Source organism: Malania oleifera, chromosome 6 (assembly GCF_029873635.1).
Source record: "Malania oleifera isolate guangnan ecotype guangnan chromosome 6, ASM2987363v1, whole genome shotgun sequence".
Lineage (NCBI taxonomy): Eukaryota > Viridiplantae > Streptophyta > Magnoliopsida > Santalales > Ximeniaceae > Malania > Malania oleifera.
This window is the reverse complement of record NC_080422.1, coordinates 25,879,041-25,951,129: the sequence shown is the minus strand read 5'-3', so window position 1 is coordinate 25,951,129 and position 72,089 is coordinate 25,879,041. Positions and strand designations below refer to the sequence as shown.

Here is a 72,089-nt window from a genome sequence, read left to right as displayed (position 1 = left end):
TGGTGTAAGAAAATGAGGAATTAGTTTGGTGCAAGGTCAAACCGTTGATGGTTTTGGTGGAGTTCAGAAAAATGTCGACAATTTTGAGTTACCGAGAGGAGGTAAGGGTTAAACGGTAAAAACAGTTTGGTTAAAAGGCCAAACCGTAGACGTGTTCAGCGAAACATCGACGATTTCCCCTATACCAGCAGCCTATAAATAGGCTTTTATTTGTAAAAATTCAAAACACTCTCTCTCTCTCTCTCTCTCTCTCTCTCTCCTCTCCCTATCTCTCTCTCTCTCTCTCTCTCTCTCTCTCTCTCTCTCTCTCTCTCTCTCCCCTAGGCTATGAAACCCTCTCCATCTCTCTTCGATTTCTTATCCGATTTCAATTCGAATCGAAGGATAAACGAAATTTTGGGATCCCAGCGATGATTCTCCACAATTTAACCGGAGTGGTTTCGTAGTTTAGGCATTCCAAGCACCACTTCAAAACTAAGGTAAGGAGGATGTTTTAAAGTTTAATTTGTCATTGGGAGTATGTGGGCCTAGGAATGTTAAAATGACTATTATTCTGGGGTTGAGTTAATTAAATTAGGGTTTATATATATTGGATTTTGTGCGTATGCCGCAAACACGATTTTAATTTCCCTACAGGTATTTCTCTAGGAAACAGGTAAGGGGATAGATTATGTTAGGTATTTTTTTTGAAAGTTTACTGATTAAAATGTAATATTTGTTTACAGAAATTATATCTATGATTTTTCTTGGAATTCAAGCATTTAGAAATGCATTCATGAATTAATATATATTTTGGGAAATCTGATGTTTAAGCTGAGTAAACCCTAGAAGCAGAATTAATATTATTTTCAGCAAAATATGTTTTTTCCCCAGGCAGATAGTATAATATAGTGAACACTCGCTCGTGTGTCAAAAGTATGAATATTTTACAGAATATATATAAATATATAGGTCAAATTATGTTATGCTTATACAGAACAAGTGCAATTTGAAAATGATTGTTTTTTGAAATGATAAAAACATTACAAAAAATATGATATTATACAGTATACTATTACAGTTTAGCCGTCCTAGCACCGTGATATTTCAGCCAACCTAGTGCCATGATATTTCAGCCAGCCCAGTGCTGTGATATTTCAGCTGCCTAGTGCCGTGATATTTCAGCCGACCTAGTGCCGTGATATTTCAGCCGGCCCAGTTTCGTGACAGTTCAGCCGGCCTAGTGTCATGACAATTCAGTTTGTCCAGTACCGTGATCACACACACACACACACACACACACACACACACACACATATATATATATATATATATATATATATATATATATACTTTAATAAGAAATTATATTATGATAGATTTTACACAAAAATTGAAAATGAGTTATGATACAGTTATAGTATGAAATGTATTATATGATAGCAGAACCCTAATGGATTAGTTCAGTTTCAGAGCACGGTACCGTAGCTATTATTTTAGATTAGTGCCACCATACGTCTCAGATAAAGTATTGGTGATTGGATAGTCGATTGAGCTCAGAGGAGAGTAGTTTGCCCCCTAGCAATCCGAACTAGGCTAGGCAGACCAATTGTACTTACAGATGAGTTAGTTTTGGCTTAACATACTAGGCCAACCATTACTAGGTCCCACCTATGGGCTACACAACCCAATCATGTGGGGGTAATACATGATATCATCTAACTATCCATCCAGGGAAAAAAATTTGTATTATACTGTTATTGTAGATGATTTACATGTTTTTAGTAATTTATTATAACATAGTATGTTTATGTTGAAATATGATTTCTCCAAACTTATATAAGTATGAGTACAAATTTACCTGATTATCAGATATAGTTAATTATGTAACAATTAATTATGCATGGCAAATATTTATGATACACAATAGAACTCATGTTGCTACATACTGATCATAATCTATCCCACTTACTGAGAGGTGTCTCACCCTAGAATTCAAACATTTCAGGAAATCCAAATAGATGAGTGGAGCGAGCTCTGAGATAGAGGAGGTTGTGGTACTGTCCTAGTTTCATGGTAAGTGTTTGAACTAAGGAATACGTTTTTTGTAATTCCTAGGATGATTTATGGATTTTGGGGATGTACATGTATAATTATGGAGATAGTAGAACTATGGTATTGTATATAAGGTTCAGTTATATTATGTTTTCTGCTGCATAGATAGTATGTATTTGTGGACAGGTATATCCCCGGTACCTCACTTTGGCTCTAGGTTGACTTTGTTGATATTTTGTGGTATCAAAGTTTAATATGTGGAAAAAAATATATTGCAGATTTTTTGAGCCGTGACAATCCTCGATTACATTCATTCATATGTTTGGGGGTCAGTGAGAGTAGCATCACGAGGAGGGCATATGTACTTCGTGAATTTCACTGATGATTACTCACGAAATTTCTAGGTGTACTTTATGTGGCACAAGTCAGAGACGTTTGTCAAGTTTAAATTGTGGAAAGTTGAGGTGGAAAACTAGACTGGGAGAAATATTAAGTTTCGCAGGTTAGACAATGGCACTGAGTACACAAATTCGAGTTGTAGAGAGTTGTGCGAGCAGCATGGCATAAGGAGACATTTTAAAATATGCAAGACACCACAACAAAATAGTGTGGCGGAAAGGATGAACCGAACCCTAGCTGAAAGGGCTCGGTGTCTTAGGTTGAATGCAAGGCTTACTAAGAATTTCTAGACCGAGGCGATGAGTATGGCGTGTTTGTTAGTTAACCAATCACCAAAGGCATCATAAGATAGGAAAGTTGAAGAGGAGGTATGGATAGGTAACAAGGTAGACTACTCTAGTTTGAGAGTATTTGGGTGTCCAGACTATGTGCACATTCCTGGTGTGGAGAGATATGTGAATTTAGGTGTAAAACCAAGAGGGGGGTGAATTGGGTATTTTAAAAATTCTAAGACTTTAAGTCCTAATTTTAAAATGGCACAACCACACAAACACTAATTTGGAGATACACAGATTTCAGTATTACACAACCTAATAAATTCAAGCTATGTATTCCAAAATCAATCAATCAATCACAGGTACAAGAGATATTTAAGACATACACAATAGGTAAATATTAAATAAATAATCAAATGCGAGCGGAAATAAAATGAGATAAGGTAAAGAGAAATGCAAACTCCAAATTTTACGAGGTTCAGCCAACCTAGCCAACGTCCTCGCCTTAGGCAAACTACCCAAGGATTCCACTATACCACACCTTAACCTGTGACAGAGCTTCTCGTTACAATCTGCTACTTACAAGAGGTGTAGCTACCTCCTTACAATTTTCTGCTTACAAGAGGCCTAACTTCCTCCTCCCTGTTCACAATCCGAACCGTCAATACAAGTGACGAAAGATAATTTTGAATACACTTAGATGCTTCTCAATAAGCTAATGAGTACAATGAAATCCTAAACACTCTCACAAGATATAACTTGAAGCTTAATGAAGTAAATGTGTTGATCTTAATATGATTTTTGTAATAAAAGAATATATGATCTTTGTATAAAAATATGTATGATGAGTTTCTTCAAAGATCTAATCCCAATGCAATATATCACCAAAAATGATTTTTGAAATAATATATGTGTTGGAGATCCTAGGGTTTGCTCACAAATAGCTTTTGCAAAATTGTAATCTTTAAATAAAATATGAAATTGAATGCTTCAAAGATTCAAGCCCTATAAACTTTTTTCCCAAAATAATTTTCAAACAAAGGATGTATGGAAAACTAGGGTTTTTGCTCTCAATAAGATTTTAAATATAAGAGTATGAGAGAAGAAAAACTTTGAAGATGAAGATTGAATGCCCAAAGAAAATACTTTCTTTATCAAACCTCAATACCAAAGATGCTTGCAAGAGATGTGAGTGAATGCCCTTTGAAAACTGGGAGAATGCCCAAAAGTGTCTGAATCAGATAGGGTGTTGGAAAAAGGTATAAATAAGTTATAGGGTTTGGTATTTATAGGCATTTTCGGCATATGGATGTTTTCTAACCGTTGGATTAATAGAAGATATTTTAATTAAAAAAAAATTTGCCCGTTGAGCGCTGGAGCGTTAGGTATGCCCAACAGACTTGTCGACGAGTAGAGAACTAGTCAACGAGTGTCCTTCACTCGCTCATCGACGAGACTAGGGGATTAGTCGATGAGTGGCTTGTCTGATAAAATTAGGGTCTCGGTATTTGCTCATCGATGAGGCTAGGGGACTAGTCAACGAGTGTGTTACCTCGTGGAAGAAAGGCTTAAAAAGGATTGGTGTTACTACCCATATCAACATGGTGCACCTTTCTCTTCGGGAGCCTTCCCATAAGAACTCCATAATTAAGTGTGCTTGGCTTAGAGTAATCTTGGAATGGGTGACCTTCTGCGAAGTTTTCTCAAGAAGTGTGTGAGTAAGGACAAAGCACACTGAAAAGAACACGTGTTGGTCTATGGGGCCAGTTATTAGTTCGATCAGACCCGTCCCCCTGTTGTCTTATCTAGGTGGATGAGAAGAGACACAGTGCTCCCTGGTAGACCTAGGTTGGGGTGTTATAAAATGGTATCAGAACAATTACCCAACCGGAAGTGTGATGAGATTCACATCGTCTGGGTTTTAAAATATGGGTTCGCAGCGAGGACGTTGCGTTCTGTAAGTGGGGGAGAATGTGATATCCCGTGAAAAAAAGGCTTAAAAAGGATTGATATTACTACCCATATTAACATGGCGCACCTTTCTTTTCGAGAGCCTTCCTATAAGAACTCCACAGTTAAGCGTGCTTGGCTTGGAGTAATCTTGGGATGGGTGACCTTCTGAGAAGTTTTCTCAGGAAGTGTGTGAGGGAGGACAAAACACATTGAAAATGACACGTGTTGGTCTGTGGGGTCAATCATTAGTGTGATAAGGCCTGCCCCCCTGTTGTTTGGTTCAGGTGGAGGAGGAGAGACGCAGTGCTCCCTGACAGACCTAGGTTGGGGCGTTACAACGAGTGCCCTATTTTTCAACCCTATTAACCTTCTAAAATGCAGATCCAACATAAGACAAGTGCATATGAATATTTCATGAAAAACATGCATTATAGGGTCAATCTAAGGTCATTAATTAAGCTTCAAATTAAATTATGAGAAATGCATGCACAAGTAAACCTAAATAATTATTACAAATAAAAAACATATAAAATCTTCAGTCTTCTACTCCTTTGTAATTCCATGGAATATGCCGGGGTATGTTCATTTAGGCGCTCTTATGGCTTCCAAATTGCAATCATCGTCCGTTTTTACTGAAACATACACATGTTTAAATACTTAAAGCACACAGATGAGATACTGTGGTTTTTCATAATCATAACAAGGATTGGACTCAAAAAGTCAACAAGATCAAAGCTTGAGGCAAAGTTTAGACGGCGCATCTTTTTGGGGTATCAGAAAGGTGTGAAAGAGTTCAAGCTATGGGATCCACTGGCAAACGAAGTGGTGATCGGTAAAGATGTGGTTTTCAATGAGAAAACCATATTGCAGCGTACTCAATGAGAAGAAGAGAAACATGTGTTAGGAAATTGCAGTAGCATTGAGCGTGTGGTGTAGGTGGAGTTAAAGACTCAAGGTGGAGATGACAATGGTCACAATGTAGGGAAATCTAGCTCGAGAGACCAACAGTAACATCGCAATATAGCCATAGATAGACCTAGACGCTTTATTCGGCCACCGCCCAGGTATGGTTTTGATGATCTAGTGTCTTATGCACTTATTATTAGTTGCGAGGATTCTACTACCTTTCAAGAAGTAGTGCATAGTTAGGAGAAAAGTAGTTGGATGGGCGCTATGGTGGAGGAGATGGCATCACTGCATAAAAACCAAATGTGGGATTTGGTGGAGCTTTTAGCAGGGAAGAGGGCGATAGGATGCAAGTGGGTGTACATGAAGAAAGAAGCGATTTCAGAAAAAAAAAAAAAAGAATTTCAAGGCTCGATTGATTGCTACAAGGAACATAACTAAAGTAAATCAGTTAAAGACTCTAATGAGTAAAGAGTTTGACATGAAAGACTTGAGTGCGGCCAAGAGGATTCTTAGGATGGAGATTCACAGGGACAGAGCTGCAGGGAGATTGCCATTATCTCAGGGCAACTATGTGGAGAAGGTGTTGGAGAGGTTTAGCATGACTAATGCTAAACCGGTGAGTACACCGTGAGCAAATAATTTTAGATTGTCCACTGCCCAGTGCCCAAAGACGGACGATGACATTCATGACATGTCAAAGGTCCCTTATGCCAGTGCAGTGGGGTGTCTGATGTATGCCATGATATGTACAAGGTCAAACCTGGCACAAGCTGTCAGCGTGGTGAGCAAGTTCTTTTCGAATCCAGGTTGATATTATTAGGATGTAGTCAAGTGGATTCTCTGATACTTGAGGTGTACAACCGGATATGACATTGTGTTTAGCAGACAATAGGGTGATCCTTTAGTGGTAGGTTATGTGGATGCGCATTATGTAGGGAACTTGGATGATAGGAGGTCTATCACAAGGTACATATTCACCCTTGTGGGAGGGCCTATTTGTTGGAGGTCTATGGTGTAGCCACTTGTTGCTTTATCTACTACTAAATTGGAATACCTGACAGTGGTTGAGGCTGCCAAGGAAGCGCTGTGGCTTACAAGATTGGTCAAGGAGCTTGGTATCTAACAAGGTGGAGTTCGGCTGCAGTGCGATAGTCAGAGTGCCATTTATTTGGCGAAAAGTCAAGTGTATTATGTGAGGACAAAGCATATAGATGTGCAGTTTCACATGATTAGGGAACTGGTTGCTTCTAGTGAACTACTACTTGAGAAAGTTCACACATCTGAGAATGTAGTTGATATGTTGACAAAGCCCATTACAACGGACAAGTTCAAGAATTTCTTGGACTTGATAAGCATCTCCAGTTGCTAGATAGGAGGCGTCCCAATCTACTGTCCTAGGTGGAGCTGCGGGTTATGCTTTCATATTTCTCTTAAGGGGTGAATATTCGCCAAGGTGGAGATTGTTGGAGTATGTGGCTCATATTGAGTGGAATACATGCTCAGGGAAAGCAAGGTGAAGCAAGAACAAGGAAGCTGAGTTGTAGGAAGGAACCGTTGACAGTTGGGCCAATGATTTGCTCTAAGGAGATAATAGTTGACAATTTTAGTCTTCAGGTTTCTGCCTCTGCATTAAACCGTCGACGATTTCAGCAAACCATTGACGGTATTGTTCGGTGCTGATTATGGGATTTGAATTAGGAAGATCTGTAGATTCGGGATTTCAGAGGATTTTTCTCCGTGGATTACTACAGAAGTATTTTAGATAATTTCTAAGCCTTCTCTAGGTAGAGGGTTGGCATATAAACATTATTTTATAACCCTTGTTTGATATTGATAGTGAAAATCAGTTGCTTACTCCCGTGGACGTAGGCACATTGCCCAACCACATAAATTCTTGTGTCGTGCATTTTTATTGCTCCCATTTATTCTCTTTTTTATTGATTGGTTTTGTATTGTTCATCGTTGGTTGCTGCATTGCACGTTCCGATTCAATTTGTGTTTCCGCTGTGCATTGGTATACTCTTTGCATAACACAACTCAATTGAATAAAATTGCTCTAATGTCATTGCTCATAATTAAAATGTTTTCCCTAACATAAAAAATGTCAAAAATGCATACATAACTCAACTTTTCCTTATAAGGATAAAAGACCCATCAAAAGTGGGATTTAATTCATTTTTGAGCGTACATCCTTTTGACTTCGTTCCCAAGCATTTCCATTCCATTATTCTTTTATTTTATTTCTCTATTTATTGCATTTTATTTTCTACTCTTATTTTTCCTCTTCGTTTTTTCCCATGTACCCTGCTTGGTGTTGCTTTAATTTTCACCAAAAGTCGGCTTTATAATGGGGATCAACATGCACCTTGAGTATCTTTCATGGATATTATGACCTTTGGATGACCACCCGAAGTCTACCATTGGATGTGAACTTTATTTGTAGGTACTTTGAAGTTAAAGCCCAAATGATCACTTAATGGACTTTTACACTGGATGGGCTTGAAGAATGAAATAAAGGACTTAAGCTTTGGAGCATGGAATTGAAGACCACTTGAAGATCCATGAAATAATGGACCAAAATACCCCCCCTCCCTTTTGAATTCGGCCACTACATGGGGAGACTCACAATTGAAGCTTCTCTTAGAAGCTAGTTTGGAAAAAGGATGACAACTTTCAAGTCAAAGATTTTTGGTATTTCAAGAAACATTTATTTCATTTTAAGTTCTTAGACTCCACTATCATAATTATTGCACTTTTTAGGCACTTATTTCCTATGACAAACTATTTCCTAGAAACCTCATTATCTATGTTTTAAATATTTTATTATATTTTTATATTTTCTTTAATTTCTTATGAAGCCATGAGCAAGTCATGTGCATACTCATGTAAGGCTATAAATATGCCATCACTTGTATTGTAAAAGGGGTCTTTGCATTATCAATTAAAAGAAGTCTTTGCTTGAGCTTTTGAAGCTTATTCCTATCCTTGTGAGTGAGCAGTGTGAGGCTATGTTCCGTCTCCCTGAAGATTGGGTGGTGAGAGACCACGACAATATCAACGTCATCATCAACACTACATGCCCACTCCTCTTTCAAAGCTCACAACCACAACCTTCCTCAAACTTCATTCTTGTCTTAAGATTCCTAACCATCAACAAGCTTGTTCGTGGTGATATCGAGTACTCGTGTGTCTTGGTTTTTTTTTATTCTAAACCTTTTTGTGAGCTCGTTTCAATTCCTTGTTTGTGACTATCAAAAACAGTCCCTAAAGTTACCTTGTCAGCCTTGAAACTCTACACGAACCCTTGATTGAAAGACCTTCTTCATTCTCTTTGAATCTTCCTAGATTTTCAACATGAACATGCTTGGTAGTACCATGCTTAGGGATATTTGATTTGTACGCAAGGAATTGTGATCTAAGACTTCGAATATAACATCTTTTAAAGTGAACTTGAATACTTGAATGAAATGATCAATTAAGGGCTTTTAAACCAAACCATATACGTTTTCGAAATCTCAACAACTTGTGATCAGTAGAATATGTTTGTGATGTTCATGCTTGGTTAATCCAATTCTTCCCTTAGATTGTGATATTGCGCGTGTGCTACAAAGAGGACCAACTATAGGACTAGGGTTGCCTAGAACCATATCGTCCTACTTCACCCTGCATATACATTGTATTTTGAAAACATTCTCTATATATGTAGACATTAGTCTTGTTTTTTCAACTTCAAAGATCCCAAACCTCATAAAGGACCATCAAGATTATTTTATTTCTCGTAGAAATTTTTGAACTATTGCATACTATATTGAAGGGAAAATGGGCACGTGCATGCACTCCAAAAGAGATTTATCAAAAAAAAATTTACATGAAATGAACATGTTATTGAAATTTGTTACATATGAAGTTATAAAATAAGTATTATTTACTTATTTTTACTCTTTGAAGTGGTGGTGGTGGTAAACTCATAAACACATTTCAGCAGTACTGGTCGATATAAGGGTGCATTCATTTTGGTGGTTTGGGTAGGTTAAGTACCCTTAGCCTATGTTTGCTACAATAAATGGGTGGAATATGAATAGGCAAGAGGGAATGTCTTACCCTATTTACCTGGAAGAAGAGATGGTGGCTGCTCCCCACTTGCTAATGGCTAAACAATTAAAATACTATATCACACTTTGTTTTTGTAGTCTCATAAATTATTAGTTTGTATTTCATATATGAAGATATACCCCAATTATATCACCTACCCTAAAGAGAAGGCTTGTGCCCAACATTAATGGGGGAAATCACCTACAAAATCAATCGCTCGACAAGAGCCATTGACGTCGGCCATATATTGACCGAAGTGATCCACGCCCGCGCTATAATGATCAGAGTGATCCATGTAAAGCGCTATAAATGAAAAATCTACCAAGGTCAAACCTGTCCAGTATAAAAGGGGTACTACGGAGAGGCAACGGTTTCTCATTCTAAACCCATCTTTACTGTTGCTTACAACCTCTTTGGAGCAATCCCTTACTTAGGCATCGGAGTGATCCCTCGGAGTACACCCCGGGTGTAGGGACCCAGGAAAATAAAATAATAAAAATAACTAAGAAAAGGAGGTTTTTGGCTGGAAGGGGAGAAAATCGGCGACAATTTTCTAGGGGAACAGAAAATCGGCGACGGTTTTGGATTTACTGCGGAACGGTAACGGGTAAATGGTAAAAAAATAGGGCCGGTTAAAGAGAAAATCGGCGACGATTTTCTGAAGGTCTAAGAAAACCGACGACAGTTTTTTGTGCAGAGGATATAAAAGAAGACCTGCGAGCATTTTTCAAAAGAAATTAAAATTCTCCTTTCTTCTCTCTGAAACCCTACGGTTTCTCCCTCCATTTTCTTTGGTTCTTGCTCCATAAAGGTTCATTTTGATGATCCGAAACCACTATGAGGTTTGTAGGATTGTTCTCTGCAAAGTAGTTGGAGTGGATCATTGAGCTAGGATTTTGGGGCACCATCCAAAAATCAGGATAAGTAGGGTATTTTAAGTTTTATTATTAATATGGAGTATATAAGGCCCAGGGAATGATAAAATAGCGTTTTATTGAGATTTGAGTTGATAAACTTGGGTTTTTGAATTAGGGATCGGGTGAGTGCCGCGGACGTCGTTTGGGGTCTTTGCGAGCATAATTTAGAAAACCAGGTAAGGGGAATTAATTATAACATGTTTTTATTAAATTTTAAACTGGTTAATTTAAGTATACAAATATATATATATATATATATATATATATTTAGGTATGATTTGTCTAGACAGTTAGGCAATTGGAAAATAATGACTTTTGATATAATATATATATATATATATATATATATATATATGTATATATATGGAAAAGAAATTGTGTGGCAAGAATACAACTTTCACAATTTAATTGGTTGTTGTGAATTTTGATTGGTAGTAAAAACTGACTACTTGTGAATATCGACTGGTTATGGATATAGTTTATTTATGAATATGGATTGGTTGTAAATACTGACTATTTGTCATTGTTGTGATGAATAATGTGATGTGTGTGAATGGGTCATTTCGTGTGTATCACAATATAACGTTGGCAAACCTGAGGAGTTCATTATATTGTCTAAATATAATCACGATATATGTAGGCAAACCCGAGGGCTTGCTGAGAAAGGCAAGTGCCCTGGTAATTTTTAGTTGGTACCAAAGCAGAGGGAAGCTACTTATATGGGCGGTTAATCTTCCGTATTTTCGGAGACTTTGCCTGGATACATAACTCGAGAGCTTACTGAGTAAGGTGAGTTCCCTGATATTAGTATTAGAGCAGTGGGAAGCCACTTGTATAAGCGGGTAATCTTCCTTATTCTCGAAATTTATTACTAAAAATAATTATGTATGTGTATCATATGTTAGTGTTGTTAAGAATGATGTGTTTTCTCAGCTACTATTGGTAGTGAATTACAAATGAATATATATTTTGTATTTATTTAAACTTTCTGCCACACACTGCTATGATTTATTCATCCTTACTGAGATGTGTCTCACCCTAGCAAATGATTATATTTACAGGCCCATCAGGTGATCGAGCTTAGAGCTCTGGGCAGGGTAGTAATTTTGGTAAATTTGGGGGTGAATGTAAGAACAATTTTTATTTAATTTATGTTTTTAAATACTGGGATGTAATATAAACATATGGTTGCGGTTGTTTTCGGGGTTTATAGATAGAATCTGGTATTTAAGTTAAGGTTGTAAATTTATTTCCACTGCATGATTGTGGTGTATGGTATTAGAAACAGGTGAATGCAACACGTAACCTTCGGACCCCACTTGGTGGGTTCGGGACATTACAACTGGTATCAGAACCTAACGGTTCTGCAGACTTTAAGGAATGACTAATACCAGAGTATAAGTTCGAGTAGGATAAGGATAAGTGTGGGTAGGTTAGGTGGAATAGTGGTCTAGAAATTCGGAGGCGGAGGTCCTTTGATGGTCTTCTATATTTTTCCAGGGATGACGATTTCTGGTAAATTATGGTAAATCCTTCATGGTTTCGTTTCTAAGTTGAGGGACTGGAACTTGGGTACGTAAGTAAGAACGATAGGTTGGCTGAGTTAATTTATCATGTTGGTGTTATAGTTTTGTGGTAGGATGGTATGAACAAATTGTAGTTTAGAACTTCTATGCTAAAGTAGCTTTTCATTTTAAATTTTTTTAAATTATGGTAAATGAGGAGATTCTAAATTTATTTTTATCCTATCTTTAGGATGGATCCTAGGGAAAAGGACGTTGATATCAAGGGAGATAAACATGTGGATACCTCCAGTGATGATGACGTTGATGTCTCGGCGGTGCTGCGTAACATAGCACATCAGGCTAAGAAGGAAGCTCGGAGAGAGCAGAGTCAGCCACTACTAGATGGGGGTTGCATTTTTCAGTAGTTCACCCAGACAAGTCTGCTAGCTTTCGAAGGAGGTGCAGACCCGATCGTAGCTGAGGACTGGATTCAGGAGATGGAAGAGCTTCTGATTGTTCTGCACTGTACTGAGGAGCAGAGGATACAATATGCCACCTCTAAACTGGTGGAGGAAGCAAATAGGTGGTGGAGGTTGGAGAAGTTGGTAGAGGAGCAGCGTCCAAGGTATACATCTATTACCTAGAGCCATTTCAGGGAGGTCTTCTTCGGCAGATACTTCTTGGTTGCCACCTGAGAGGTGAAAGCAGAGGAGTTTCAACATTTGACCCAGGGGTTCGTGACTGTGCAATAGTATGCGGCCAAGTTTGTGCAGTTATCTTGTTTCACTCCACACATGGTCTCGGATGAGCCGCTGAAAGCCTGAATGTTTGAGAGAGGGTTGAGGCAGGGGATACACGCTCAGGTTGTGGCATTGTTGACTTGGGGTTTCTTTGAGTTGGTGGACAAGGCCATGACAGTTGAGGCCAGCATACAAGAGAGTGAGGCAGAAGTGAAACAGAAGAAGAGATCCATACCTTCTAGCTCACATACCGATGTCCGACAGGATTTTGGAGGGGAGATCGAGATGCTGGGGGTCCGAGGTCGGATAGGGCTGATCGAGATTACCATGAGAATTCATTCCACGAATTTTGTGCCAAATGTAATCAGAGGCATTGGGGGGAATGTCAAGGTGGAAATACTGTGTGTTATAGGTGTGGCAGGCATGACCACATAGCTCGTGATTGCCGTACTCCACCGAGAAGTGCACCCGCTCCTGATCAGAATAGGAGAAACAACCCAGTACCTCACGGCGGTGGCAGCCTAGCGTGTGCCTATATGCTTGGTACGACTTACGGGGACAATGCGAAGGGTGCAGGTAATATGTTTACGTTTGCACAAGTGATAGTCCTGATTGATTTTAAGTGATTTGATGGTTTATATGCTAGAATAAATTGAACTGTGTAAATGTGGTTAATTGGCTTTTAAATTGTGAAAAATGATGGATTAATAAATTTCGAGGATAAAATTTTATAAGGAGGGGATAATGTAGAGACCTGGGAAAATAAAATAATAACAATAATTGAGAAAATGAGATTTTTGGCTGGAAGGGAGAAAACCGGCGACAGTTTTCTTCAGGAACAAAAAATCAACGACGATTTTGGATTTACCATAAAACGGTAACAGGTAAATGGTAAAAAAAATAGGGCCGATTAAAGAGAAAATAGGTGACGATTTTCTGGGGGTCTGAGAAAATCGGTGACTGTTTTCTGCGCAGAGGTGATATAAAGGAAGACCTGCGAGCATTTTTCAAAGGAAATTAAAATTCTCCTTTCTTCTCTCTGAAACCCTACGGTTTCTCCCTCCATTTTCTTTGATTCTCACTCCATAAAGGTTTGTTTTGATGATTCGAAACCACTACGAGATTCGTAGGAACGTTCTTTGCAAAGTAGTTAGAGTGGATCGTTGAGTTGGGATTTTGGTGCACCATCCCAAAATCAGGGTAAGTAGGGTATTTTAAGTCTTATTATTAATATGGAGTATATAGGGCCTAGGGAATGATAAAATAGTGTTTTATTGAGATTTGAGTTGATAAACTCAAGTTTTTGAATTAGGGATTGGGTGAGTGCCGTGGACGTCCTTTGGGTCTTTGCAGGCGGAATTTAGAAAACCAGGTAAGAGGAATTAATTATAGCAGGTTTTTAGTAAATTTTAAACCAATTAATTCGAGTATTCAAATATATATATATATATATATATATATAGGTATAGGTATGATTTATCTGGACAGTTAGGCAATTGGAAAATAATGACTTTTGATATATGGAAAAGAAATTGTGTGGCAGGAATACAACTTTCATAATTTAATTGGTTATTGTGAATGTTGATTGGTAGTAGATACTGACTGCTTGTGAATATCGACTAGTTGTGGATACAGTTTATTTATGAACATGGATTGGTTGTGAATATTGACTATTTGCGATTGTTATGATGAATAATGTGATGTGTGTGAATGGGTCATTTTGTGTGGTTATCCGTGTGTATCACAATATAAGGTTGGCAGGCTTGAGGAGTTCATTATATTGCCTAGATATAGTCACGATATACATTGGCAGGCCTGAGGAGTTTGTATATTGTCATTATATATTGGGGTAGAGCATTGGTGGGCCTAAGGAGGTTGTTCTGTTGATATACTATGGGTAGGTCGTGGGAATTGGTATTGGTGATTAGTGGTATCTGTATGTGCCACGTGTTGCTAAAACTGGAGTTGTGCCTATGTGGGCCACGTTATATCTTGTGTGGATGTGAGTCCTGTGTGGACAGTGTATCCTATGTGGATAGTGTATCCTATGTGGATGTGAGTCCTGTGTGGATATGGACCGTATGTGGCTGTGAATGAAGTGTGTGTGTGTGTGTATCCTGTGTGGATTGGTTGTGATATGCGTATATATGTGGATCTTTGTGAAAAGATTAGCATTGGATGCATGTATATTTAATTACAAAAGTATTTATGGCGAAGTAAAGTTCTCCACCCGATGGTTTACTGAGAAAGGCAAGTGCCCTGGTAATTTTTAGTTAGTACCAAAGCAGAGGGAAGCTACTTGTATGGGCGGGTAATCTTCCCTATTCTTGGAAACTTTGCCTGGATACAGAATTCAAAAGCTTACTAAGTAAGGTCAGTGTAATGAACGAGGAATTTAAATAATTAGAAAATATGATAAATGAAATGGATTAATGGATAATGAAGGAAAAAGGAAAGAAATTAAAAGGAAAAGCAGGCCTCGTCGACAAATGTCCTGTATTTGTCAACGAGTGTCCTTCTAAGCTCGTCGACGAAGTCTACTTCTTGTCGACGAAGAAATCTTGAGAGAGAATTTTGGAAACCCTAAATTTTGTTGATGAAGGTATCATCTCATCGACGAAGATTCCATAGCGCTTCGTCAACGAATCGACGTGTCTCGTCGACGAAGCCCGGCCTATAAATTGAAATTCTTTCATTTTTCAGCGTGAAAACTCAACAAATTCTCTCTCTCTCTCTCTCTCTCTCTCTAAAAAATGACCTCCCAGTCTTCTCTCTTTGATTTTGGGCTGGATTTGACTCGTTTTGACGATCCGAAACCGCCAGGAGGTTCATGGGATCATTCTCTCCAAGGCTGTAGGAGCTAATCGTTGGGTTGTGAGGTTTGGGAGACATCCCAAAATCAGGGTAAGTTAGTTATTTTGGGATTTTCTTAAGGAATATTGTTATTTGGAGCCTAGGAAGTAGTAAATAGGTATTTTCTTTAAGATTTAAGTTAATTGGAATTTATTTTAATTAAGTTAGGATTTTTGGATTTAGGGTCCAGGTGAACATCGTGTGCATATTAGTTCGGGGATCCTACAAGCATAATTGAAAGTCAGGTAAGAGAGAAATTTATATATTAAATCAGGTTTTTCATGAATTAAAATGAATTATGTGCTATTTATGTATATATGCTTATATGTGGGTTTAAAATACCAACCATGAAATTTATGTTTTTTGAGCCTAGGATTGTTTATATAGTTATGTATATGTGAAAATAAATGAATGAAAGTGAAAAGGTATTTTTCTAAGGAAGTAAGTAAGGAATGAAATGTATTCTTAGCATATAAATGTTAATTATGAGTTGACTTATTTTGTAAGAAATGTGTATGAATCTTATTGCTAAAACTGTGTGGCATAAGATTCTGTGCAAATATATGTTAGATATATGAGATGCAGGTTAAGTAAGTAAAGCTTTATGAATTAAATATGATATGGACAATGTTGCTTGTGTGTGTTAAATGCAACCATGTAAATGTAAGACAGCTAAAAGACAGTCATGTTAGTAGATTCTAGCGCATTTCTATGTGGATGTTAGCAGATTCTAGCGCATTTCTATGTGAAAACTAACTGATGATGGCTAAAGACCAGCTGTACTACGAAATAATGAAATGAAATGTTATGCAATGAAATGACAATGCAATGAAATGAAATGTGAAATGTGAACGATACAAATGGGAAAGAGTCACTTAAAGTGAAACGAAATGCAAAGTTAAGTTATGAACATGAATGAATGTGTATGAATGTATAATGACAAAAAAGAATGATGTATTACGATATTAGAAGTATGTATGTATGTAAAACATGTTACGATTGGGCAAGGCAAACTCTCCGCCCGAGGGCTTTCTAAGGAAGGCGAGTGCATTAGTAGCTTCAGATGTCGCAGTAGCTGCATAACGTACTAGGACAGAGGGAACCTATTTGTATGGGCAGGTAGATTTGCCTATCCTTAGGGCTTTTGCCGGTAAACTATTGTTGAATACGTGAGTATGAGATTAATCCAATACTTGAGGGCTTACTGAGTTAGGTAAGTGCCCTGGTATGCTTTAGTTGTGACCTTAGGGTTGCCTAAGTATTAGAGCAGAGGGGTGCTACTTGTATGGGCGGGTAATCACCCCTATTCTTGAGTAATCTCGTGGGTAAAACTTTGCATGTGATTGTTTAGGTTCAGAAAATGATTTTAATGTTATGTAATGATTTTCTAAAGTATTAAAATGATATCTATATACCTCATGTTGGCCACACGCTGTTTTAATATGTATGTTTCTTCCCTTGCTAAGATGTGTCTCACCTGAATATGAAAGTTTCTTTTTCAGGACATCCTCGAGATCGTGCTTAAGGAGCTCGAGGGTATTATTAGCGTTTTCGAGGACTATAGACATAGGGTATATGTTGATAATATTTTGGGAATGGAAATTTTTAATTTTTTATGTTTTTACATTTTAAGTTTATTGAGAACGGAATGGTTGTGAACATATTAAATGTTTTGGAGATGTATATATCTATGGAAAATGCAGGTGATGGATAAACTTTATGGATTTATAGTTAGGATATAGCAAACTCTGGTCATATGGAATGTTGGTATTGTAGAATTATGTTTATGGAGATTATGGTTATGTTTTCCGTTGCGAATGTATGTAAGGATTTATGATTTATCAGGGTATTAACAGGCACAACGCATCGAACCCGGGTTTAGGGGTTTGGGGCGTTACATTTTGGTATCAGAGCAATGATTTTGGGATTTTGAGGATTTAGGAAATGATTTATACCAGAGTATTGGAAATAGTTAGGATAAGGATACTAGATGAATAGGTTAGGTATTGAGAAATAGGTTTGGTGTAGGGAAGTATAGGATCTTGTTTTGTGATTTAGAGGCGAAATTACGTCAACAATTTCCTGTGATTTTTCTGAAGCAGTCAACGGCCTCAGAAAAGCCACAGTAAACCTTAGATGTTTTTGTTTCTGAATTGTGAGACTGGTTCTTATGTGAAAATTTTGGATTTTATTGGATTTAAGTTAATTATTATGATATTTGAAGTTATGATATGGAATTCTTATCTCTTCTCTATCCTATTTTTTCAGGATGGATTCTTGAGATGAGAATATAGAGGTTGAAGGAAGGGAGGATTTAGTGACCTCTAGCGAGGAGGAAATACATACCTCTAAGGTGTTGCGGGGTATCGTTCATCAGGTTAAAGCAGAAATGAAGTAGGAACCCAAAGAACAGAACTGTCCACCTGCAAGGCAGGGCTGCAGCACAAAAGAGTTTATGAGGATGAACCCTCTAGCCTTTAGAGGAGGACCTAATCCAGTGGCAGCAGAGAACTGGGTACAGGAGATAGAAGAGATTATGGTTGTACTTGACTGCACAGACGAACAGAAGGTCCGTTACGCCGCTTTCAAAATGACAGGAGAAGCGAAGCACAGTGGCTTTCTGTGAGACTACTAGAGGATCATAGGGTCGTAAAGATAGCTCTTACTTGGGAGAGGTTCAAGGAGCTTTTCTTTAACAAGTATTTTCCTTCATCTGTTAGAGAGGAGAAGATTGAAGAGTTCAAATCTGACCCAGGGAGGCATGACAATTGCGGAATATGATGCTAAATTTATAGAATTGCATTTCGCTCCATTTCTGGTCCCAAATGAAGTAAGAAAGGCTAGGAAATTTGAGAAAGGCCTGAGGCACAGGATCTACGAGCTAGTGGTCGGGTTTCAGGTCTAGAGTTTTTCAAAAATAGTTGACAAGGCCTCAATGTTAGAGAAGAGTATCCAAGGCAGCACTGAGCCTTCAGAGCAGAAGAAGAGACCTGTACCATCTGGCTTTCAGTCTAAGGCCAGTTAGGGATTAGTAAAGAAAGGGAAAGAAGCAATGGGTTCTGTATGCCCGAGGTGTGATAAGAGGCATAGGGGCGAATGCTGGTATGGCACTCCGAATTGCTACAGGTGCGGTAAGCTAGGGCACCACAGGAAAGATTGCCGAGAACCCTTGCCTATGGTAGCTGCTTAGAATCAGGACAAGGGAAAGCAGCAAATACGACTTGGAAGAGGTGGTTCGCCTCGACTATACACACTCCAAGCTGAGGAGGATGCCATCAGAGAAGTAGGTATGAGATAATTTAATTTAATGAATGATGATTAAATGACTTATGTGATCATATGCATGTTAAGTTCTTATGATGGTATTTAGTAAATGAGTTTAAGTCATGTAAAAGGATGATTAGTTGGTAAAATTTCGAGGACGAAATTTCTTAAGGAGGGGAGAATGTAATGACCCGGGAATTTAAATAATTAGAAAATATGATAAATGAAATGGATTAATGGATATTGAAGGAAAAAGGAAAGAAATTAAAAGGAAAATCAGGCCTCATCGACGAATGTCCTGTATTTGTCGACGAGTGTCCTTCTAAGCTCGTCGACTAAGTCTGCTTCTTGTCGACGAAGAAATCTCGAGAGAAAATTTTGGAAACCTTGAATTTCGTCGACGAAGGTATCTTCTCGTCGATGAAGTTTCTATAGCGCTTCGTCGACAAATCGACGTGTCTCGTCAACGAAGCCCTACCTATAAATTGAAATTATTTCATTTTTCAGTGTGAAAATTCAGTAAATTCTCTCTCTCTCTCTCTAGAAAACAACCTCCCAGCCTTCTCTCTTCAATTTTGGGCCGAATTTGACCCAGTTTGACGATCCGGAACCACCAGGAGGTTCGTGGGATCATTTTCTTTAAGGCTATAGGAGCTGATCGTTGGGTTGTGAGGTTTGGGAAACATCCCAAAATCGGGGTAAGTTAGTTATTTTGGGATTTTCTTAAGGAATGTTGTTATTTGGAGCCTAGGAAGTAGTAAATAGGTATTTTCTTTAAGATTTAAGTTAATTGGAATTTATTTTAATTAATTTAAGATTTTTGGATTCAGGGTCTTGGTAAACGCCGTGTGGGTATCAGCTCGGGGATCCTACAGGCGTAGTTGAAAGTCAAGTAAGGGAGAAATTTATATATTAAATCAGGTTTTTCATGAATTAAAATAAATTATGTGCTATTTATGTATATATGTTTATATGTGGGTTTAAAATGCCAGCCATGAAATTTATGTTTTCTGAACCTAGGATTGTTTATATAGTTATGTATATATGAAAATAAATGAATGAAAGTGAAAAGGTATTTTTCTAAGGAAGTAAGGAATGAAATGTATTTGTAGCATATAAATGTTAATTATGAGTTGACTTATTTTGTAAGAAATGTATATGAATCTTACTGCTAAAACTGTGTGACATGAGATTCTGTGCAAATATATGTTAGATATATGAGATGCAAGTTAAGTAAGTAAAGCTTTATGAATAAAATATGACATAGACAATGTTGCTTGTGTATGTTAAATTCAACCATGTAAATATAAGACAGCTGAAAGACAGCCATGTTAGCAGATTCTAGCGCATTTCTATGTGGAAACTAACTGATGATGGCTAAAAACCAGCTGTACTACGAAGTAATGAAATGAAATGTTATGCAATGAAATGACAATGGAATGACAATGCAATGAAATGAAATATGAAACGTGAACGATAAAAATAGGAAAGAGTCACTTAAAATGAAACGAAATGCAAAGTTAAGTTATGAACAGGAATCAATGTGTATGAATGTATAATGATAGAAAAGAATGATGTATTACGATATTAGAAGTATGTATGTATGTAGAACATGTTACGATTGGGCAAGGCGAACTCTTCGCCCGAGGGCTTGCTGAGGAAGGCGAGTGCACTAGTAGCTTCAGATGTGGCAGTAGCTGCATAACGTACTAGGACAGAGGGAACCTATTTGTATGGGCGGGTAGATTTCCCTATACTTAGGGAATTTGCCGGTAAACTATTGTCGAATGTGTTGAGTACGAGATTAATCCAATACTTGAGGGCTCACTGAGTAAGGTAAGTGCCCTAGTATGCTTTAGTTGTGACCTTAGGGTTACCTAAGTATTAGAGCAGAGGGGTGCTACTTATATGGGCGGGTAATCACCCCTATTCTTGAGTAATCTCATGGATAAAACTTTGCATGTGATTGTTTAGGTTCAGAAAACAATTTCAATGTTATGTAATGATTTGCTAAAGTATTAAAATGATATATATTTACCTCATGTTGGCCACACGCTGTTTTAATATGTATGTTTCTTCCCTTACTGAGATGTGTCTCACCCGAATATGAATATTTCTTTTCCAGAACATCCTGGAGATCGGGCTTAAGGAGCTCGAGTGTATTATTAGCGTTTTTGAGGACTATAGACATAGGGTATATGTTGATAATATTTTGGGAATGGAAATTTTTTTGTTTTATGTTTTTACGTTTTAGGTTTATTGAGAACGAAATGGTTGTGAACATACTGAATGTTTTGGAGATGTATATATCTATGGAAAATGCAGGTGATGGATAAATTTTATGGATTTCTAGTCAGGATATCGCAAACTCTGGTATTATGGAATGTTGATATTGTAGAATTATGTTTATGAAGATTATGGTTATATTTTACACTGCGAATGTATGTAAGGATTTATGATTTATCAGGGTATTAACAGGCATAATGCACTGGACCTGGGTTTAGGGGTTCAGGGCGTTACAGTGAGTACCTTGATATTAGTATTAGAGCAGAGGGAAGCCACTTGTATGGGCGGGTAATCTTCCCTATTCTCAGAATTTATCACTAAAAATAATTATGTATGTGTATGATACTAGATGTTAGTGTTGTTAAGAATGATGTGTTTTCTCAGTTGCTATTGGTAGTGAATTACAAATGAGTATATATTTTGTATTTATTTAAACCCTCCGCCACACACTGCTATGATTTATTCTTCCTTACTAAGATGTGTTTCACCCTAACAAATAATTATATTTACAGGTCCATCAGGTGATCGAGCTTAGAGCTCCGGGCAGGGTAGTAATTTTGGTAAATTTTGGGGTGAATGTAAGAACATTTTTTGTTTAATTTATATTTTTAAATACTGGGATGTAATATAAACAGATAGATGCAGTTGTTTTCGAGGTTTATAGATAGACTTTGGTATTTAAATTAAGGTTGTAAATTTATTTCCGCTGCATGATTGTGGTGTATGGTATCAGAAATAAGTGAATGAAACACGTAACCTTTAGGCCCCACTTGGTGGATACAGGGTGTTACACCGGGTCCTCCAAGTCGCGTTTGTTTTTATCATTTTCAGGTGATCAGGATCGAAAAGCTTGCCGGAGGTCAGATTGACATTTTTGGCAACAACAGTTGGCGCCATTTATGGGAACGCTTCTAAGAGGTTTTAAATTTTTGATCCTCGATCCCTGCATCATGACAACAACCACCAATTCCAGGTCCGACCCTGTTGCAGGTGATCAATCACCCCACTCCGTTCATTCTGCACCTAAAGACTATTCGGGAGTGACAAGGGAGGAATTCCTTATCTTCCAAAGGAGAATGGAAGCCTCCCAAAAGAAAATGGAGGACATGTTCAACATGCTCTTACAACAAATGAGTCATGGGGAACTTGCCCCCCTCCAGCGGCTGGTTGATCTTGACTCATAGGAGAAAGCGGAAGACCCAAAGGAGAGTAATGGAAAAACCAACCCCACAAAGAAGGCGGAGGACACAAACAACGTGGGAGTCAATGAACAAAGATTGAACAAAGTTGAGGAGAGGATCAAGAAGATTGGCCAAATAGAAAAGATGATGAAGGAGGCTTGTTCCAACCCATCCTATAGGGAGACCTCGTTGAAGTCTTCAAATCCACCCTTCTTCAAAGAAGTGATGGAGGTCCCGTTGCCAAGTAAATTCAAAATGCCTACCTTAGTAAGGTATGAAGGTTCGATCGACCCAATTGATCACTTGGATACCTTTAAGGTATTAATGCAACTGAAAGGTGCACCAGATGCTATCATGTGTCATGTGTTTGCCGCCACCCTTAAAGGGAGTCCCAAGGCATGGTACTAAACCCGAAAACCTGGATCCATCAAATCCTTCTTAGAGATGGAACAACAATTTCCCTAACACTTCATCAGCCGCCGTAGGATGACAAAGACCTAAGATCATTTGTTGAACTTGGTCCAAGGAGAAAGGGAAACGTTTAAAAAATTCATACATCACTTTATCGCTACTACCTTAGATATTAGAACTTGGATCATGGGGTAGTTTTGGAAGCCCTAACCATGACCCTCCTACCTGAGGACTTCTTGTACTCCCTGGAGAAAAGGCCTCTAGCCGACATGGGGGAACTAATGGCATGAGCATAAAAGTATATCAATCTGGAAGAAGTAATGGACACAATGAGAGACTGATTTGATTTGAAAAGAAAGAGCGCAGGGGATACGGGGGTGGCCTCCAAAGCAGGGAAGAAGCAAGAGAGTAGCAAGCTAAAGAGCAGCCCTAGGGGGTTAGGACATACAAGTAAATTCTAATCATACACTCTCTTAAACATCTCGCGAACCAATGCCCTAGGGGGCTCTGACCCAATCTAGCATTCCCATAAAGGAGATTGTTTCATAAAATTGCACCTCTGTCAGTCATATCTTCAAACATTTTGTGTGCCTCTATTAAATTATCAAACTTTGTGTACATATCTATAAGTGCATTCTCTGTCACGCTACGCGATTTCAGCACAAAAGGTGAACACAACTCATTAGGTAAAATAAAATTGGCCCAATTGACAAGCAACGCTCATGAGGCCAGAAGACTGCCCAACAAATGAGCACAACTCATTAGGAAAAATCAGCCCAACTGATGAACAACGCTCATGAGGCCAAAAGATTGTCTAACAAATGAAAACAACTCATTAGGCAAAATCGGCCCAACTGATGAGCGACGCTCGTGAGGCCAGAAGATTGCCCAACAAATGAGCACAACTCATTAGGCAAAATCAGCTCAACTAACGAGTAATGCTCGTGAGGACTGTCCAAAAAATGAGGACAACTCATTAGGAAAAATCGGCCTAATTGACAAGCAACACTCGTGAGGCCAAAAGAGTTGTTCGTCAAGAATTTTCCACGAAGGGCAATTTCGCAAGAATGCCTCCACTAAGGGAAACTTGAAAAAAATGCCACCAGAAGAGCAGCTCAGAAGAATTCCCCACGAGGGACAACTTGAAAAAAATACCACTAGAAGAGCAGCTAGGCAGTTTGGCGGTTCGGGCAAAATGCCACTAGAAAAGCAGTTAGGCAACTTGGAAGAATTCCCCACGAAGGACAGCTCGACAAAAATGCCCATGAAGAGCGACTCGGTAGCTCGGCAAGAATGCCCTGTAGAGCTGCTCCGTAAGAATGCCCATGTAAAGCAGCTCAGTAAGAATGCCATTGAAGAGCAGCTCGGCAAGAATGCCTATGTAGAGCAGCTCGGTAATAATGCACATGAAGAGTGGCTCGGCAATAATGCCTGTGTAGAGCAGCTCGGCAAGAATACCCATGTAGAGCCGCTCGGTAGGAATGCCTATGTAAAGCAGCTCGGCAAGAATGCCTATGTAGAGTTGCCTATGTAGAGTAGCTCAACAAGAATGCCTATGAAGAGCAGCTCGGCAAGAATGCACATGAAGAGTGGCTCAGCAAGAATGCACATGAAGAGCAGCTCAGCAAGAATGCACATGAAGAGTGGCTCGGCAAGAATGCCCATGAAGAGCAGCTCCGCAAAAATGCTCATGTAGAGCAACTCGGCAAGAATGCCAATGTAGAGTAGCTCGGCAAGAATGCGCACGAAGAGCAGCTTGACAAGAATGCCCACGAAGAGTAGCTCGGTAGTTTGGCAAGAATTCCAAATGAAGAGCAGCTTAGCAACACGGTAAGAATTACCATGAAGAGCAGCTCAACAGCTCGGCAAGAATGCCCATGAGGAGTAGCTCGGTAGCTCGGCAAGAATGCCCATGAGGAGTAGCTCGGCAGCTCGGCAAAATTCCTATAAGGAGCAGCTCGATAGCTCGACAAGAATGCCCATGAAGAGCAGCTCGGCAGCATTGCAAGAATTCCCTATGAAGAGCAACTCGGCTGCTTGACACGAATGTCCCACGAAGAGCTACTCGACACGAATGCCCCACAATGAGTTGTTCGACACAAATGCCTTATGGAGAACTGCTTGGAAAATCGACTCGGGTGAGCCAAAAAAACTTGGATCAGCACGACTCGCACACAGAAGCATCGGCTCGGATGAGTCGGCATGTTAGTACATTCGGCTCGCCACACCCAAATCCGGCTCGGCAAATCGGCTTGGCAAAGCCATGTTAGTACATTCGGCTCGCCAAGAGCGCCGCACGATCGGCTTGGGTAAGTCGAGCACCCCCCAAATCCGGTTCATCACCCAAATCAAGCACAACTAGGCTCCACAAAAGCCCAACAGGAACAACTTTTGAACTTTAGGAACGTGGTTTAAAACTTCGAAACTTAGGGGGGGGGGGGCAACTGATATATCCCAAATATATCACCTACCCTAAAGAGAAGGCATGTACCCAACATTAATGGGGGAAATCACCTACAAAGTCAATTTCTTGACCAAAGCCATTGACGCCGACCATATATTAACCTGAGTGATCCACGCCCACGCTATAATGACCAGAGTGATCCATGCCAAGCGCTATAAATGACAGATCTACCATGGTCAAACTTGCCTAGTATAAAAGGGGTACTACGAAGACGCTAAGGTATCTCATTCTACGCCCATCTTTACTGTTGCTTACCACCTCTATGGAGCAATCCCTTACTTAGGCATCAGAGTGATCCCCCGGAGTACACCCCAGGTCCTCCAAACCGCATTTGTTTTCGTCCTTTTCAGATGATTAGGATCAGAAAGCTCACCAGAGGTCGGATCGACATTTTTGGTAGCAACATATGACAATCTAAACATAGAGTACGATAACTATAATACTTAGTGTAGTCTAATCTAGTTCCATAAAATTCAACCATTAAAACAAACACACCCTAAGGAGGTTGAGGTAGCCTTTAGGACAATCAAATATAGTGAGGTTATCGAAACATTAAATTGAAAAATTATAGGGCGGACCAAAATTTGAGTCTAAACTAAGTATAGGCTAAACTTAAGTCAAGATCAATTCAAATTTGATTTCACTTATTTATTAGATGTTATTGTTTATGCTCTCTTTGTGCACCCAAAAAAAAAATCAAGGTTTAGATTGTATTATCGTTCAACATAGGTAGAGCGTAGGTTAAAGGCTTGGCCTACCCAAGGTTGCCTAGGTAACATCATTTACTAAGTTCAAAGTTTTCATGAGATTAACCACAAACATGGCCTTATAGATCGCACAAGATTATTTGCAATGAAGCATATGATCAATCTGGAGATACATCCATGCAATATTTCAAAAAACAAGATCAATCAAGATAATCCCAAGAGAAATTTGTGATAGCCTAAATGGAAATTAGTTAAGAAAGTCAGTGGTAGTGGAATCTATGGGATTTGACTGATTAAAGAAAGTCATTTTGAAATTTATATTTATTAGACAAAGGGAAATTAATTCAGGGTTATTGTGATTCCAAAACCAAGGCAATTGATGACCAATTTCATTTACAAATGGCTATGTAGTTCAAGAGGGTAAGGACCATATACACACAATATGACCAAACCAAATGAATTTGGTCTTTGCATCATCTTTTCTTCTTTTCCACTCATATTCTCCTTATCCTTGTTATCCATCTCTCTTTCTTTCTTCATCTCCTTATCTCTTCTAAATTAAGTCTTTTCACCATCCCCTTCTCCCTCCAACAAATTTCAAATTTTCTATGATCCTCTTTACTTTTTCCCTACTTTTGTGAGGTAACTCTTGCATTGTATGGTACTCTTCACCAATGACGTAAAAAAAATATAAATCTCAATTTTATCATTCTTATAATTCTTCATTCTTTGTAAAATGTATACAATTTTAAATCAAACAATTATACATACGCACAAAATATTTATTACTAGTATATTTAAATTAATAAAATTTGATATCAAATTTTTTATCTCGTGAATTCTATTTGGATATATTAAAATTTATTTTTTAATTGGCTATATATATTTTTATTTGGACACAAACTTGTTCAAAAAGGATGAGATTGATTTTGGGGGTTGGGGGGGGGGGGGGGAAAAAATTTTTATCTCATGGGTTCTCTTTCCATATATTAAATTTTACTTTTTAATTGACTATATATATATATATATATATATATAGAGAGAGAGAGAGAGAGAGAGAGAGAGAGAGAGAGAGAGAGAGTCAATTAAAAAGTAAAATTTAATATATGAAAAGAGAACCCATGAGATCAAAATTTTCTATTTGGATATATTATAATTTATTTTTTAATTGGCTATATATATTTTTATTTGGACACAAACTTGTTCAAAAAGGATGAGATTGATTTTGGGGGTTGGGGTGGGGGAGAGAAAATTTTGATCTCATGGGTTCTCTTTCCATATATTAAATTTTACTTTTTAATTGACTATATATATATCTATATATATATATATATATATATATATAGAGAGAGAGAGAGAGAGAGAGAGAGAGAGAGAGAGAGAGAGAGAGAGAGAGAGAGAGAGAGAGAGAGAGAGAGTTATGGGGGGAGGTGGATGAGAGGTTGAGTTTTAATGAAGTTAGTTCAAACATAGTTGGGTTGATAAAAAGAAGAACCTCTTAAATGCCACTTGGTATATTATTGTGTTTCAAGATGTTTCAATAATAATATTACTAAAAAAATTATTATGTTTTTATAAACTAAATTGAATTTAATTGAGCAATTAATTCTTAAGGTAAAATTGGTAGTACACAAAAAACTAATATGTTTTTAATGTTGTAAGTTAAAATTTTTATTTATTAAAACAATTTAACCAAAAATAATATGTTAACCTCATAGGTCATACCCGGTTTTGATAATGACAAATACTCGAGTATTTGATGGTTATCTATTTATGTGCATGTTTATATTTGTAGATACTTTGATGGCACATGAAGTAAAGCATGAAGACCCTGAAAATCATTTTATGTTGTAATTCATTATCATTCAATTTGGGTCTATAATAGTAATTAGGAAAAAATGTCTATAATAAATCTCTGCATATCATGCATATAGGCTAATTGTAAGCTCATACACCTTAGAGAGACCTTAAGTCCCTACACAAGTGCACAAAATAGTCTCCATAATTACTTATAATATCAGGGGAACAAATTGAAGTGTAAATGGACTTATTAAGAAAAAAATGAAAGAGGTCGGGTAACCGAACCCTTTGTGTTCAAAACACATCGGGCGCTCGAACCGTGGACAAGCCAACATATTGACTTGGATTCGGGCGGTTGAACATATTTTGACCGCACCGTCCACGAGCGAACAAACCGTTGAGGTGACCGTTCTCACCAACTCAGCCAACCGAACTTTACGTTCAAAATGTCCCCGAGCAACTGAACACATAAGTTCGGTCAACCGAATCATAGACCGGGTGATCGAAATGCGGACAAAATGATTTTCACCTTGGATCGGTCAACCGAGCCTAGATTCAGGCAACCGAACGTTTAAAAGTTGCTTTTTTAATTGAGTCTATTCGGGCGACCGAACCAAGGTTCAGCCACTTGAAAACTCTCGGGTTGCTTATTCTTTTACCAAGGTTAAAATGCTTAAACAAGGTTAAAATTTCTAAATTGTTCTTAAACAATTCTAATAATACCTTACCTGTCCTAAACAGTCATAATATGCCCAAGTTCTATATATAGGGCCTCATTTGTGTGGATTAGCAAGAAATTAAGAAAATCATTAGTGCAAAATCCTCACAAACTCAAAATCCTATTTTGCCTATAATACTTCCAAATACTCTCATATCTTCATCCCTTTGATCAATCTTAGCTTTGTGAGAGTTCTTGTTTGTGTTATTGCTTAGTATAGATTGTTTAATACTCTCATTACTCTTGTTTGATTGATTGATTGATTTATTTTGGGGAGTTAAGCAAAGTTTATCCCACAGATTTAAGTTTAATGAATCTTGTGTTGGGATAAACTCAGTAGCTTGAGGATCATTGCATTGCCATTACAAGATTCCTATAGCTATATTTTTGGTATGCAAATATTTTTTACAAGTTATATTATCTTTCAAACAACTTTTGAGCCTATTTCATTGAAGAAAATATTTTTTGAGTTGATTTGAATATTGTTACAGCATCTTTGAAACCCTGATTTATTATTGATATTTGAATATCTCGTTTCAAAGAAATAGCTTGTTTATACACTCTTGAGCATACTTGTGATTATATTTTGTTGAGTATTGTTTGCACGAAAATCACATCTTAGAGCTTACATTACCTATACTGTTGATGTGTGGTTGAATGATTACATTTGGTACATATCTGCTTGATTGAGAAGCATAATCATTGTACCCTATTTGTATTGTGAAAATACTGTTGTATTCCAGGAGTGACCTGAGGGGGCAGTAATCCAACCCGGTAAGGATTGTATATAAAGGTTGAGGTCAGCCGTGTGCTAATTGACCTAGTTTTTTAGGTGCTGCTCCACCCCTTAAGTGAGCTTATAGTGGTAATCCTTGTACTTGTTAGCCAAGGCGGGGACGTAGGCAGTTTTCCGAACCTCGATTACATTTTTGGGTGTCATCTCTATTTACTATTTTGTTATGCATGCTTAACTAAATTAATTGTGTAGTTTAATTTTCACTGTATATTTATATTGATTTACTTTATCTGCACTAGACTAACCTTAGACTTGTGTAATGTTGCTGTTAGGGGATTGACCTAGGGGATAAAATTTGAAAATACCAACTCACCCCCCCTCTTGGGATTACGGTAAAGCTAACAATTGGTATCAGAGCCACATGGCATAGACTTAATAGTTATTTTGCAAAAGATCTAGGATGGCCCATAGCACCGTGACCCCTTTACCTAAGGGATTCTCTTCCACACGACCTCCGATTTTCAGTGGTGTTAATTACACTTTCTGGAAACAGAGGATGCACATTTACCTTCAAAATATAGATTGGAAGGTGTGGATGATTGTCTCTAAGGGAAATTATGTTCCTATGAAAATAGTGGGTGAGACTAGAGTTCCTAAAACTGAGGAAGAATATAATGATGATGATATGAAAGCTGTTAGTTTGAATGCCACTGCTATGAATAATTTGTATTGTGGTCTTGATATGAATGAGTTTAATAGAGTAATGGAATGTGCTACTACAAAAGAAATCTGGGATAAATTAGAAGTCACATATGAAGGCACTCGGGATGTAAAAGATAGTAGGATAGATATGCTGACTAGTGAATATGAGGCTTTTAGGATGAATGTAGGTGAGTCCATTCAAAGTATGTACACTAGATTCACACACATTATAAACTCACTGCATGCATTAGGTAAGACATATCTTATATATGAGATGATTAGGAAGATCTTTAAAGGCTTGCCTCCTATTTGGAAAGCTAAGGCTACGACCATTTTAGAGGGTAAAGACCTTAAGGCCATGACATTAGATGAATTGATAGGTTCACTAATCACCTATGAACTAGCTATAAATGAGAGATTTAATGAATATAATAGGGTGACGAAGATGACTGCATTGAAAACTTCCATTAATACATCTAGTGAATGTAGCGAACCTGATTCTAAGGATGATATGACCATTCTAACTAGAAAATTCATCAAATCTTCAGGAAGAATAGAAAGTCATACAAAAGATATAGGGAGTCTGCATCTGATAAGGGAGAGTCGAGTAAAATAAAGGAAAAGTCAAATGCTTCTACGTGCTATAACTACAACAAGGTTGGGCATATCAAGCCGGATTGCCCACTATTAAAAAAGGATGCTAGGAAAAAGAAGAAAGTCATGAAAGCGAGCACTTCATGGGATAAACTAAGTAGCAGTGACTCAGACTCAAACCGCAGTGACTCAAAGGTTGCTAATCTGTGCTTGATGGCACATGATGATGAGGTGTGTTTGAGATTGTCCTCTTCAAAGGACAGGTAGTACCTGGATAGTGGGTGCTCACGGCACGTGACCGGCGACAAGGCAAAATTTGCTTCAATCACTCCCAAGGATGGAGGTTACGTAACGTTTGGAGACAAAGCAAAGGGGCGCATCATCGGCGTAGGTAAGGTCGGTAAGGATCCTTCCCTAGTTATTGATAATGTTCTATTAGTTGATGACTTGAAGCATAATTTGTTGAACATTAGTCAATTGTTTGATAAAGGATATAAGGTTTCATTTGAAAATGATAAATGCATAGTTGAAAGCAAATTAGATCATAAAATTCTTTTCACTACAAATCGCCATGAAAATGTATATGCTACTACTTTTGATAATTTAGCTTCACAACAAGTAACTTGTTTTTCTGCAATTAATGAAGCTAGTTGGTTATGGCATAGGCGCTTAGGACACGCTAGTATGGACTTGTTGTCAAAACTAGTAAGAAAAGATTTAGTGAAAGGCTTGCCTAAAACACCATTTGTGAAAGATAAAATTTGTGATGCATGGCAAATGGGTAAGCAAACAAAATCTAGCTTTAAGAAAAAGGAATTTATATCTACCACTAGACCACTTGAAATGCTTCACTTGGATTTGTTTGGTCCTAATTCTGTGCAAAATCTTTGTGGAAATCATATGCTTTTGTCATTGTTGATGACTATTCTAGGTTCACTTGGGTGCTATTTCTCTCACATAAAAATGAATCATGTGAACATTTTACTAAGATTTGCAGGAGAATTAGATATGAAAAATGCTATAAGATAACTCACATAAGAAGTGATAGAAGCCCTGAATTTAAAAATGAAGGCATAGAAGATTATTGTGACCTAGAGGGTATATCACATAACTTTTCTGCACCTAGGACCCCTCAACAAAATGGTGTGGTAGAAAGAAAGAATAGGTCATTGTAAGAAATGGGTAGGACCATGTTGAATGAGCATAAATTACCTAAATATTTTTGGGATGAGACCATAAATACTGCATGTTATGTCATAAATAGGGTGTTGATTAGACCTTCACTAAATAAAACCCCTTATGAATTTTGAAACAACCATAGACCTAATATTTCATATTTTCATATTTTTGATTGTAAATGTTTTGTGCTTGGGGATAATGAGCATCTAGGAAAATTTGATTCTAAATCTGATGAAGGCATTTTCCTAGGTTATTCTCTTAAAACTAAAGCATGTAGAGTTTTCAATAAAAGAACCTTAACTGTCATTGAATCTATTCATGTTGTATTTGATAAATCTAATATGTTTTCTAAGAAAAATGATGAAGATGACATTGATATTAGAATATGTTTAGACAAGTTATCTATTGAAAACAATGCAAGTGAGAATTCAGAAATTAATGATAAATCATCTGAAGGTAATAACAATGATAATGAAATTCATAAGTTGCCTAGGGATTGGAAATTCATTAGGAACCATCCTATAGATCAAATCATAGGTGAACCTTCCCATGGTGTAGCTACTAGATCTTCCTTGAGAAACTTAGTGAGTCATTCTGCTTTCTTGTACCAAGAAGAACCTAAAAATATTAAAGAGGCAATAGAGGATGAGTCTTGGGTAATGTGTATGCAAGAATAACTTAATCAATTTGAAAGAAGCAAAGTGTGGACCCTAGTTCCTAGGCCTAATGATCATACAATTATAGGAACCAAATGGGTATATAGAAATAAGAAAGATGAGAATGGGGTAGTAACTAGGAATAAGGCTATACTAGTTGCCTAGGGTTATAATCAAGAAGAGGGAATTGATTTTAATGAAACATATGCTCCTGTTGCTAGAGTGGAAGTCATTCGTATGCTACTTGCTTATGCTGCCTTAAAGAACTTTAAATTATATCAAATGGATGTTGAAAGTGTATTTTTTTAATGGCTATAATAATGAAGAAGTGTATGTAAAACAATCACTCGATTTTGAAAATCATAAATATCCAAATCATGTATACCGATTGTCCAAAACCTTGTATGGATTGAAACAAGCTCCTAGAGCTTGGTATAAGAGGCTTAGTGGTTTTCTACTAGAAAATGAGTTTACCCGTGGCAAAATTAACACTACACTTTTTATCAAATCCAAAAATGATGATATGTTTATCGTTCAAATTTATATTGATGATATCATTTTTGGAGCCACTAATGATGAGTTGTGTAATGAGTTTGCCAAATGCATGCAAAGTGAATTTGAAATGAGCATGATGGGTGAACTTAGTTTCTTTTTAGGGCTGCAAATTAAACAAGCTAAATATGAGACTTTCATTTGCCAATCTAAATACATTAGGGACTTGCTAAATAAATTTAATATGGAAGATAGCAAAATTCTTCGTACTCCTATGAGCTCTTCCATCAAACTTGATAAAGATGAGTAAGGAATCCCTGTTGATGTGAAATTGTATCGTGGCATGATTGGGAGTCTTTTATATCTTACAGCTAGTAGGCCTGATATTATGTTTTGTGTGTGCATGTGTGCTAGGTTTCAGGCCGCTCCTAAGGAATCTCATCTATTTGTAGTTAAACGAATCCTTAGGTATCTAGTTGGAACCATAGAGTTAGGATTATGGTATCCTAAGCATATGACCTTTGAGATTGTTAGTTATACTGATGCTGACTTTACCGGTAGTAAGGTTGATAGGAAGAGTACTAGGGGCACTTGTCATTATTTAGGACAATCTCTTGTTTCTTGGTTCTCCAAGAAACAAAACTTAATTGTCTTATACACAGCCGAAGCAAAATATATTGCGGTTGGAAGTTGTTGTGCTCAAACTCTTTATATAAAACAACAACTTATGGATTTCGGGTTGCACTATGATACAGTATCGATTAAATGTGATAATACTAGTACAATCAATATTTCAAAGAATCCTATCTCATATTCACGAACTAAACACATTGAGATTAAATATCATTTCCTTCGTGATCATGTGTAGAAAGGTGATGTGACACTTGAGTTTGTGTGCACAAATGAACAATGGGTTGACATTTTCACTAAACCACTTCCAGAGGATAGGTTCATACAAATTAGATGTAAACTAGGTCTCATGCATAGTAGAGTAGACATTTGATAGAGTGCATCAACTTAGGGGGAGCTTTCTAACAAATCTTAAGTCTAACAATTGATATAACTATTAGTATCTTTCATTGGTTTAGACTTTATGAATTTACTTGTGTTTTGCAATGCATAATTCTTATATCTACTGCATGTTGATGATTGTGTTTATGTTTTACGTCTTGATCATATTGGAACTGTTTGGGTTAAGTAGTTGTGGATAAACTGTTAATCTTAAAACTCAAAACAGATCATTTTTATGTAGGTATTTTTGGGAAAATGTCCTATTTTCAAATGGTATGCTGCCGAAATTTTAAAAAAATTCCCAAACTTATCTTGTGTATAAATGCATTATATACCCAATGTCTATAACTATTTATTTTATAGCCCTTTTTGCTGTTGCCAAAAGAGAGAGATAGAGATGAGGCAAAAATTAGGTAGTAGTACTTAATACTTGAAAAATTATCTGCATTGAAATATATATATATATATATATTGCATTATGCATATTGTCAAGGGAAGCCATTCAAGGCTATACCCACTTTTTTGCATGGTGTATTTGTTATCATCAAAAAGGTGAAGAATGTTGACTTCATAGGTCACACCCAGTTTTGATAATGATAAATACTCAAGTATTTGATGGCTATCTAGTTTATGTGCATGTTTATATTCACAAATACTTTGATAGCACATGAAGTAGAGCATAAAGACCCTGAAGATCATTTTATGTTGTAATTCATTATTATTCAATTTGGATCTATAATAGTAATTAGGGAAAAATGTCTATAATAAATCTCTGCATATCATGCATATAGGCTAATTGTAAGTTCATAGACCTTAGAGAGACCTTAAGTCCCTACACAACTGCACAAAATAGTCCCCATAATCACTTATAATATCAGGAGAACAAATTGAAGTGTAAATGGACTAATTAAGAAAAAAATGAGAGAGGTCAGGCGACCGAACCCTTTGTGTTCAAAACACATCGGGCGCCCAAACCATTGACAAGTCAACATGTTGACTTGGATTCAGGCGGTCGAACATATTTGACCACACCGTCCACGGGGTGATCGAACCGCTAAGGTGACTGTTCTCACTAATTTCTAAATTGTTTTTAAACAATTCTAATAATACCTTACATGTCCTAAATGGTCATAATTTCCCAAGTTCTATATAGGGCTTCATTTGTATGGATTAGTAAGAAATTAAGAAAATCATTAGTGCAAAATCCTCTCAAACTTAATATCCTATTTTTCCTATAATACTTCCAAATACTCTCATACCTTCATCCCTTTGATCAATCTTAGCTTTGTGAGAGTTCTTGTTTGTGTTATTGCTTAGTATAGATTGCTTAATACTCCCATTACTCTTGTTTGTTTGATTGATTTATTTTGGGAAGTCAAGCAAAGTTTATCCCACAGATTTAAGTTTAATGAATCTTGTGTTGGGATAAACTCAGTAGCTTGAGGATCTTTGCATTGCCATTGTAAGATTCCTATAGTTATATTTTTGGTGTGCAAATATTTTTTACAAACTATATTATATTTCAAACAACTCTTGAGCCTATTTCATTGAAGAAAATATTTTTTGAGTTGATTTGAATATTGTTGTAGCATCTTTTATACCCTGATTTATTATTGAGATTTGAATATCTTGTTTCAAAGAAATAGCTTGTTTATACACTCTTAAGCATACTTGTGATTAAATCTTGTTGAGTGTTGCTTGCATAAAAATCACATCACAGAGCTTACATTACCTATACTGTTGATGTGTGGTTGATTGATTACATTTGGTACATATCTGCTTGATTGAGAAGTATAATCACTGTACCCTGTTTGTATTGTAAAAATACTGTTGTTTTCTAGGCGTGGCCTGAAGGGGCGGTAATCCAACCCAGTAAGGATTGTATGTAAAGGTTGAGGTCAGTCCTGTGCTAATTGACCTGGTTGTTTAGGTGTCGCTCTACCCGTTAAGTGAGCTTATAGTTGTAATCCTTGTACTTGTTAGCCAAGGTGGGGACGTAGGCAGTTTGCCGAACCTCGATAACATTTCTAAGTGTCATCTCTATTTACTGCTTTGTTGTACATGCTAAGTTAAATTAATTGTGTAGTTTAATTTCCGTTGTATATTTATATTGATTTACTTTATCCGCACTAGATTAACCTTAGGCTTGCGTAATACTACTGTTAGGAGATTGACCTAGGGGATAAAATTTGAAAATACCAATTCACCCTCCTCTTGGGATTACAGTAAAGCTAACACAATATAAAAGGTTCACATTAATGCATTTTATTATAAAATTTTCTATTTAGTTTTGTTACATTTAAAAAATTAATATTTATTATAATTAAATAAATAATTAATAAATGTGAGTACTAATAATATTTTGTGTATAGCATAGGGTCATGCTACACAGCCTTAAAAGTATAGCTTGACGAGATAATGTAGCAATTGAGATAATGAGGAGTGGTAAGTAATTGTTTAAGGGATATAATTTTACTAATTATCTATTAGTTGATCATTTTATTTTAATTTTAATTTGTAAAATAAGGACATTTAAGGAAGAATAGAGTAAAAATGCATGTTAAAAATGGCATCTTTACCCCTAATTAATAGTATATAAATTATTATATTATGCTCTCCCGCCCTTATTAGCATTTTTTTACGTCCATTAAAATTTAAAAGGCCTAATGAAATTAGATTACACAAATTAAGTAGCACATCCATTTTCCTAAGTTGGCCCTTATTCCAACATAAGATTTAATTTTGAGACTTCCCAATAGTTGGGGTGTTTCCTTGTGCCATAAAATAGATAATTGATCTTTCACTAGACTATATAACAATAAGTTCTTTTGAAAAATAAATTTAATAAATTTAAACTTTTTCTCATATTAGCTTCTATTAGTATATCTCCCTAATTATATATCTCCCTAATTTAGGCACATCTGTATACTTATTGAGTTACCCTTGTAGTCTGCCTCCTTCAACTATAAAAGGATGGTCCTTGTACAGTTTTATATGCACAAAAAGAATAATACAAAAATTCTTAGTTTTAACATGGTATCAGAGCCTTCTAAACCTAGGTTTTGAGACTTCTAATCTCACAGCGCCGCCGCGAAACTCTGATCACAGCCCACCCCTCGCTCTCATTTGCTGTGCAGTGTACTTCTTGATTCTCAGGCTATGACAACCCGAAAAATAATGGTATTTAAATAATAAAGAAGGAGGGAAATGGAAACAGGAACAGAAGGAGGCAGCAGGCTTCATCGACGACATTTCACTTTGGATGGAATAACCCGAAAGTAACACACAAGGCCTCGTCGACGAACACAGGGAGTTTGTCGATAAGCGCATAAGGGGACCTCGTAGACGAAGCCACACCTCGTCGACGATAAGATACCGAAAAGGGTTTTTGGGACAGTCTGAAATTCGTCGACGAAGGAGGAAGTTCGTCGACGAAATTATTAAAGGACTCGTCAACGAGGTGAAGTGTCTCGTCAACGAATTTGGCTCTATAAATAATGAAAACCCAAATTTTTGATGAAGATTCAGTGCAGGAAACCCTCTCTTTCTCTCTCTACGCCCCCTTCCTCCTTCTCTCTTCGATTTCGACCCCGTTTCACACCGGATCGACAATCTGAAACCACCATGACACTCCTAGCGAAGTTCTCTGCAAGTCTGTCAAAACTGATCGTGGGAGAAGTTGGTTTGGAATTCATCCCAATCTCAGGGTAAGACATTTTATTCGGTATTTGTCTTTCCCTCAATTATAAGAAATGCAATACATGAAGAAATGCTGATATTTTGTTCTAAGGGATGTGGTTTTCAGGGTGTTGAGTGGAGAACCCTGCGGGTATAGGGCTAGAGTATAGTAGGGACTTTTAAGAGATAAGGTAAGGGAAATATGCTATGCTAGCAATTTTATAATGTTATCAGAGATTTTTATATATGCATATACCGGCTTATTACGCAATTTTTATAGAATGAGTTTTAAATGCTTGTGTGGCCTGAGTAGATAATTATTTGATGAAGAACTTATAAAGTTTCTATAGTATATCATACTATACAGAATACACAGATATAGACAGTATATTATAGACATTTATCCAGAATAGTAAATTACAGTTTTACTCAGATCAATATGTTATAGTTTTATACAGATCAGTATATCATAAACATTTATCCAGAATAATAAATTACAGTTTTATTCATATCAGTATGTTACAGTTTTATACAGATTAGTATATCACAGATGTTTATCTAGAACAGCATATTACAGTTTTACTCAGATAAAGTATATCACAACTTTATTCAGAACAATATATACAGTATTTATAATTTGCCATATTTCCTATTACCATAACAAACAGAGTATACAGACAGAGTATATAGACAGAGTATACAGATAGATATACAGAGATAACATCAAGATACTACTGATACAGAATATAGAGATTACAGAGTTTACAGTACAGAAAGATAGCGTTATGGTAATTTTGGAAACATGATGAAAACAGTAAAAGAGTATATATGTATATATATAGTATCAGATCCCTGAGGAATGATTACAGACAGATATAGATAAAGAATACAGAGCACGGTACCGTTGTTATATACAGAATAGAGTGCAACCACATATCTCAGATAGTGTGTGGGTGCCATCAAACTATGCTCGGAGAGGATGTAGCTCCCTAGTTCACTAGGTTGAGGGGGCCAGTTTGACGAGGTAGCAACCAGTCCCGTGCCTAGGAGAGTATGCAGTTTGGCCGGCTGAGGTAGTGTAGAGTATATTAACTTATCTGGAGGGCCAACCAGATTAAGTCCCGCCTACGGGCCGCACAACCCTGTCACGAGGGGTCAAATCATGACATACAGAGTTCCAGGGATAAAGCACAATTATGTATATGCATACAGTTTTACAGTATCTGATGAGTATAGTATGATATTAGTAGTATGAAAAATAGAAAATACAAATGATACAGTTATATTTTAAATTGTGAAAATGATGGACATGCTTTACAGATTTACTATTTCATTACAGTTCAGTGGTTATTTTAACAGTATGCAACTTAGTCGCCACACACTAGTAATAGGATATTTCCACTTACTAAGCGTCGACTCACCCTATGACTTTAACATTTTTCAGGTGAGCCAGCTGGACGAGCTGACCAGGCTCGCGGATAGAGAGTTTATTTGATTACCCTAAATTAGAGGGTAAGTTTGTGCAGGGTTTTGTATTTTGGGACAGATATTTTGGAAAGATATGTATTATATAGTATGGTTTATAAATACATATTCCTGATATTGTATGATGTGTATGGATTATGTTTCCGCTGCATAGGTATGATTTTATATTCAAATTTACCCCGGTGCCTTCCGAGGCTCGAGTTTCATAGCAGGGGGTATCAGAGTAGTTCATATATATATAAATGATGCAAATTTTTAGGTTGTCACACTAGCGTTCTTGTCTTCTCAGACGGTATCATGGCCTTCTTGATTTTCCAGCGATGTCCTTCTTGATTCTCCAGCGACGTTCTTGATTCTCTAGCATTCATCATTCGTATCTTGACGTCAGCTTTGTCTCTCCGACAGCAGCAACAATGGTAGGTTTTCTTTGGCATTCTGCTCGTTCTGCAATCTTAGTACCCCATTGCCGCTGCACGCCCAAGAGGCTTCACGCTGATCCTGTTGTCTCCGGCATCAGAGAACATGTTGTCGTCTCTGGCTTCTCTAGTTCATCTTCGTTCCGGTGTCGCTCTCTTCTCTCTTTGTTTTCTTTTTCGGCTGACTTGTAGTCTCGGCCATCTGGTTGGTCGTCTGGTTCTCTCTATTTTTTTTTTCGGCTGTCTTGCAGTCCCAGCTGGTTGGTCGTATGGTTCTTCTCCGTTCCAGTGTCGTCTCTGGCTTTTCATCCTCTCTCCACTCAGCCGCCGGTTCTACGTCGTTGTCATCGTCATTGTCTGGGCGTGGTTTTTTTGAATGATTTGCAAGCCCTCAGTTTGTGGCCGAAGCTCAGGTTCTCTGTCGTTCTGCTATCCATTTTCTTCTGTTCGATTTCTCCGGTATGCCCTGCAGGTCGTTTCTCCATCTTTGGTAGTTCGTGCGACCCTGAGCCCGTAACCGAACCCATACCAATTTTCTTCTTAAGGTTACGCTACTACAATTCAAATCTTAAATATTGTCCTTGCATCTCTCCTTTTTTTTCTACATGACCACCATGTGCAGGATATAGATAGCTCTCCACAGTGAGTCGCCTCACCTCTCAGTTCTGTATTCGGCTCTCTATGGCAGCGTTCTTTCTCTGGAGAAGCACCAATTTTTCGGCGTGGTATCTCTCAGACTCGTCTCCCAGAGTGCTCGTATCTTCCAAATTCTTCTATCAGATTTGCTCTTTGCTCTACATCGGTCAGTATTATCTTTAACTGATGTTGCTCGCCCTATAGAGATTGTTTTGAATGGCTCCAACTACAATGCTTGGGCCCAACAAATGTAAGTTTTTTTTATAGGTCGACGATTATGGCGTTTTGTCACTAGAAAAAAACAAAAACCCACAAAAACTAACATGCAATCCACAGAGGAGTTTGATGAGGCTCTTGATGAATGGGAAAGTACTCACTGTAAGATCCTTTCCTGGTTTATTAATACATCAGTTCCTACTATTCATAGTCTACTTCCTAAGTTTCGTAATGCCAAACTTGCTTGGGATTTTTTGACAAAGCGATACAACTGTGGTAGTGATACTGCTCTCGAGTTTCAGTTGGAAACTAGGCTTTCCTAGATGCGTCAGGAACCTGGACAGTCTATTATCGAGTTTCATGCTCAGGTTAGTGCCATTTGGGATCGGCTTTCTCAAGCTGACCCTGCTTTTTCTGATGAGCAGTCAATTAAGCTTTTTGCTGCATATCGGGATCATCGTCAGTTCATATACTTTATGATGCATATCCGGGATGAATTTAGAATACTCGAGCTTCTTTGTTACATTGATCTCCTCTTCATACACTTGAGGTTGCTCTTGCGGAGCTTATTTTTTAGGAGACACGACAACAGACTCGTTGGGTTCATTCTACCGATATGGTCTTGGCTACTGCTCCGTCTAGCTCCTCAACTCCGGCTACTCCTGCTATAGTTGTTGCTTCTTCTAAACCGCGCCGTTTCAATGGCTAGTGCCACTATTGTAAGGAAGACGGTCACCATATTTCCGATTGTCCTAAGAAGAAGGCTAAGGATACTAGGGATGCTCTCAAGGCTAAGGCATCTTACTCTTCCAAGCATGTTGCTGCTATCTCCACCAGTTCCTCAATTTCTGCTCCATCTTCTGCACCTCCTTTTTTGTCTCTTTCTGTAGCTGACCTTGAGGAAATTATCACCCAAGTTCTATCCCACACTTCTATAGCCTTATCAGTCTCCACAGGTACCTCTATACCTTGGTTTATTGATTCTGTCTGTTGCAATCATATGACCTCTGATTCCTCTTTAGTGACCCATAAGCAGTCTTTAAATCATGTTCCCTTAATTTATACTAATGATGGTTCACATACATTTGTTAGTCATCTTGATCAAGTTTCTACTCCTACTTTTTCTGTACCTGACACATATGTTGTGCCTAACTTGTCTCTCAATCTCTTTTTTGTTGGTAAACTTGTTGAAAGTGGTTTGATCTTAACCTTTTCTCATAAAGGTTGTGATGTGCAGGATCTAAACACAAGCCAGCTTGTTGGGACAGGGCGTAAATATGATCGCTTTTTCGAGCTCACATCTCTGCATTTACCTCGTTCGTGTTCTCCTTCGTCTCTTTCTGCTGCAGTGTCTTCCAGTGTTTGGCATTCTCGTCTTGGTCATACCTCTTTGTCTTGTGTTCAGTATTTAGCTTCTAGTGGTTGCTTAGGAAATGTTAAGTTTGAACCTTTTGATTGTATGCCTTGTCAATTTGGGAAACATAAAGCTTTACCTTTTAATGAAAGTAATTCTGTCTTTTACACCTTTTGATTTGGTTCATTCTGATATTTGGAGACCTGCTCATATCCTTACTAAGGGTAGGTCTCATTACTTTGTCAGTTTTATCGATGATTACTCTCGGTGTATATGAATTTATCTTTTGCATGATCGCACTAGGTTACTTAATGTTTTTCGTGACTTTAAGCAGATGATTAAAACTCAGTTTGTTCGCACCATTAAAGTATTTCGGTTCGATAATGCCTTGGAATATGCTTCTACCCCTTTCATTGAAGAACTTCAAAAGGCCGGCACCTTATCCCGTCAACCTTGTCCATCCACCTCCCAACAGAATGGTTGTGCAGAACGAAAGCATCGTCACATTCTTGACACTGTTTGCTCTCAACTCTTCTCTGCATCCCTCTTAGAATCCTTTTGGGGTGAAGCTGCTCTTACCGCTGTTTACACTATTAATCGGGTTCCAACTCCTACTCTTTCCAATAAATCTCCATTTGAGGCTCTCTATGGAAAGGTACCTAATTATTCTCTTCTCAAAGTATTTGGTTGTGTTTGCTTTGTTTTACTTCCACCTCATGAACATACAAAACTTAAACCTCGCTCTCGTCTCTGTTGCTTTCTTAGTTATGACATTAAACACAAGGGTTATCGGTGCTACGACCCCATAGCCAAGCGTCTTTGAGTCTCTCGGCATGTTCAGTTTTGGGAACACAAAATGTTCACTAATATGTCTCCATTTTCTTTCGATTGTCCCTCATATTCTCCCATTTTCACTGACCCTGCCATAGATCCCTCTCCCGATTTTTCCTCTAATGCAGGTCATGACAACTTATCAGGTGATCACTTTGCGTCCAAGACTTCTCCAGCAAAAAAGAAAAGAAAAAGTCTTTATCTTCTTATGTCTCTAATCCTTATACTTAATTATTCCTTGTGATAGATCTTCTATTAAGGTAATGCAATTTGCCTTGAACTTTCCCTGTCGCGTAAAATCCTCGAACCTACCACGACACCATCCGCAACCCATTTTCATTCTCTTCCCTACCCAAGAAAGCGGATCAAAGAAAGGTAGCTTGCTTCTCTCCTTGACTGATGGCACAGTCACACCCCCAATCCTCAATATGATCTATGGCTTCTTCAGGATTCTCTAATCCTAGCCACCATCAATACTTCGCTTACTGAAGATGTTCTCACTCAAGTCATGTCCTATACAACCTCTCATGAGGTTTGGCTTGCACTTGAACGTAATTTTTCTTCACTTTCCCGTGCTAAAGGAATTCAAATTCACACTCGGCTGGCAAATGCTAGAAAAGGCACTATGTCTGCCAATGCATATTTTCTCTCCATCAAGCAAATGGCTTATGAGCTAGCTCTTGCTAGATAGCCACTCAAATGTGATGACATAATCACCCATGTGCTTGCGGGACTTGGCCAGGATTATGATTTCTTGACTTCAACAATTACTCTTCGATCTTATCTTGTCACCTTAGAGGAACTTTACTCACTGCTTCTCATCTGTGAGTCACGAATAAATCCCAATAATCAGTCTAATTTAGGAAACAAACATACAACACGTGAAGTGGGAGGCTAAATCGATTCAAATAAATGAATAATGAGTTTTGATCTTGGAAGCTTGAGTTCGTGTTTAGTGAGCGTAGCTCAGCCGGATATGCGCATAGAAAATGCATTACTAAAGTTGGGACATTTATTTACAAATTTGCAAGGACAATGCATTTGTTCACAAGACTTTTACAAAAATTAAGATGCGCTTTGCCATTATGATTTGTTTTTTTTCAAAATAAATTTAATTACAAAATTTTTAAAGTTTGGTTTTGAAAAAAGGCTAGATAGATTTGAAAGAATGTTGCATTTTTCATGTTTGTTATTTGCAAAGAAAATAATAAAATAACTATTTTTTTTTTCAAAATAACTATAAAACAACTCTTTATCAATAAGAAAAATATGTGCCCATAATATTTTAGTACACATATCAACAATTTTTTTAAAAAATTAATTTCATTAGAAATACGACATCAAAAACAATTAAGATGCCAAGAAGATGGCGAGTGAGCAATTGCGAAGAAATGAAATAGGTTATAAAAATATTGACAGAACTTTTTACCTTCTTTAAAGAATAATCTTGGGGGGGGGTTTTTTTTCTCAGTTATGGTTTATGAAAATATGCACTATTTCCAAAATATAAAAGTTTTATAATAGAATGAGAACCAAATGTGAAAATATCCAAGAACTAATGAGGCTCCAGGCAACGGCCACTGGAACGATGGGCTAGTTAGCCTCATTGATTCACATAATGCCCAACTACGCCCATCCATGGCCCAACTTGAACACAACCCAAGTCACTGCCAGCCTAACAAGAGATAATCCTTCAGATAAACTTCTCTCTCTATGGGGTTCTGGCTCGGGACAGCACTGAAACTGGTAAAGAAAGAAATAATCATTCGGCTGTGTTAACAAGCATTGAGCTTATAGCCATGGCTGTGTTACCACATTCTTATAATTCAACTCAATGAACAAAATTTGATACATGGAATTTACTGCAAAGGTGAATTAACAATGTCTTGCGGGCTGCAGCATTCAAGCTGTTCTTTGCTACATTAACTACAGAAAGAAGTGAAACACAAAGCAGGAACCTACAAAACAAATGAGCCTTCTAGACAGCTATTGACTAAAGGAGAAAATTTAAAAAAGAATTACACAAATAATACAGCACCCTGAAAAGGAACCCCATGCAGAAGGAGATGATGATAACTGGCACCGAGCTTGCGTTCAAATGCCAAAAGCCACAAATTCAGAATGCCGGGAGAAACAATATTAGTATGCATGCATCACGTGACTGCAAGCAAAACAGGAGGTCAAGGGGTGAGAGAGAGAGAGAGAGAGAGAGAGAAATAAAGTGCACATTTATGCAGTTGATAATACAGAAAGGAACATATGAAAAAAGCTAGTGTTGCCATTCAAGAATTTGTCGAGTTTAAAATATGGAGCAATAACATGGGAATTATTTGCTACATTAGAATATTTCATTGAACTACGGAATGCAGTGAAACCAGGCTGCTGGACTTCTTGGAAAAGCTTTGAGTTTCAGCATGTCAATCAGAAATAAAATTCAAAGAAAGGTCAAATCCCTTGGAACCCAATATTGGTTCGACTGTTCGAGTTTGAACCCAACATGTAAAAATCATGACAAAGCACATAATTATTACTAAGAATTTTTTTCAAGAAAATACTATTTCCTTACTAAGCTAATTTCTTAACGCATAGGTATAATCCAGAATCATGTATAAACATGCACATGCCGCTTCAAATACATACTTGTTTACATAAATAGAAATATGAACATCAGCATCTCAAAAGGATATTTAACCACAAATAGGGTTTTTACCAAACTATAGACTGAACCAGGTCTAAAACTTAGTTTCAAAGCTGTGATTTTCCCAGTTCAGCACGAAAGTGGATTTTGATTCTTGCTTATTTTGCAGGAGTGGACCCAATTTGTTGACTAAAATGAAAGATTTTTTTCTTCAAAAAATGAAATTTGGATTTCCAATGTCGAAGTATGGAACATATGCAGGCCTAATTTGATTGCATAACATGCCCCATACAACCATTGTCTACACGCACACGCACACGCATATGCATACGCATACGCATATGCATACGCATGCATAACATACACATAAATCATGCTCAGCAGAAAATAAATTGCAAAATACAATATTTCAAGTTAAAGATCCCCATCACACAGTTCTGTGGCACCCATAAGATGATCCACCCAAAATTGTCAAATAAATTCAATATCAGATAGGTGAGTACTATTTCTAAATAGTTATAATTATGAATGTTATTATGCTATAAATTATAATTAATATTGTCTATTACATTAATTTAAAAATATTTATATTATAATAATATAATAATATATTTATTTTTCTTTTTTTTTCTTTTTTTTTTTGCAATTGTCAAGAACTCCTACACAAAATCATGCTTTGATGATGAACATCTGACTTTTATTTTTCTTCTATTTTTCCCTATATTCTTTTCATAACAGTCAAAAAATTGGGCCCACTCATGCAGAAATTAGAAGAAATCAGATATTGAAAATCGATCTTCAAGATCCAATTTCAAAAAATCACCAGCTTTTTGAAGATAGATTTGAAAGGCACCTTGTTTTGTACATAGCTTGGCGAAAACCCCTAATTTGGTCAAACGCTAACAACCACAAAAACCAACTTTTATTTAGCACCTTGTATTGTATATAGTCTGGTGAAAACCCTTACTCTTTCTCACCACATAACAGAGTCGTGTCTTGTCAACAAAATTTCAATTTATAAAGACCTCTTAGAAACAAGGGGGTCAAATAAAAAAGGGAAAAAAAAAAAAAGAGAAGCAAAGTTACAACAGTAGACAAGCTGCACAAAAGGCTAAGAGAAAATCTTGCTGAAGCAGGCTGAGTTGGAAAACTTTTTTTGGTAGTGGGAAAGGTGGATCATAAAGCTCTTTTGTTTTTTTAGTCACTTTTGCCCTGCTTGTCTCCATTGTTGTAGCCCTGTGATTGTAGTAGTATTTTCTATTGCATATTTTAGTATAGTGTTTTGGTTGAAACATGTATCATCCTCTTCAGTTACTTTTTTCTCCATTTTCCCATGATTTAAAATTCCTATTTTAAAAACAAAGAACGCAAATTTATTACAGTGTCTTAAACAATTGACGACATATTTAACATCAGTTCTCGTGCACCCACATTTGTGCTGTTTAGTACTAAACACTGCAGAGAGGCAACTTGCATTCTGTCCTTCAGCCACATAATAAATAGGAGCCTTTCTTGATCCTAAATATCTAGGACCATGTTTAACAATTTGCAATCAAAATTTTCCTACTGCTTCAACTACAGTCCTCAATGGCTTGTTTGTCCTTGCAGCAACTTTAGCTTAAAGTCCGTGACTCAAACGACCTTAGTTGCAAGTGATCAGATGGCGGCATCCAACTCTATTGCTTTGGTGCTATTCTCCATATTAACAAATGCAATTTCTCTAAGTCAGTGCTTTAGGACAAAAAAGACACAAGATTTTGTCTTGTTTGCATGTGAAGAATGCCTCCGTGTTTCATTAAAGCACTAAGCAAATTCTCCAGTGTAAACCATCATTGCTTCTCTCACAGCCTCGGCCCACGTTCTCTTCCATAATAATCCTTCCACTAAAAATCCGTAAATGTTACTCTTTATCGGTCACAATCAAAATCTATAGTTCATGTCTCCCGATGTCATCAATCAGATATGCTTTTCTTCGACACACAGTAGAAAAGACCCACTTTGTTGCTATGGCATTGGTTGCCTACGGGGGCCTATGGTAACAACCTCTTTCTCATCAAATAAGACTAACTTGATGTAAAATAAATATATCTAATGTTACATAGCCATCCTTTCATACCACATCACTTGTTTGTTAATAAAAAAATATATCCACCTCCATAACTTGCGTTGTCATCGATATCATTCCACACCACTTGTTTGCATGGTGGACGTATCATATTAGGTTCACTTTTGTTATTGGCATTATCTTGAAATATATGAAGCATTCAATCCACAAGAAATAGCTAGATGATCCAATGCAAACCAGAGATGGACTATTACAAGTAAATTTAAGATCTCAACTATCCTATTCAAGAAATTAAGTGAAACGTGACACTGTATACAGTAAAACTCAGATGGATTAAGAGCAGCTAAAATCCCCCAGGGGGCTAGAAAATGGCATTCTTGAAATAAAAAATTTCATCATTTTAATATCAAGAGAAAGAGAAGACATTACCACAGCAATAATTGTTTACTGACGAGGTTCCACGAGGACATACAATGGCTTCCCATTTAGTGTGCATTGTCCCTGAAAAACATGCAATTATCAGACTCATATTGATAGAGTAAGAGAAAAATAAAATTCATTTTACTAAGATCCTCTCAATAATTCAGCAATCATAATATGAGATAACAAGGAAAAATTTTGGCCAAACAAGTTTAAAGCAAAACAACTGAACCCGAAGAGATCTTTTGGTTTCAACATTTAAGTTTGTAACTGCATCGGTAGCACTTCAAATGGTAAGGAACACTTGAGTCACAAAAAATTCTCACAATATAGAGACTACATATAAATGAGATGTAACCATACAAACATCTATAGTGAATAAATTTGAGAAAAGAGAAAGAGTCGATCGGGTGCACAGAAAATATTTAATTCATCCTACTTATTATAGGAAACTGCATTCCATGCCCGTCCCATCTAATACCACTCCCCTCCCAGCCTTTCAAATATATGATCTTCTCCCCTTGTACAAAAACATCTTGCAGACACTTCAGGATAGCTCAAATGTGACCTAGCTAATATTAATGGGATATATTGAAACTAGAAGAAAGTATACTTTGGTGAAATTTTCTAAGCATTACCTTGAACTCTGGTAACCCAATAACGCATGCGCATTCAACTACTTCAGCCCCAACACGTTCTAGTATGCACATTCCCAGCATAAAAAATGTTAGTCATAGGACCAAGTAAAATACCAGTATGAGGGGGAAAAAAACCCTACAGGACCTCCAGATCTTACCTAAAAGTCTTATTGCAGCAGAAAGGGTCCCACCTGTAGCCACCAGATCATCAATGACCATTGCACGTTCCCCTGGTTGAACAGCCCCGACATGCAACTCTAGGCAATCGGTCCCATATTCAAGTATGTATGCTTCAGATATAACTTCTCCTAAATATTCAAAAGTTTAGAAGCTTTTAATTAAATTTAGGGAGGCAAAATTCAATCACATGACACAAGAACCAATCATGGTAATTAAATCTTGGCCATTAAAACAAAAAGGGTTCAATTAACAATGAGCTTCAAGAATTCCAAGAATACAATGAGACGATTCAGGTTCTAGTCACTAAAGCTTCGGTCATGCTAGATGCACAAATTCTAAAATCCACATTCTATAGATGAGAGAGAGAGAGAGAGAGAGAGAGAGATTGCATTAATTCAGGTATCTCACAATTGCCCTAGAACTTGAAATTATTACAAAATCATTAATTTGGTAAAGTAGGCGTTAATGAACAACTTAATTTCTTTTCCTTATTTTTCTTCTATTTTACCATCTTCCTGTTGACAACTAAAGGTTCAAATCTTAGATATTGACAAGCTGTATGACAATTTTGGTCAACACAAAGATTTCATCTGCAGGATGGGTTAGAAAACATTTGAACATGAAAATCATTTGAACTAAATCCAAGAAGTGGGAAAAAATACATCACGCTTCAAAAAACTTTAATTTAAGGTCATCTTGGTTACAAGAGGAAATAATGCCAACAAATGCACTCAAAGGAGTTAATTTGATTCTAGGGTGTTGCAAGGACAAGAAGGTAACAAGTATGTATAATATTTGTACTTGAAAATTGCTGGGGAGAAATCCAAGAAGAGGAAAAAATTACAAGAAGCATAGAAGAACTTTAAATTAGTTCTTCTTAATTACAAGAGCAAATAAGCAAATGCTCCATAAGGAGTAAGTTCAGTGCAGGGTGTTGCAAGGACGAGGGCTACCCAAAAAGATGTGATCAGACTAAAACTTATATTTTAGCATAACAAGTTAGCACATTTTGCTATCATGCAAGTTATTATTGCAAGCAATTTTCTTAATGCATGAAGTTACTCATTCCAAAAAAGTAACTATAATTTAAGTCATGGGGAACCAGATGTTTGGCACTCTTAAGCTTATACTAAGGGCCTCACTGTCATCAAGAGCATTGATGATTTGCAGATTTTATTTCTTTAAGTTCTCTATAATAGTTTTTCGTCTTCTTCTGTTTGCCACTTCTGCCTCCTTATTGATTGTAAAATACTGATAATAAATTTTCATACCCTTGCCTTTCAAAATAAAAAAGTAAATAAAAAATAAATAAAACAGAACAAATGGAGACAGACATTTTCCTCACTAATTCCTCAAAAATTTAGTCTCTCAGTTACCAAGTTCCTAAAGTTGTTACCATTTACAATCTTAAGAAAATATAAATTTTGAGGTACAAAAAATATACCTGGCAACTTTCTAGGTTTACGCAGAGGAACAAATTTTGCACCAATAGCCAAGGCAATTGCAGGGCCAAACATAAATCCTCTAGCTTCAACCCCTAGAAAGTAATTTGATATTGTAAAAAAGAATCAAATAGATCATAAAGGAGTAATAATTCAAAAAGACCATATAGCCACCAGAAGCATTACATCAAACTGTAATATAAACAAAAACAGTTTAATGAGTTGGGTAATCATATGACAAAAGCTTTATGCTAGACAATGACATTTCATTGCTTCACAATGAATTTTCTTCAACTAAACAGACTACTGTCATTTTCAACTTGCAAAGTTCCAAAGCGAAACCCCTTTCTCAATCTATTTTGAGCATTGAAATTCTTGCAACTCAATCCTATAAAATCTATCGATTTTTCAAAATTTATCGATTTTTCAAAATCCATTCACCCATATTTCCATGCAAACTAATAAAATATACTAAGATGGACAAATTGTCCAAAATTTCCACCCCAATTTATGGAAATAGTGGTTGAAGTATCCCTATGCTGAGATATGCTGACTAGTCAACTTTGAAAAATGAAAATTTTAGTCAACTAGAACCATGTTTTGCGTGATGGAATCAATCCACACGGATGGAAACGAACCTAGAATGAGAATGAATCCGGTGTAAGGGGGCATGTTGGGAATCATTCCTAGTGGGTCCCACCATCAAACCAGGATTGATATTCTTCTCTGGATTGGGAAACCCAAGGAGGGTGTGGGAATGCCAATCCAGGTGGGAGGAACTTCTTTACTTCTTTTTTTTTTTTTTAAAGTAAGACAATTTTCTCCTTTTACTGTGGAAACAAAACAAAAATGCAATATAAGTCCTAATCATTCGGATTCATGACTAAAGAATCCAAACACATGAGCAGGAAATTAGGAATAAACCATTTTCATTCCATGGGAATGGGAATGGGAATGGAAATGGAAATGGGAAAGACTTGAATAGGATTCCTAATCCCACTCATTCCCATTCTGGGGTTCTGGTTGAACCCAGGCAGTATCATATTGGCAGGGTTGTCAACTCGAGCCCACAGCTCAATTATTCAACATCATGCCACATATCATAATGCCACAGGGTCAATCTCCACCTGCCACCAACAACACCGGCAGGAAACAGCAGCAACAGCCTCAGAAACTTATGGGACAAAAGATAAGATTTGACCAGCGCAAATACGCCTTGCACAGCCTTCATCCATTTTTCAACAAAATCAGCATTGATTCATCCAAACAGTTATACAAATAAGACAGTGTTTGGGGCCAATAAACTTTCATATGTTATGCGTTTGCATATTATGAAACAAATATAAATGAGATACCAGTATGTCAAAGACACGAACAATTTGAAGACTTCAACTAATGGTATTATACTAACATTTTATATTACCAGAGTTGTTTATGACTCAGCTTTCATAACAACAGGCGAATGCTGCTTCCAAGGCCATGGGAAAAATTCAAATTCAACTAATTTTGATTTATTTTCCTCTGTCCTAAGCAAATAATTTAACAATTTGACTTCCATAGGATGTCCAAATGTTCCCCAAATATCACACTGCAGGATCAGATTACGGATTAAAAAAATTTCCCGGACATAGGAAATTTTATAGGCAAGAAAATCTTCCTCAAATGTGAAAATACTATTGTTATCAGAATAATTTTATTTTATTATGTCAAAATTTCCCCCTGAATCAGCCTCGGAACCTCCAATCTAACCCCGAAGTCAAACCATGACCATAAACACTACAAAATGACATTTACATCCTCTTACTTTCTTCAACATTTTCAGGTTTTATTATGTATATATCATTACAAACTTAGTTCAATATTTTTTTATGGATCCGCTACAAATTGAAGTCAAACATTAATAAACAGATGAAACAGATAGAGAAATGGAACTGGAATAATTCATTGGCATTTTTGTTTAAAACTCTTGAAAGAGTCACCAATCACAAAGCTACTCATCAGTTTCTATGAATGTGATTTTTTTTAAAAAGAGGAAAACCAAATCAATGGGGGGAAAAATTCCACAGCTCATCAAACCATATTTAAGCATAATTTTGTTGGTCAGAATAACAATCCCACATCTTAAGCAAACACCTTAACCACCGCCCCACCCCACAAAATAAAAAATAAAAAATAAAAAATAAAAATAAAAATAAATTCTCACCTAGCTCAAATTATTCAGTTTTCTTATATATATATAACCAAAAGATAAAGAAGACCCACAATACCCACTTGGCATATATGTTATCCACTACAAATGGATGTTGAGAAGGCATAGCGGAAAAACGCAGAAAAAAGTATTTTCTCCCCACAAAGATCTCATCATATCCACTCGACAATTTTCATCAGAGAACACTCCCCCTCCCCCCTCCCCCAACTTCAAACCACGCATAAATCAATGAAATAACCATAAGAATAACAACTAAAAAATGCGAGTGTGTTTGTGTGTGTGTGTGTGTGTGTGTGTTTAAGAGAGAGAGAGAGAGAGAGAGAGAGAGAGTTGTGCACATGGGCAGCAGAACAAAAAGAATGGGGAAATGGAGAAGAGAAGGCAGGAGAGAGGGAAAATACCAGCAACAACAGAGATGCCCATGTCTCTGTAACGATCAACAAAGATGTCAACAGTATCCTTGAACACCTTGTGATCCAATAACAGCGTTGTTATGTCCTGAAACATGATTCCTATCACCCCAAACCAAATAAAAATAAACAAATAAACACAACCTCTTGGTGACAGACAGCACAGCCCTCATCACATTACAATTTACAAAACAAACAAACTACCCCTCCATGTAACTCCAAAACCCCAAACCCCAAAATTTCAGAAGGCAAACCTGGTTTTGGGAAGTGAGGCACCACTCTAATTGCCTCTGAAATGGCTTTCAATCTTGGGTCTCCCTGCAACCCATTCTCCGTTGCAAACATCTCTCTCACCTCCTCTCTCTCTCTCTCAAAACTCAACTCTCAGAATTCACAACTCTCCTCCTGCTTCTTCCTCAGCCCAAGCAAGCAGGAACTCAGAAAGGGAGAGGGGTGTGTGGATGTGTGTGTGTTAAAAAATGTATCTTTGTTGGCCAGAGCGCCACTGAACAAAATCCAACTGCTCAGTGCTCATAATTTATAGACCCTTATAAGCTATTTTTTAAAAAAAAACATTTTATTTTCATGGAGGAAGTATCCAATGCTTGGACGGTACTTTGGCCTGCTACTCTTCAGCTCCATGTTGGTACAAAAAAAATTTCCATGTATGGGCTACCCACCAAAAAAAAAAAAAGAAAAAAAATCCATCTGTGGGTCAACTGGGACCTATCCTCTCCAGTTAAAAAGATTATATTTACTAAAAATAATGTACATTTTAAGGATGGTATTTTCATTACAAATAAAAAAAAAAAGATAGCACTTTTGACATTTTTAAAAAAATCATGTGCTTCAGAGATTGTACTTTATATAATATATTTCCATATAGCCTTTCATCATATATATAAGCTAAATGACAAGTTCAGGAACAGGTACAGTTTGAAAAGAACCTTTTATATATAAAGTGTGTTTGATTGCAGGCTGTCTGACCCAAGTCAACTTATTTCACACAATTGTTTAATTAGTGCCTACCCTCATATAATCCCATGTGCTTTCTGGTAATTGCACTTTGAGGTTAATTAAAATTCGCTAGGGCTTTAAAAAGCCTTTTGAGTTAGACTGCTATGATCAACCAATTAATCCTGTGATTAATTTCTGTTAATTTGCTCCTTTAATTAATTAATTAATTTTTTTTTAAAATAAATAATAAGCTCTAATTGTTCCTCAGATCATATAGCTATTCAAAAAATGCCTGCATATTTAAAATAATGCTGGCTTTGCAAAATTTTGTTGGCCTCACAATAAGAATGGAACACTTTATCATGTTTACTTGTGGTGTGTGTATTTATTATATACACACACAATAATTTTACAAATATATAAAAATCATATATATATATATATATATATATATATACACACACATATGTACAATGACACATAGTAATTATGAGCACTCGTTTTATGTGAGCGCCGCAACTGTAACGATTTTGGACATAATGAAAGTTACAAGTAATTTTTAAAAATGTATCAATTTACTAACTTGCTCATTAATTGAGAGTTTTATCTTAATTTTAAAAATATCAAGAAAAGATATTTTAAAAGCAAACGGAGAATAATATTAATTGAGTTATTTTATTTTTTCTTAATTCATACCAAATATATTTGCGCGTGCGGGCGCATGCAAGTGTGATTTTAAAAGGGTTAAATTTAGTGCAAAAGACACTAACCTCCGTTAGATTTGACAAAAAGATAATGACCTCTTTTGAGGTTTCAAAAATTTCAAAACCCTTTTCTAAGGTTTTAAAATTTTCAGGAATCTCTCTTAAAATTTGTCAAAGGATATAAGCATTTTCTTACATTTTGTAAAAAGACAAATTTTTTTAGGAGATGACAATATGTTTTTGACAAACTTTAGGAAAAGTATGTGTCATTTTTAAAATTTTAGAGAAGGTTTTTATTTTTTTGTCAAACCTCAAGAAAAGAGAGTGTTTTATTCTTACATTTATTGCATGAACTCCTCCTTCTTGGCTTTTGTATAAGCTTATGAATTTTTTTTTTACTAAACTTTGGTTTAACTCTTTGAAATGGGCTAAATAAACATTTTTTATTCTTTGTTTTGATTCATCCACTAAGCATCTTGTATGAACACTAGGGGTGGTAAAACGAGTTAACAGGCTAGATTCGAACGGGTCATAAACAGGTCGGTATTAAACGGGTTCAGGTTCAGGATGACCCGTTTATTAACAGGTGACTACTATATAAACTGAAACCCGCTCGTTTAATAAATGGGTCACCTGTTTAAAAAAATATTTATTTTAATTTTTTTTTAAATATTTCATATAAAATGAGGTTTTTTTTAAATAAATAAATAAATAAAACACACACACACACACGCACACACACCTTCATTTTATTTTTAAATGGGTCACCTAGCGGGTGACTCAACCTGAACTCACTTATCCTATTTAATAAACAGGTCGGGTCCAGGTTGACTCGTCATTTACAAACAGATAAACTTATATGAAACTCAAACCTGGTTCAAACGGATGGATTGCGGGCTATTCATCGGGTTTCGACCCATTTTGCCACTCCTGATGAGCAATACCTGATATTAGATTCATGTTAGACTTTGACTAGTCAAATAATTTAACTTTTGACCTATGAGTGAAAAATAATTAGACCGTATCTGTATTATTTTTTTATGCCCACTGCTAAATCCTAGGCTTTATTCTCTGTCTTTATCTGCTAATACTTATTATATTGTAAAATATAATCCCATAGGTTGTAATTATGTATTTTTTGCCTACTGCCAACTTGTTCCAGCCACAAAAGAAAATTTTAAACAATTCTTTTTAATTTTTGTCAACTTTGAATGACAATATAATTTTAAAAAATGAAAAAAAATACATTCACTGAATGTGTTTTTACTATATGTTTTTTTAAAAATTATTTTTTTTGTCGTTATGCAGATTTTAAATAAATAAAATAAAATGGTAGTAAACTGTTGAATAGCCAATAGGCATGCAAGACAGCATGGTTGGTCCAAGCCCACAGGAATCGAGTCTCTTCATGGTCCCAAGGGTCTGCGGTCAACGGGAGTCTTACATTTACTTAAACTTATAAAAATCCAACGGCTGAGATGTTCCGCAGAGGAGATTAAATACACCATTCATACAATATTCTAAAAATCAATAACTCATTTTAAAATATTTTTTATTTTATGTCCAATATGAATATGATTGTTCTTGGAGCATTGGAAAGTGAATTTTGAAATATAATTATAATTATTTTTATTTATTATATTACTCTTAATTTCTATTCTTTTATATTTCATTATTTGAATCAAAAATTTTAATTGTTATTTAATATAAGGACAGAATAAGAGCATTTGTTCAATTAAGTTTTTAATTTATTTTAGATTTGGAAATATAAACCGAAGATGTGACAATAGCATACATGAATACACATACATTTTTTCAGTCTTGTTACTTTTAGATTTTAATTTACCTTTTGTAAGGTAATGGAAAATAAGATACAGAGCCTAGTCGTGAGAAGTAAACCACAATGGCAGTTGTGAAAGTGGGATAAACTACTACTGACATAGGCAATAACTATTACATCATTAGTAGGATGTAGATTGACTCGGTTTGCGAAAGAATAAAAAAAATACGCTACTGATAACATGGGCGTTAATTGTTGTATCATAGCAAATGGTAAACTGGCTCAGTTTTATAGGAGGTATGCCCATCTCACAAGAACTATGCCACTGTGGCATTAGCTGTAAACCAACTAGGTTTGCAAAGTAATACACTACCATTTACATGGACAACAACTACTATGTCATTGGTAAGTCGTAGATCAACTTAGTCTATGAAAGAATAAAAAGTAATGCTTCTCACATAGGTAGATGGTAAAGGGAAACTATTAGAGACATTTGGGGTAAACCAACTTTATTTATGAAAGAATACACTACCATTGATAGGGCAACAACCGTTGTTTCATTGGTAAGTTCTAGGCTGGAACAGTTTACGAAAGAATAAAAGAATACACTACCTCGAATTTGGGAATTGAGCCACAGTCTTTCATAGGTAGGTGAACCAACATGTTTTGGCGAAAAAAATGACTTCGAATTTGGTTACTCTAACACATGCCTCTAAAAGTAAACAAACTACCTTAGTTTGTGAAAGAAATTACTTTTGATTTCAGTGTTTTGCCACATGTCTACTCAATAGGGTGTAAACTATACTAGTTTACAAAATGGGGAAAATACCTTGGATTTGGGTACTCTTCCACATACCTCCAACGGTAGACAAATCAACTTGGTTTGTGAAAGAAACTACTTTGAGTTTGAGGTACTTTGCCACATGTCTTTAAAGTGAGAGTGTAAACCATACTTAGTGTACAAAAGGAAGGATAACTATCTTTGACCTAGGACAAGTCAATGTGTCATTGGTAGAGTGTTGGTAAACTCAGTTCACAAAAGATGTCTTCATCATAGGAACTGAGTTGCTGCGACATTGACTATAAACCAACTTTGATTACAAAAGGAAGAATAATGACCTTTAACATAAGACAAGTTGTTGCATCATTAGAAGGAATAGGCTAGCATGATTTACAAGAAATGTCATAAGAACTATGTCGTAGCCATATTGGTTGTAAACTGACTTGATTTACAATAGTGATAGCAAACATCCATTAATTAAAACTCGATTTGATTATAAATATTATTTAAATGTCGTTACATATATATATATATTTGTGTGTGTGTGTGTGTGTATATTAAACAACATCAAGTACATGTATAAAATACATATAATATCACTCATAAATATAAAAGAGATTTAAGTTATTATGTTTGTGGTGCATTTGTTTTGGTGGCTTGATTAGGATAGGTTAAGCCACACAGTCATGTATTATGTTTAGCGCAACAAATATGTAGGATGAGATTGACCAAAAGGAAGAGCATGATATAAGGTTTACCAATTCCCTATCATTTGACAGTAATATACTAATGGCTTGCTATTTTCTAAGTTTCAACTAGGGTCTAAGGTTCCCTTTAGATCAAAGATTTTGTTTGTGGAAATAAAAGAGTAGGAAAATAATAAGAAAACTCATTTTTTATAATATATTTTCTATTATATTGTTAAAAATCAACATTTATGATATGAGAAAAGCAAATGTTAATGACATGAAAAATCAAATTTTATTCATAGGCTTAATATATATATATATATATATATATATATATATATGTTTTTTATTTTCTTTCTCACTTTCCCTGATAACCAAATTTGAAAAGCGGATTCTTTATAGTTTCCTTCATTCTCAACTAATGTTTTACAAGTTTTAAATAGGGAATATTTTTATTTTTATTTTTTAATTAGCGTGTCTTTAATAGATGGTGATTCACACACGAGAGATGATAACTATTTTAATTAGTCTAGTTCCATAAATTTTAACCACCGAGACAAATACACCTTCGAATAATATTGTAGTACTCAATTTTGACAAGACATGTTAGTCAATTTGTTCGAATTCAACTCAAACTCAAATAGAATTGATTTGATTTCAATTATTAATATAAGATTGAACATCTTGAGTGCAACTTGACTAATTATGTGGTATTGTTCAAATCTAATTTTTTTTTTTATTAATGTGTTCTGCAAATCAATGTGCAGCAGAAAACCGTTCGGATCATGCAATGCAGCAACCAATGACGAACAATACGAAAACACAATCACACAGAGATAGTAAGGAAAGTAAAGAAACAATGACACAATAAATTTACATGGTTCGACAATATGCTTACGTCCACGGGAGCAAGTAGCTGAATTTCACTATCAATATCAAACTAGGGTTACAACTTTGCTTATATTCTAACCCTACACATACAAAGGGATTAGAAAGTTCCCAAAACACCCTTGTGTCAATCCCTATAGGTTATTCCTCCGAATCCCTAACCTACTGATCCTCCCAATTCAAAACTCGAAATCTGTGCCGACTAAAACCGTCAACGATTTCAGCAAATCATTGACGGTTTTAGAAAAAACGTTGACGGTTTCCTCCTAAGGCTAAACCGTCGATGTAACTATCGATTGTTTCTTCCTGTAGCCCAGCTTCCTTGTTTTTCCTTAGCATGTTTTCCTTGTGCATGTTTTCCACTCAATATGAGCTTCATACTCCAACAATCTCCACCTTAGCGAATATTCACTTCTTAGGAGAAATATGAAAGCATAACCCACAGCTCCACCTTGGATAGTAGCTTAAGATGTCTTCCATCTAGCAACTGGAGACGTTGATCAAGTCTAAATAATGCTTAAACTTGTCCGTGGTAATAGGCTTTGTCAATATATATGTTGCATTCTCAAACATGTGAACTTTCTCAAGCAGTAGTTCACTAGAAGCAACCAAATCCATGATCCTATGAAACTGCACATATATGTGTTTGGTCCTCGCATGATACACTTGGTTTTTCGACAAATAGATGACACTCTAATTATCACAATGCAGCTAAACTCCACCTTACCGAATACCCATCTCCTTGACCAATCTTATAAGCCACAATGCTTCCTTGGCAGCCTCAGCCACTGTCATATACTCTGATTCAGTAGTAGATAAAGCAACAAGTAACTGCACCATGGACCTCCAATAAATAGGTCATCCCACAAGGGTTAATACGTGTCCTATAGTACACCTCCTTTCATCCAAGTCCCCTGCATAGTCTACATCCACATAACCTACCACTGAACGATCACTATGTTGTCTGCTGAGCATGATGTCATAGTCTGTAGTACCCATCAAGTATATGAAAATCCACTTGACTACATCCCAATGTTATCGACCCAGATTTGAAAGAAACTTGCTCACCATATTAACAACATGTGCTAGATCTGGTTTTGTACAAACCATAGCATACATCAAGTATCCCACTGCACTGGCATATGAGACCTTTGACATGTCACTAATATCACCGTTTGTCTTTGGGCACTGAGGGGTAGAAAACCTAAAATGATTTTCCAATGGTGTACTCACCGATTTTGCATTGTCCATTATAAACCTCTCCAATAGATTCTCAACATAGCTACCCTAAGATAATCATAATCTCCCTAAAAATTTGTCTCTACGATTCTCCATCCCAAGAATCTTCTTACCCGCACCCAAATTTTTCTTGTCAAACTCTTTACTTAACAAGGTTTCTAAATTGATGACCTTAGTAAATTCCTCGCAGCAATCAACATGTCATCCACATAAAGCAACAAAAAAAATAATTGAACCATCATCCAAACTCTTCACATACACGCAAAAATCATACTCACATCTCATGTAGCCAATCTAGATCATGTAGGAGTCAAACCGCTTGTACCACTGCCTCGGAGACTATTTCAACCCGTAAAGTGATTTCCTTAGTTTACAAACTAAGTGCTCCTATCCAGGTTGACTAAACCCTTCTGGCTATACCATGTAAATCAGCTCCTCCAAATCACCATGGACAAACACTATTTTTATGTCCATTTGCTCGAAATGCATATTGAAATGTGCCACCAATCCCAACACTGCCCTGATGGAAGTGTGTCTGACCATAGGGGAGAAGATCTCATCATAATCAACCCCTTTCCTCCGTGAGTAACCTTTTGCTACTAACCGAGACTTGAACTTTTCACCTCTTTTTTATGATACCACTTCTTTCTTCCTATACACCCATTTATCGCTCTCTTCCCCTCTGGAAGCTCCACCAATTCCTATGTCTGATTCTTATGCAAAGACTTTATCTCTTCCACCGTAGCACACATCCATATAATTTTCTCTTGGTTGTGCACCTCCTTTTGAAAAGTAGTAGGATCCCCACTACTAGTAATGAGTGCATAAGAAACCAGATCATCAAATCCATACCTTAGGTGTGGCCTTATTAGTGTGCCTAGGCCTATCTACAGTGATATTGTGATGTTGTTGGTCACTTGAGCTAGAACTCCCTGCGTTCCAAACAATTTCATCTCCACTTTGAGTCTTTAGCTCCACCTACACCTCATGCTTATTGCTGTTGCAGTTTTCTGACACCTGTTTCTCTTCTTTTTCCTGAGTAAGTTGTAACATAGTTTTCTCATCGAAAATTACATCTTTACCAATCACCACCTTGTTTGCCTTCAGATCCCACAACTTGAATCCTTTAACCTCTTTCCAATACCCCAGAAAGATGCACTCTATGGACTTTGCATCAAGTTTTGATCTCTTCTCACTAAAAACGTGTGCATAGGCTGGACACCCAAATACTCTCAAACCAAAGTAGTCTACTGCACTACCTGTCCACACCTCCTCTGTAACTTTCCCATCTAGTGCTGCCCTTAGTGATCTATTAATCAAGAAACATGTCATATTTATTGCCTCTGCCCATAAGTTCTTTGCAAGTCTTGCATTCAACCTGCGACATCAAGCCCTTTCAGTTATAGTTCGGTTCATCCTTTCTGCCACACCATTTTGTTGTGGTGCCTTACGTATTGTGAAATGTCTCCTAATGCCATGTTGCTCACACAACTCCATGAACCTCGAATCAATGTGTTCAGTTCCATTATCTGACCTGAGACATTTGATTTTCCTCCTAGTCTGGTTTTCCACTTCAGATTTTCACAATTTGAACTTGGCAAATGTATCTAATTTGTGTCGCATGAAGTACACCCAGACCTTCTACGAGTAATTATCTACAAAACTCACGAAGTACATATGTCCTCCTCATAACGTTACCCTTACCAACCCCCAAACATCTAAATGAATATAGTCAAGGATTTCCTCTGTCTTGTGTGTGGCTGTGTTGAACTGCACTCTATTCTATTTCTTAAGCACACATTATTTGCAGGAATTCAACTTGCATGTTTTGATACCCTTCAAAATATTTCTCTTATGAAGCTTCACCATCACACGCTCATCCATATGCTCTCACCGCATATGCCCACAAGACAAATACTATTTGACTCAAACCCTACAGCTGCAGCTCCACCTATAACTGTGGTACCTAACAATGTATAGATATTCCCTGGTACTTTATGCCCCTTTATCACAGTTAGAATACTCTTACTCACCTTCATTACCTCACTCATAGACTTTTAACTAAACCCGTTATAGTCTAAAGTACCCAATGAAATCAAATTCTTCTTTGACTCGGGTATATGCCTAATATCACATAATGTTCTTAAAAAACTATCAAACATTTTGATTTTGATATTCCCTATTCCAAAAATTTTGCATGAAATATCATTCCCCATCATAATAGAACCAGAATTTACTAACCTGTAAGTGGTGAACCAATCTTTGTTTGGTGTCATGTGATAAAAGCATGCCGAATGTAAGATCCAAGAATCTGTGAAACCATCTAAACCAAATGAAGTCAAAAGCATATCACCATCACCGCTCCCTCAGTCTCCTTCTTCCACTATATTTGCAGAGTTTGATGAATCCTTTTCATTTTAAGCATTACCCTTCTTCCTCTCTTGACAATCTGATTTTATGTGTCCCTTTTTCCCACACTTAAGACATTGTATGTCCTTCTTCTTTCTAGAATTGGACCAAACCTTATTGTTACTGGGTCCGCTCTGAAACTTGCTTCTCCCACGATCCTAGTTACTCTTCACCACAAGTCCTTCACCTTGTGAATTCTCATCGCTGGCTTTCTTCCTTTGATGAAAACCCAAAAGGGCACTCATGATATCCTCCAATTACAATGTCTCTTTTCCCCATGTCAAAGTCATAACCAAGTTTTCATACATAGGAGACGTAGGTATGGAATTCAATAGTATCAACATTTTATCTTCGTCTTCGAACTTCACATCAACCAGCTTCAAATCACGGATGATCTGATTGAATATGTTGATGTGTTGATTCAGATTTGAAGCCTCTAACATCTTAATCCCATACAGTTTTTGCTTAAGATACAAATTGTTCATTAATGACTTTGACATATACTAACTCTCCAGTTTCAGCCAAACTACCGCTGGTAATTCCTCATCCATGACGTGATACATCACGTCATCAATGAGATAAATTCTAATAGTCACCACAACCTTCGCTTTTCTATTGTCTTTCGTATAATGCCTTCACCATACCCTACTGCACTAACAATTCCTTAACCCTCCTCTAACAAAGTTCAAAATTTCCCGATCTGTTGAACTTGACAATATTGAACTTTGCAGAAGAAATTACAGCCATTTTAATTGTTAGCCTAAGTGGCTACATGATCCCAATTGTCGTATTTTTATGATAACAACCCAAAGTGGTTCTTAGTTAAACTAATCTTTGCATGCTAAGTTGTGGCATGTGTAAGTGGCAAAATCACACAAATTCGAGGTCTAGTGCAAAGATCAAGCGAACATTATCATAGGCAAAGATCGAGTGGACAATCAAATAAGCAAAGATCAAGAGGACACTCAATTGGAAGATCTCAAGCACGTACCAATGGAAGCTAATGTAGAAACATATGTAATGGGGAGTGTTTGAGGTAGTATTTGCTGTAACTCTTGTAATTCTGTTTCAAACATGTTTATTAAGCAAAAGTTAAGCAAATTGCATGTGCATATTAGTTCATAAGAGTATATAGGATTTCACTAAGTCATAAGTTTAATACTTATAGTTGTTAAAGACAAAACAAAGAGTTTGACAAAGATATCCTATTCTCAAATGTATTTTCATAAGGAACAAGTTTTAAATCATCTTAGTGTTGTAATCTTTTATAGACTTGGTCCTAGTTGGGTTAAAGCCTCATTCAAGCACCTAAAAATCAAGTTAATGAAGAAATAAGGCAAACCGTCGACAGTTTGGCCAGGTGCTTAGACAGTTTCTAGCAATAGCTAAATATGGATTTTGCCCAGATGAAACAATCAACTATTTGGGGGTAAATAGTCGACTATTTGGGATAAATAGTTGACGATTTGGGGTAAACAACCGACGGTTTGCTTCGGGGTCTGAACCCCAACGGCCAGAAAATGGCTAGTTCTTAACATTTTTAATTGTTTTAAACGCCCAACGGCTAGTTCGTCCATTTGCCTATAAATACAAGTCCAAAGACTTGTTTAATGATTGATTCTTAGTGATTAACATTTAGTGATTATCATTCCCAAGCACACTACATTTTAGTTCACCATTTTTGTGCTCAATCTCTCTCCTGTTCTCTAATATTGTGTTGATTCATTACTTGAGAGAATTGTGTGAGGTTTGTGTTATATCAAATATTCACTCATTCAAGGAGCTTTGTTTGTAATTCATCTTCTTGTTGCAAAGGGTTCTTGGTGAACCGAGTTGCAAAGGGTTCTTGGCGAACTGTGATTGAAGGTTCTTGGTGAATCGAATTGCAAGGACTCTTGGTGAACCTTGCAGCTCTTGGTGAGCGAAAGGGATTGGTTCTCGTGTGAAGGTTCTTGGTGAACCTTGTGGCTCTTGGTGAGCGATAGCGATTTGTTCCCATTTCTAAAGGCTTGTTCGCCGGTGAAGGAGGCTTATAGTGGATTGTGGAATCCTTGAATGTGTCTCAAGGCGTGGACATAATAAGAGGCTGAACTACGTTAAAATTGTTTGTCGAGCTTTTCTTCCCTACTCTTTTATTTTATATCTTGTACATGATTTACATTTTACATATTTTGAAATAATTGCTTATATCTTGTTAAGATTTATATTTTATAGAGAAAAGCAAAAATACGCAAAAAAGCCTGTATTCACCCCCTTTAGACTCAACTCTAGGTCCAACAGTAATCAATAGCTCTGATACCAATTTGTTGTGCAAATTAATGTGCAACGAAAAACCGTTCAGATTATGCAATGCAGCATCCAACGATGAACAATACGAAAACATAATCACACACAAATAATAAGGAAAGCAAATGAATAATGACACAAGAAATTTACGTGGTTCGGCAAAGTGCCTATGTTTACAGGAGCAAATGGCTAAATTTCACTGTCAATGTCAAATCAGGATTACAAGTTTGTTTATATGCTAACCCTACACGTACAAAAGGATTAGGAAGTTCCCAAAACACCCATGTATCAATCCTTAGAGGATTTGCCTCCTAATCCCCAACTTTCTGATCTTCCTAATTCAAAATTCGAAATCTGCGTCGACTGAAATCGTCGGCTATTTCTTCTTGCAACTCAACTTCCTTATTTTTCCTCAACATGCTTTCCCTATTCATGTGTTCCACTCAATATGAGCCACATACTCCAACATAATGGTTTAGATCATAGTAAAGAATTTCAACCTCTTCCCTCTTTTTAGGCTAGTTTCATATTAATTTTTTTGGCATATTATGTTTAAGTTATATAATTAATGAGAAGTAATATGTCTTTCATCTCATGTTTCTTTCTATTTTTTTTCTAAAATTATAATTTGAGACTCGAGTTTCAAATCTAAAAATTTTAAATTATGATTGTAAACATATCATAAAGGACTTACGTAAATGTTAGTGTATGCACATAGTGCACTATTAGTGATTTCTATCTTTTTAGATGACAAATCATTTGCTAAAGCAAGAGGATCTAAACAAGATACGAACATAATTGCAAAAATCAATATGGTAGATTTTGGTCATATAATAGGAAAACATGTTTGTAAGAAGAAATATAATTGTCAAAAAAATAATAATTAAGAAGTCAAATTTGATGCAAGTTAGGATAAAACATAAAAATTATAGGTTAAGCAAATCTCTAACTAATCTACTAGAAGATCTAAATTAGATACTAGTATAATTAGAACACCTTGATAATAGATTTTGCCTTGGAAAAAAATAGAAATAGGCAATCAAAAAAATTGTAAAATTATCAGAAGGCAACTTACTATTCAACTTAGTTAAAAGATGACCCAAAATTTGAGAGTCGTACAAAAAAAGAGAGGCACACATATTTTTACTTTGTAGAATATTTTAGATTTCATACGAATATGATTCAAATATATTGACCATAGATCTTGATGTAGGATTAAAAAAGGAAATGGAGAGTGAAAAATTTAGATTTGTCAAAAGTACAATGGCTACATATTCAAAAAAGAAAACTTTACAATTGCCCATGAGATAAATGAGACAATATCAATTATGTAATAATGTACTTTGATAGCTAGTTGTAAAGTTAAATGACCGATATGGTTATGTGAAATCAAATTTTTCTTCCAAAATGAACTTGCTACATATGGCAGAACTTATTTAACAATTATTTACTCAAAAAAAAATTTTCTTTAAATGACTTAATTTAGTCAATATAAAGAAAATATAATGATTAAAGAAAATACACATATTAAATCTAACCATTATATTTTCATTATATTAACTAAACCATGTTATTTATTTTATTTTTATAATCCGAGGACTCCAACTACCATCACGCCACTTTGGACACTATGGTACGGCACCAAACCTATGGAGGTGAAAGTCACCCGCCCATTGACGCACCCCTGGTAATTCATCGGCATAATACCTCAAGCAAGAATCGAACCCATGACCTTGGGGTCACCAAAGTCACAAGCCGCCCTTACCGCTTGAGTTGATCCGCCTGGGCATAAATATTTGTTATATAAGTTCTAGCATATGTAGCAAGTCCATTGATCGTGGAAGAAAAAAATTGACTTCAACATATCAATAGATTATCTTAGTTTAACTACATGTGTAATTTAATTATAGATTGTCTAGTTACGATTATTGTTGGTAAATATTTTTTGCTAAGGTGGTGAGGGCAAAATTGGATTTATGGTAGATGCAGGGATATTATGGTAATTCACTGTGCTTGTCTTTCACTTGCTTATTATACCAAGGTTAACTAACTCAATTTTATTTTAAATATTAAAATATAAAAATAACCTAATTTTAAAAATAATTATTTTTTTATTATCTTTTACCAAAGTAATTTAAAAAAAAAAAAAAGTTATTTGGACAATGTTGGTGGTAGACTTAGGCCAAAAGAAGAGTGAAGACAACTAACAAATTATCTATTATTATTTAGGTCAAAAGGTGTGATGCTTAGAGGTGAACATGGATCAATTTGGATTGCCTCTATTTTATATCTAAAATCAAATCAATTTTATATAGCTTGAAGAAATCACAAAACTAATGGTCAAATCGAGCGTCGATGATTTTAGAATTTTAAATTGACTTTTATATAATTCAGTATTATCTATTTGTTTTATAGAATTATTTGATTTTTATTTTTATTTATTTTTAATTAAATTAAATTAAATTATTTTGTATCGATAGTCTAAATTTTAAAACGTGAGAAAGTATATATAAAATACAGAGTTATAAGACGTATAGTTGCTTTTCTCTACGTCACTAATTTTTTTTAAACCAAATTACTCTCTAAAGGTATATTAAGTCTAAGAAGAATAGGAAGAGATGCACAATAAAATATGAGTTGCCTTCGCTCTATAGTTCAACTCTACTAATCTCTAATAAATTGAAAGAAATAAAAGAATTCGTTTTATATTCATACAAACAAAACAAAACAAAACCAAATAAATTATATAATATGTATGAAATATTTATATATTAGTTATAAAATATTAAAATAATAAAATAATAAAAACTATGCGCATAGTATTACTACACTTGCACTCGATCATTTTTTTTTAATTATTTGGAATTTCAATCCGAATAAATCGTATAAATCCTCTCAAACAACACAAAACTAAAAAAGAATACGATCAACTCCACTTGAACTCAACTAATTAAACTATTTTAGTAATTTAAATTTTTACAAAATCGAATCAAGTAATGTTTAAGAAGTTTTCGAGTCAAATTTTTCGCCCCACAAAATCTCTAATGACGTGGCACTTAGCAAAACAAAAAGAGTGGCACATGCTTTTACAGCAGCCTACTCAGATAAAGTAATAGACGATTGAATGCACACACCCCATTTACTTGAGCACAGTGCATCTATATCATTCAATGGTAAATTTACAACACCCACATGGTAAATTTTGATTTTCTAAAAAATCGTAACGAAGCTACAGCAGAGCACATTAATCAGAACATATATAACTTAACCAAATATTTTTCTCAGCTCAAGTGGTAAGAGTGACTTGTGACTTTGGTGATCTTAAGGTCACGGGTTCGATTTCCCTTTTAGACATTACGCCGATGAATTACCAGAGGTGCGTCAATGGACGGGCGGTTTCACCCCCTGGATTTGGTGCCGCACCATAGTGTCCAAAGTGACGCAATGATGACTGGAGTTTCCGAGTTATCAAAAAAAAAAAAAACTTAACCAAATATGTTTTTTTCCCCTTTTTAGATTCAAGAAGTTAATTAGGTTAAGTTGTCTAATTTAATAATTTTGTGGGGGAACAAATCATATTACTAAATTTTAAATGAGTTTAGGAAAATGATAAATTGATAGTTATTAATTAAATTTATTTAAAATCTAAAGATGTAATTAATTATCTAATGTATGAGACAGTTAGTCACCCTAACTTGTTGGACTTTGTGGAGCCTAATTGTATTTGATTCGGATGATAGCCCGACCCAAAATAATGTTTTGTGGTTTTTAGTGGGAGATTTTTCTGAGGCTTAGTCCATGGAGCAATCGACCCAAGTTGTAGCGCTCATGGACAAGCCCCCCAAGGGCCCTGTGAAAAAAAATTTTGGCCCGTTTTGTAGCCCATTGTTAATCTTGTGCGCAGGATATAAAAATCATTGTTTTGGTGATTAGGGTTTTTTTGGATGCAGTTTTTGAGAGAGAGAGAGAGGAAAAAGTGTATTGTTGTACTCTCTATTTTTCCCTGATAATAGTGAAATCCCTACAACTCTGTGGATGTAGGCAAATTGCTAAACCACGTAAATATTGTCTTGTGTGTGATTTTTTTTTTTTTGGCATGTGTTTTTTCTTTATTTTGTTTCTCACAAGTTTTTTTTTTTTTTTTGAAATTTTGTGATAATTTCCCTACAATTGGTATCAGAGTCTAGGGTTAGGTTTGAGTAGGAGCAATGGCAAATGAAGCAGGAAAGGCGCCTGGAACAGAATAGTTCAATGACACAGACTTTGGATTTTGGAGGATGCAAATCGAAGATTATCTGTATGGGAAGAAGTTGCATCTGCCGCTTTTAGGGGAAAAACCTGTGACTATGAAGGATGAGGAATGGACATTTCTTGACAGATAGGTATTGGGAGAGACAAGAGGAAGAGGTAATGACAGAAATTCAAATTGGTGTAGATCAAAATCTAGAAATTCTAATCGGAGTAGAAGTAAATCTAGATCAAGCCAACAAGTACAATGCTAAAAATGTAGAAAAATGAGTCACTTTAAGAGGCAATGCAAAAGTCTTAAAAAGAAAAATGAAGATGATTTTTCTAATGTTGTAACATAAGAGGCATAGAATGCATTACTTCTTGCAGTAGACAGTCTACTTGATGATTGGGTCTTGGACTCAGAAGCTTCGTTTCATACCATTCCACACCAAGATTTCATACAGAATTATGTTACAGGTGATTTTGGTAAGGTGTATTTGGCTAATGGTACAACCTTAGATGTTGTGGGTATGGGAAACGTCCAGATGTTGTTGCCCAATGGGTCTGTTTGGTTACTGAAGAAGGTTCGACATATTCCTAACCTGAGGAGGAATCTGATTTCTATTGGACAACTTGATGATGAAGGGCATGCAATGTTGTTAGTTGGTGGTACTTGGAATGTTACAAAGGGAGCCAGAGTATTGGCTCGTGAAAAGAAGACTAGCACTCTATATATGACCTCAAGTCCAAGAGACACGATTGCAGTTGCAGAAGTAAGTACTGATACAAGCTTATGACACTACAGACTTGATCACATGAGTGAGAAAAGGATGAAGATGCTGCTATTAAAAGGGAAACTACTAGAATTGAAGTTCATTGATTTTGGCATGTGTGAAAGTTGCATCTCAGGAAAGCATAAAAAGGTGAGCTTCTTGAAAACTGGCATGACACCTAAGGCTGAAAATTGGAGTTAGTACACACTGATTTGTGGGGGCCTTTTCCGGTTGCATCCCTTCGAGGTTTAAGGTTTAACATTACTTTCATTGATGACACGAGAAGAAAGGTTAAGTTTATTTTCTGAAAAATAAATCTGATGTATTTGAAATTTTTAAGAAGTGGAAGACTATGGTTGAGATAGAAACATGGTTGAAGGTAAAATGTATGAGATCAAACAATGGAGGAGGGTACATAGATGGAGGGTTCAGTGAGTATTGTGTTGTACATGGAATCAGGATGGAGAAGACCATTCCTGGGACACCACAGCAAAATGGTGTTGCTGGGCGCATGAATAGAACTCTCAATGAGTGTGCTAGGAGTATGAGGTTGCATGCTGGACTACCAAAAACTTTCTGGACTGATGCTGTTAGTACTACAGCTAACCTGATAAACTGAGGACCTTTAGTTTCCATGAAGTTTAGACTTCCTGAAGAGATTTGGAGCAATAAAGAAGTAAAATTTCCACATTTAAAAGTTTTTGGTTGTGTTTTTTATGTTCATATTGATTCCGATGCTCGTAGTAAACTTGATGCAAAGTTTAAAATATATTTTTTCATTGGTTATGGTGATGAGAAATTTGACTATCGGTTTTGGGATGAACAAAACTGAAAAACCACCAGAAGTAGAAATATGATATTTAATGAACATGTTATGTACAAGGACAGATCAATTGTAGTACCAGATGTCACAGAGACAGATCAGAAGAAATCTAAGTTTGTCAACTTAGATGAATTAACTAAAAGTATTATCCAGAAAAGGGGTGAAGAGGGTAAGGAGAATGTAGAATCACAGGTAGATCAGAGTACACCTATAGGTGAAGTCCGTAGATCTTTTAGGACCATTAGACCTCCACAGCGTTATTCACCTACTCTAAATTATCTCCTGTTGATTGATAGTGGTGAGCCGGAGTGTAATGATGAAGCCTTATAAGATGAAAATTCAATCAAGTGGGAGTTAGCCATGAAGGATAAGATGGATTCCTTGTTATGGAACTAGACATGGGAACTGATTGAATTGCCAGTAGGGAATAAGGCTTAGCACAACAAGTGGTATCAAAGTCGACGGTTCGTAACTCTAGGTGAGCAACTGGCTTGGAAGATGGATTTGAATAGGGTCAAGACGTGAAAGGTAGGATTGGTTCGGAGGCCCACATGGAATACAATCTAAGACACATAAGATGCGGAGGTAAGGCCTACTTGAGCAACTATTGGAGAATTAGTCTCGTGAGAGAGAAGTTGACTTCCGTTCAATGGGGAGCAGTTAGAACTCACAACTTGGAGAGAGGGGGGGGGGGAGATTGTTGAGAAGTCCACTTGTGAGTTTGTCCCATATTGGAGAATTAGTCTCGTAAGGGAGAAGATGACTTCTGTTCAAGGGGGAGCAGTTGGAACTCACAAGTGGAGGAACTTTCTTCAAGGGGGAGTAATTGGAACTCACAAGTGAGGGGAATATTGTTGAAAATTCCACTTGTGAGTTTGTCCCATATTGGAAAAAGTGAGTGGATGATGGGTGCTTATATACATGGTTGGACCCAAAGCTCAATAGGCTTAAGCTTTTGGGTCACGTTGGTGCTCACACATGTGTATCAAGTACACCTATGGACTCCTCCGGTGTTAACATAACCAATACGTCCTCGACCTACACACCCCTCTCATCTTCTCTTTTTATTGCAAGGATCGCTTGGTTTGCGGCATTAAAAATATTATCATATAATGATATTTTTGGGAATCTCATTCTTGAGAATAGGATGTATGTCTCGTAGGAATATATTTTGTTTGGTTCGTGTTATAAATTTCTTAGGAATATATACGGAATTTCTATGTCAATATTTGGTTCAACATGAGAATCCTAGTAGTAGGTATTTTAACAAGATGACTATTATGTTATGAACTCGTTTATAACGAATATATGAAGAACAATTATATTTTTCAACACAAAAACTTGCTAAAAATATGCACTTAATTAAACTTATATCATAATTTTTTTAATAATTATAAATTTGAAATGATAAAAATTTAATGAACAATTAACCAAAATAATTTAGGGCAATACAATGTCTAAATATTAACTATTATACTAAATTTTTATAAATTAATAATACTATTATTTTATTTAATAAATTAAAAATATCAATTAAAATGCTAACTAACACAAATATTAATATTTTAAAAGACATTCTAAATATTTTCTAATTAAAAAATTAACTAAAAATTTTATCAATATTTTCAATTAACATTTTTTAATATTTATAATTAAAAAATTAACCAAAATTTATGTTAATTATTATTTTTAATTGAGATTCAATATTTTCTAATTGAAAATTTAATATTTAATATGTGAATATTAGATTCACATACTCAAACAAACTTATGAATGAGATGACATGAACATCACATTTCCAAATATCTCAAAAGATGCTGTGAAACAAACGCCCACTGAAACTTTTATTTATAACGTTTTTCTCTATATATCGAATACTATAAAAAAATATTTAAATTTATTTTAATTTGATTAAAAAATTAATTTAAAATTTATTAATAATCTATTATTACTTTAATTTTTTTCATCTTTAAATAACTAACAAAAAATAAATTCCTTCATATTTTTTTAATAAGTTTTCTAAGCTCCAAATAT

At 36.2% G+C, this 72,089-nt stretch overlaps 1 protein-coding gene and 1 non-coding gene across 4 annotated transcripts; one reads left to right on the top strand and one right to left on the bottom strand.

Annotated features, from left to right (window-relative positions):
* The first annotated feature begins 43,185 nt into the window (after positions 1–43,185).
* Positions 43,186–43,324, top strand: LOC131159076 (small nucleolar RNA Z247). Its single transcript, XR_009137689.1, has one exon. It is a non-coding gene; the product is annotated as a small nucleolar RNA Z247 (small nucleolar RNA).
* A 1,005-nt stretch (positions 43,325–44,329) lies between these two features.
* Positions 44,330–53,144, bottom strand: LOC131158221 (adenine phosphoribosyltransferase 2). 3 transcript variants are annotated; one of them, XM_058112925.1, is made up of 7 exons: positions 52,751–53,144; positions 52,488–52,598; positions 49,880–49,972; positions 48,414–48,563; positions 48,256–48,314; positions 47,627–47,698; positions 44,330–44,655 (listed from the first exon to the last, which is right to left on the bottom strand). In XM_058112925.1, exons 1-6 carry the CDS (start codon positions 52,839–52,841, stop codon positions 47,642–47,644), a joined length of 561 nt encoding a protein of 186 aa, XP_057968908.1. In that variant the 5' UTR covers positions 52,842–53,144; the 3' UTR covers positions 44,330–44,655; positions 47,627–47,641. The 3 variants fall into 3 exon arrangements, with proteins under 3 accessions (XP_057968908.1, XP_057968911.1, XP_057968909.1); XM_058112928.1 differs by lacking the exon at positions 49,880–49,972; XM_058112926.1 differs by lacking the exon at positions 44,330–44,655 and having other exon boundaries at positions 47,423–47,698; positions 52,751–53,006.
* Positions 53,145–72,089: the final 18,945 nt, after the last annotated feature.

Excerpts from the sequence above, each read along its gene's own strand:
- LOC131158221 (XM_058112925.1), bottom strand. The coding sequence starts at position 52,841 with ATGTTTGCAACGGAGAATGGGTTGCAGGGAGACCCAAGATTGAAAGCC. Across the intron at positions 48,564-49,879 it reads TAAACCTAGAAAGTTGCCAG|GAGAAGTTATATCTGAAGCA; the intron begins GTATATTTTTTG and ends TTGAATATTTAG. Across the intron at positions 47,699-48,255 it reads TTGGGTTACCAGAGTTCAAG|GGACAATGCACACTAAATGG; the intron begins GTAATGCTTAGA and ends CATGTTTTTCAG.